The 54,430-nt window shown below is 43.7% G+C and overlaps 1 protein-coding gene across 2 annotated transcripts; it reads left to right on the forward strand.

Annotated features, from left to right (window-relative positions):
• Positions 1 to 950: 950 nt before the first annotated feature.
• On the forward strand, positions 951 to 45,571 carry Klhdc1 (kelch domain containing 1). Of its 2 annotated transcripts, XM_028858805.2 has the most exons (13): positions 951 to 1,133; positions 13,592 to 13,662; positions 14,232 to 14,349; positions 14,778 to 14,896; positions 16,603 to 16,681; positions 18,299 to 18,382; positions 20,153 to 20,236; positions 20,710 to 20,768; positions 23,282 to 23,394; positions 29,877 to 29,949; positions 34,351 to 34,435; positions 36,531 to 36,583; positions 42,885 to 45,571. In XM_028858805.2, the coding sequence occupies exons 1-13, from the start codon at positions 1,038 to 1,040 to the stop codon at positions 43,069 to 43,071; spliced, it is 1,221 nt and encodes a 406-aa protein (XP_028714638.1). In that variant the 5' UTR covers positions 951 to 1,037; the 3' UTR covers positions 43,072 to 45,571. The 2 variants fall into 2 exon arrangements, with proteins under 2 accessions (XP_028714638.1, XP_037066476.1); XM_037210581.1 differs by lacking the exon at positions 20,153 to 20,236 and having other exon boundaries at positions 976 to 1,133.
• The last annotated feature ends 8,859 nt before the right edge of the window (positions 45,572 to 54,430 follow it).

Consider the following 54,430-nt stretch of genomic DNA (forward strand, 5'->3'; position numbering starts at 1 on the left):
TAATGAGAATTGTGCCTGTGTACATACACACACACACACATGCACAAGTTATCACGAAGAAACACTAGAAACTATCACTCAGTGCCTCAGGCACCAATGCCTGCTACTGTGATTAGCACGTAAATAAGTACACGTGAAGGAAAAAGAAAAACATAAGCACCCAGACGCTACAAAACAAAAGCAAAAACCTCAGATATGACTTCCGACCTAAAAAAAAAAAAAAAAAGAAAGAAAGAAAAAGTCGGACGTGGCGGAGCATGCACTCTGGAGGCTGAGGCAGGAGGATTGGCCGAGCACTGACTGAAGGACAAAAAAGCCCCGAGGATGCCTGTGTCAATTCGCTGGCCCAGGTGAGGTTCATAAACCCAGTCCCAGGCACAGGTGCAGGAAAATGAGAAAACTCCCTTCGTGGGACTGGAGAGATGGCTTGAGAGGACCCAGGTTTGATTCCCGGCACCCACATGGAGGTTCACAACTGCCCACAACTCCAGTTCCTCGATGTACCTGATACAAAGACACACATTCGAGCCGAATACTCACACGCATACAATAGTTTAAAATAAAAAAATAGCTGGGCGGTGGTGGCGCACGCCTTTAATCCCAGCACTCGGGAGGCAGAGGCAGGCGGATCTCTGTGAGTTCGAGGCCAGCCTGGGCTACCAAGTGAGCTCCAGGAAAGGCGCAAAGCTACACAGAGAAACCCTGTCTCGGAAAACGAAAAAAAAAAAAATAATAATAATAATAATAATAAAGAAAACGAGCATCGCGAGAAGCAAGTGAAGGAAACGGTTCCAGAGGAATAAAGACCTAACAAGTGCAGACAGTGGCTGCAGAGAAGCTTCAGGGAGAGGAACGGAGGGAGTCTCAGGAGCGCACGCACGCCTTCCGGGGAGCACCCAGGGTCCCCCGACCCGGGCGGCGGCCGCGCAGACGCGCAGGTTCCTCGGTTCCGCCTCCGCCAATCTGGACCCTCCTCGCGTTCCGTTCGTGCGTGCGCCGAGCCGGCGCCGCCGAGCTGGCTGGGCCGCGGAGGGCGGATGGCGGACTCGCAGGCGTTCTGCGTGGCCGAGGAGCGCAGCGGCCACTGCGCCGTGGTGGACGGACACTTCCTCTACGTGTGGGGGGGCTACGTGGTAAGGGGAAGGGGCGGGCGCGCCGGGGCGGCGCGGGAGCGGCGGCTGGGGGATGACGGCCGGCGACGCGGCACCCCACCCCGCCGGCTTCCAGGCGGCTCGCCTGCGCAGCGCACCCCACTCGCCGCGGGCCGTCCGTGGTCGCTTCGGCTCCCAAAGCCACCCACCCGCCCGGGGTCCCAGGGTGCGTGGCTCCTCCAGCCTCGGTGGCGCAGGACTGGAGAGGACCCCCAGGACGCCGTGCCGGGTTATACTGTCCGTCTGTTGCCACGGTGCGACTCAGAATACCCAAGTCACCAAGCAGTTAACCGTATCAGCTATTTTTAGGGGCATTTCTTTGCTAATTAAGTACTTCGGGAGTCTCAAAATAGATCCGTATTCGCAACACTACACCACGGAGTTTTGTGGTTGAAAATTGGTATTACCATGGCGGTTGGAATGTGCGTTTTTGTTTTGTTTCTATGATTGTAGGGCGATAGCAGGGATTATCGAGTTGGAAAAGTGATTCAGATATACACGCCAACCCCGTTCGTTTACAGATTAGAAAATAAGCCCCGCGGAAGCCCTACTGCAAACAGAAGCTACATCTTCTGACTTCTCTATGCCTTTATATGACAGATCTGTAACACGAGTGAATGACAACGAAATAAAGTGCATACTGTGTGTGTTAAGAATCCTCAGGTCCAAGTGGGTTTTTGTTGTTGTTTTGTGTGTTTATTCCTAATTTAGTTCAGTACCAGAAAAAAAAAAATCAGAATTTGTTTTTGAGTGCCCACTATATATGGTGTTTCCCTAGGGACTCTCAATCTTAATAGGATCATCTCTGATCTAATCTGTAAGGTGACCCTGTATAGCAGACAAGTCTCTATTTTAATATTTGATGTTCATGAATGTTTTACCTGTATGTATGTCTGTGTATCTTGTGTATGCTTGCTGCCCACATAGGTCAGAGGAGGGTGCTGGAACCTGGAACTGGCAATACACTGTTAGGAGCCACCGTGTGGGTGCTGGGAATCGAATCCAGGTTCTCTGCGAGAGCAGCCAGTGCTCTTAGCCACTGAGCCATCTCTTCTGCCCCAAGTCTCCATTTTCTAAAGAAAGGCATTGACCCCTTGCTGGTCATGTGACACCAGGGGCTGCTTTCTGGAGCTTTGTTTTATTAATTAATTTAACTAATTGAGACAGGATCTCACACTGCCGCTCACACAGGCTGGCCTGGAATTTCTTGTGTAGCCCAAGTTGGCCACAGAGTCAGGGCTAGCTTCCTGTTTTTGTCTCCCAAGTGTTCAAATGTACTTTTGGCTTTTTTTTTCTCTTTTCTCTTCCTTCCTTCCTTCCTTCCTTCCTTCCTTCCTTCCTTCCTTCCTTCCTCCCTCCCTCCCTCCCTCCCTCCTTCCTTCCTTCCTTCCTTGCATCCATCCATTCTTTCTTCCTTCCTTTTTGTGAATTTGTCTGGTTTTTGTTTGTTTTGTTTTGAAACAGGTCTCAGGTACCACAGGTTGGCCTTGAACTCCTGATCCTTCAGCTTCCACCTCCTGAGTGTTGGGATTACTAGTGGTCCTCTCCTGGCCTGGTTTCTTTGAATTTGTTTTTTGTGGAAAAACTAGTTTATACATAATACACAATAATGGCTGTGTGCACATAATACATAAATATAATGATGGTGGTGTACACATAAAGTTTTTTTTTTTTAATGTTTTTAAGCTCTACCACTTGGAGATATAGACATACTAAACTTTATCTGCCGAGTTTCTATTGGGTTGTGTTGATAATGGTATAAGTTTAATTGGAAAAAAATTAAAACAATAATCCTGCCAGCCAGGTTGTGTAGCAACATTTCTGTAATGCCTGAACTTGGGAGGCATAAGCGGGAGAAGCAGTTGGAGGGCCTTCTCTGTTACATTGTGAGTTTAGGGGTAGCCTGGACTACATGAGACCTTGTCTCAAAATAGTAATCTTCTAATATCGCATCTTTGTATGAATTCACTTTAACTCCATAAATGAAATAGATCAGTGGAGAATTCTTTGAGGCCATAAAGGAAATGTCTAAATGTTTTAAATCTTATTTTGCTCTTGAAAATTGTAATCGGTAGGAGTCCAGTTCTCCAGCGGGCAGCTAAAGAATATTCCAAAGAGCACTACAAACATAACCCTGAAAAATACAACACAGTTTTAAATCCTGAGTCTATTACTCTTTAAATCCCAGGTATCATCAGCAGTCTAATAACTTCTCAGGTATAAGTAGAAGGGAGGGCGGAGTAGGAGGTCAAAAAGACAGCATGCCTTCTCTCCAGAAAACACAGGATCCTTCCAACAACGCTTCTGTAAGAGCCTTTTGAGCAGGAGATGGCTGACAGGTCCTGGAAGCTGGAGGGATTCCAGCAGTCGGTGGTTAAGAATATGGTTGGTGTTGTCTGTTTTATATTCTAACCAGTTTTCCTCATTAATGCAAACAGTGCATGTGTGGAAGTTGACAGATGTGTGTCCTGAAAACTCCGATACCTGTCTGAAGTACTTCTGGCTTGAACCAGTTTTAAAGAGCAATATATCTAAATTTGTCTCAAGAGGCCACCATAGTTCATGCTAGAATATTCTTTTGTTCTATGTTCCTCTATGTCTTTTCCAGTTTATTGACATCCATACAGGTTGCCAGTGCAGCTGGCCAGACCATGAAATGTGAGCCATTTCCCAGATTTCAAAGGAAGAGTCATTGTATGTTCGTAGATGGTATATGTTCCTCTCGGGACCTCATTCAGACAGTTCTGTTTCTCTAACATGACTGAAAAGGATGAGTTTTTCTCTGAACTAAAAGAAAATGTAATCTATGGATATGAAAATCTAGCCTGCTATGTATGGAAGATCAGTTTAGGAAATATTTGGAAAGAGGAAGGGAAGAGAGAAGACTTCAGTACTAGACACTAAAGGATCTCACGGCTCCGAAGTCATCAGTGGTCCATCTACTGATGGTGCCACAGGCTGGGAGAGAGATGGCAGAGACAGCCAGGCTACGAGGCTATTTTTTGTTTGTAAAAGTAGCATTTTGAATCTGGACAACCAATTATACAATAAATGCTTCTTCTAAGATAACCGGAGGAAATTGGTGTCAGAGCCTTAGGACCAGGAATTAACCATAGGAAAATTGAACTTCACTGTGGGCAAGACAGGACTATTTTAAAACCTTGGGCTGAGAAAAGAAAATCTAATTAGAAAAATGTATAAAGAAAAAAACTGGCAGATCAAATTTTTTTTTTAAAAAAAGGACTTTTTAAAAGGTACCACAAAGTGAGAAATATAATGGCAAATGAAGAAATACTTGTAGTGTGTGTGATAGACTGAAGGCCTACAAAAGCCAAGAGCAGCTGATAAGCAAGCTTCAAAGAAGTGAGGGGCCCAGGAGGTGAGTCCTTGCCTCTGCCCATGAAGCCCTGGGTTGGATTGAAAAACTGACCTGTGGTGCATGCACCCAGCACTGAAGAGAGATAGGTAGAAGGAGCCGATGTCCAGGGCATCCTTGGCTATATGGGGAGTTAAAAGCCAGTCGATTCTGTCAAAGAAAAAAAATTAAAAAGTAGTAGTAAAATAGGAGTAAAACATAAAACTCAGCACTGACCTGTAGAGCTATGACGCTGGCACCACAGTCTCAGAAGATGCCGGCATCAGCGGCGGTGGTACAAGCTGCATCTCAGTGTTTGTCAGTCTGCAGGCTTTACTGTGGTGTGGCCTCAGAGCTTGCTCCCTGCAAGACCAGATGCTGGGCCTTCAGTCTCCCTGATGACCCGTGAACTACTTAATAAGTCATTTCTTAAATGTTTATGAGGTGTTTGTTTGTTTGAGACAGGGTTTCTCTCTGTAGACCTGGCTATCCTGGATCTCGCTCTGTAGACCAGACTGGCCTCGAACTCACAGAGATCCATCTGCCTCTGCCTCCCCAGGGCTGAGATTAGAGGTGTGCACCACCATGCCCAGCTAAATTTTATGGATTTTTATATACACCAAGGAACACATAAAATATCACTTATAGATAAACACACTCGCCTGCCAGATTAAACAGGGCCAGGGAGATGGCTCAGCAGGTCAGGTCAGGGTGGTTGATCTAAGCTTGGTGACCTAAGTTTCCCACATGGCGGAAGGAGACAGCTGGCGCCTACAAGTTGTCTTCTGACCCCCACACATGTACCTTATGGGTTATGTGCATGCCTTCTCCCCCCCCCAAAAAAAACCCTAATATAAAGACAAATTTTTAGCATTATCACTATCACTTTGCAAGTTTCTCGTTTATCTTTCTTGGTTGAGCACAGAGCTTCCTCCCCCCTCCCACAGATTATCATTATTTTTGTTGTTGTTGTTTTTGTTTTGGCTGTGTAGTGTAGCATGCTAATATCATGGGCTATATCTTTAAAATGCCTTTGAGTGGGAGACTCCTTCCCAGCACTTTGAGCAGGACAACCCATACAACGTAGAGTGTGGAAAATGAAGACCGTTCAGAATGGATGTGGGGAGGAGGAGGAGAGCCTGTGGTCAATCCTTCTTTACGTTGTGCATGTGCGTGAGTATCTGTGTGCAGGTGTGTGCACGTGAGTGCAGTTGCTCAAGGAGTCCAGAAAAGAGCGTTCAGTCTTCTGCAGCTGGAGTTTCAGGCGGTGGTGAGCTATCCAGTGTGGTGTGGGAGCTGAACTGGCTACTCTGCAAGAGCATCATGCTCAGTCGCTGGGTCGTCTCTCTAGCCCGTGTCGGGTTTCTTTTATTAATTCCTGTGACTTTGCTCCTCTGTTGGCTGAGGGAGTTTTACATTTCCTTTGGACATCATGAAGCCTTGAATCTCTTTCAGACAAATTTGATGCTATAATGAAACCTGCCACTTGGTCAGCACTGTTCAGGTTCGGGGTTCACTATTCCGTTAGAACTGTTGACTCCGTTCTTTAATTCTTGTTACAGATCTTATGGGGGATGCTTCTGAGTATTCAGGTCTATGTTCTATCATTGTTCCTGTTATTTTTTTTTTAATTACTTTTTCTTTTGAGTCAGGATCTTTTTGTTTTGTTTTGTTTTTCCAGACAGAGTTTCTCTGCATAGCTCTGATTGTCCTGGAACTGCTCCTTAGACCAGGCTGGCCTGGAACTCAGTTCTGCCTGCCTCTGTCTCCCGAGTGCTAGGATTAAAGGTGTGTGCTGTTGCCACTGCCACCACCACTATAGTCACCACAGCCACCACAGCCACCACCACCACCACCACCACCACCATCACCACAGCCGCCACCACCACCACAGCCACCACAGCCACCACCACCACCACCACCACCTCCACCACCACCACCACCACAGCCACCACCACCACCACCACCACCACCACCACCACTGCCGCCACCACAGCCACCATAGCCACCACCACCACAGCCACCACAGCCACCACCACCACCACCACAGCCACCACAGCCACCACCACCACCACCACCACCACCACCACCACCTCCACCACCACCACCACCACCACCACCACCACCACCACCACCACATCTCCTGGCCTTGAGTCAGGGTCTTATGTATCCCAGGCTTCCCTCAAACTTGCTGTATGTCAAGGTTAACCTTGAGCCCTTGATCCTCCTGACTCTCTCTTGAGTGCTGGGATCACAGGTGTGCACTCTCTGCTCAGTTTATGTGCTGTGATGGACCAGGGCTTTGTGTAAACTAGGTAAGCAGTATACCAACTGAGAACCGCCCCTGTTCTTCTGTTTAAGGCTGAATGTTCTGTTTTCATCATTGTCTGAGCCCTTGGTATCTACCACCTTACCAGATGATCAATGTCTTGAATTCCTTCTTGTCACTTTTTAACAGTTTTATTACTCATGCCTCTGTAAACAGTATAGTATTTGATCTGAGAATTATAGCATATTTTCCATTTTAGATTTATGCAATTTTTTTTTTGTTTTGGTTCTTTTTGTTTTGGTTTGGTTTGGGTTGGTTTTTTTTTTTTTTTTTTTTTTCGAGACAGGGTTTCTCTGTGTAGCTTTGAGCCTTTCCTGGAACTCACTTGGTAGCCCAGGCTGGCCTCGAACTCACAGAGATCCGCCTGCCTCTGCCTCCCAAGTGCTGGGATTAAAGGCGTGAGCCACCACCGCCCGGCGGGTTTTTTTTTTTTTTTTGAGACAGTTTCTCTGGGTAGTCCTGGCTGTCCTGGAATTCACTCTGTAGACCAGGTTGGCCTTGAACTCACAAAGATCTGCCTGCCCCTGCCTCCTGAGTGTTGGGATCAAAGGCTTGTGCCACCATCTCCAGGCACTTTTTTTTTTAAATCAGTTTTACTTGTTCTTTTTTTTTTTAAATCTGACTTTATTTTATGTGCATTGGCATGAAGGTGTCAGATCCCCTGGAACTGGAATTACAGATTGTGAGCTGCCATGTGGTTGCTGGGAATTGAACCTAGGCACTCTGGAAGAGCAGCCAGTGCTCTTAACTACTGAGCCATCTCTCCAACCCCTACTTGTTCTTTTTTAAAATTGATATGTGTATGTATATATACAGCTGTTGGGGGGGGGTGTTACCTACAGAGGTCAGAAGAGGGCATCAGATTTCCTGAGGCAGGAGTATCAGGTCGTGAGCCACTCAAGCTCCTGATATGCATGCTGGGATCCAAACCCAAGTCCTCTGGGAGAACAGCAAATGCTCTTAACCACTGAGCCACCTCTGCAGCCCTGCTTATGTGTGCATTGTGTAATCATCCAGAGTACACTTGTATGGCTAGTCCTTTTGTTTGTTTGTTCATTCATTCATTCACTCACTCGTTTATTTATTTATTTATTTATTTATTTATTTATTTATTTATTTATTTATGATTTTCGAGACAGGGTTTCTCTGTGTGGTCCTGGCTGTTCTGGAACTCTTTATAGAACAGATAGGCCTAAACTCAGAGATCTGTCTGCCTCTTTCTCTGAGTGCTGGGATTAAACTTAGAGATTACATCTGTCTGCTGCCATCACCACCAGCATCACCATCCCAATCACCACCCCTCCCACCCCTTCTTAGCCCTCTTATTTATTATCCGTTCCAGTTCTTCAGTGCCTGTACTAGAAACTTCATTAAATATCACCAAATATTTCTCAAATACATCGCAAGCCATGATCCATTTATTTGAAGTGATTTCCATTTAGTGTTGTGTTATGTAAACTTACTGTTACCAATATAGTTCACTGTTGGTGAATGTTGTTCTTTTTTTCCTTTGTTGCTATATAATCAGCGATGCTGCAGTGAGCATCCTTACATGTCTATTACACACGCACTGGGTATGTGCATTCTCTAGGCATGTACCAAAGAATGGAATGTTGGGCCACTTGTAGGGCAAATTGAATTGGAGATTTCAGACTGTTGACAAAATATTTGTATTAATTTGCATCTCCACCAGCCCCCTCATTCTTCTGCATCCTCAACAACATTTGGTACCATCTGCCCTTAATTTTTCTGCCAACACAGTGAGGGCGACATGGTATTTCATTGCGGTTTTGGTTTTCCTTGCTCAGATGAATGATGTTTGTCGTGTGTGTGTGTGTGTGTGTGTGTGTGTGTGTGTGTGTGTGTGTGATGCGTGCAGGGACCTGAGGACTTGGTTGCACATGTGGAGGTCAAAGGATAGCTTGATGACTTTCTGGGATTGTTTCTCTCCTTCCACCTTGGTTTGAGGTAGGGTCCCGTTGTGTCTGCCCTGCTGCGGCAGATTCCAGGCTCGCTGAGGCTCGGGTCTCTGGGCAATTCTCCTGTCTCCACCTCCATGTCTGGGTGCTAAACCGGGGTTGCCAGGCTGGTGTGGTAAGTGCTTTTTCCACAGATCCAGCTTGGTGGTCAAGGTTACTGACAAGCGTCAGTTGTTTTTCTAACTTTGTGGTCTGTTTGTGTTTTCTCCTTTGTGAAAATGCTGGTCTGTGTGTTTTTCTGGTGGGTTGTGTTGTTTTTGTTTGTTTGTTTTTTGTTTGTTTGTTTTTGAGACAGGGTTTCTCTGTGTAGCTTTGCGCCTTTCTTGGAACTCACTTGGTAGCCCAGGCTGGCCTCGAACTCACAGAAATCTGCCTGCCTCTGCCTCCCGAGTGCTGGGATTAAAGGTGTGCGCTACCACTGCCCGGCTATGAATTCTTTTAGTTTATTGTTATATGAATTGAAAATGATGGGCCAGTGAGATGGTTCAGCATGTAAGAGCACTTGCTGTCAGCCTGATGACCTGAGATTGATCCCTGGAACCCACATTGTAGAAAGAGAGAACCAACTCCCACATATGTCTTCTGATCTCCATAAGTATGCTACACACACACACACACACACACACACACACACACACACACACACACACTTTAAAAGAAAAGAAAATGCCCTCTCACATTGGAGAGGTGGCTCAGTGGTTAAGGGTGTTGGGTGCTCTGGAGGACCAGGGTTCATTTCCAAGTGCCCACAAGGTTGCTGACAATCTTCTGTAATGCCAGTCCCAAGGAACCCAACACCCTCTCCTGACCTCCTCAGACATACATGCAAAAACAAAAACAAAAACAACCAAAAAACACTTACACACTTAAATACAATTTGAAAAGAAAAATAGAATTAAATGTCATTTCAGTTTAGAGTTTGCCTTTAACTTTCTCAATAATTCTTTGTTAAGTCTCTGAAGAAAGAAATTGAAGAAGATATGAGAAAATAGAAGGATCTCCCATGCTCATGGATTAGTAGAATTAACATAGTAAACATGGCAATCTTACCAAAAGCAATCTACAGATTCAATGCAATCCCCATCAAAATCCCAACACAATTCTTCTCAGACTTGGAATGGATGAAAGTTTTTTATAATATATTCTAATATGATTTTAATTTAGTTTCGTCCTTTTCCTCAGTGCTTTGTGTTTTCTGTATCTTCTGTCCATTATTTTCTAAACATTTTAGTTTGCCTTTCATGTTTAAATCTTGATTTAGTGGATTTTTGCTATTGCTCTGGTTCAGTGTGAGGGATTTTTATCTCTGTCTGTCTGTCTGTCTGTCTATGTATGTATGTATGTATGTATGTATCTATCTATCTATCTATCTATCTAAACTATACCTGTGTCCCCTTTTCCACTCCAAGAATTGCCTCTTGGTGACTTCCTTCTTCTCCCTTGGATAATCTCAGAGGTTTAGCAGCCTCCTGAAGAATGAGCTCCATTTACTGGATCCTTTGTTATTAGTGTCTATCTTTTATCACTTCTAGTACCTGTGATTTATATGGTGGCTTTTGTTTTTATGGCAGAGCCTTACTCTGTAGGTCCGGCTGTCCTGAAGCTCTCTATGTAGACCAGGCTGGCCTTGAACTGTCCAGGTTATCCTCCTGCCTCCGACTCCCAAGTATGGACTAACAGTGTGAACTCCTCCCACCAGCTTATTCTGCTCTAGTTCTTGAACTTCTTGGTGCTTTTGTTTTTGTCTGTGACTGAGAATCGAACCTAGGACCTTGCTAGCACGCTCTCTATTGCTGAGCTGTGTCTCAAGCCCTCTTTATTTGGGGACGTGTGTCACACTAGTCAGGCAGGCACTGAAGCGACCGTTCCTGGCTCAGCCTCTTGAGTATCAGAGGTGGCAGACTGCTCCGCCAGGCTCAGCTCTTCCTTGAACTTCTGAACTTGGATTCTTAGGACGCTCCTTTTAAATTGGTGAATATACTTGAGGCCATCCATTTCCTTACAGGCGCCTCTTTAGCTGCAAATTTGGATAGGCAATATTTTGTCATCTTACAATTCTAATTTTGTTTGTTTGTTTGTTTGTTTTGCTTCTGTTTTTTCAAGACTGGGCTTCTCTCTCTGATTTGTAGCCCTGGCTGTCCTGGAACTCCCTCTGTAGACCAGGCTGGCCTCCAACTCAGATCAGCTGCCTCTGCCTCCAGAGTTCTAAGATTAAAGGTGTGCGCCACCACAGCCTAGCATACTTTATATTTTTCATTATTTATTGGACATATAATTTACTTGAGGAAGCATTCAAAGCTTCTAACTTACATCAGTATTCTTTTAAATATTATTTATTTATTTAGTTAGTTTTTATGAAGCAGGGTATCTTTGTGTAGTCCTGGCTGTCCTGGAACTTGCTCTGTAGCCCAGGCTGGCCTCGAACTCACAAAGATCACAGACAATTCCTGCCTCTGCCTTCTGAGCTGGAATGAGAGGCACGTGCCCCCTCTGGCCTGGCACACTTTGTCACTGAGTGTGTTTCGTTTTCTCTTCTCTGCTCGTCCTCATTCTCCTTCCTTCACTTTCTCAGGCTAAGGATTGCTTCAGAAGGTTCTGTTCCTTTTCAGTTTCTTTTTGTTCACATAGAACTTACATGATTTATTTTTAGTCATTTCATAGCTGCTCTACTTACTTTAATATGAATGCTTCATAAAGCTCAAAGTTAAAATTTACATTTATTTACTTATTCGTATGTGTCTGTGTTATAGGGTGGGGGTGTGCCTGCCACCACGAATGTGTGGAGGTCAGAGGACAATTTGCAGAGAAATCAGTTCTCTTCTTCTACCGTGAGGGTCCCAGAAATGTAATTCCGGTTGTGGGCTTAGCAGCAAGTCCCTTTTCTCAGTAAACCCTCTTGTTGGCCCTCAAAGTTAGATTTTAGTTAAAAGTGCCAGGACCAGGCCGGGGCTGCAGCAGAGCTGGCTGCTGGAGCATGCGCTTATAGCATGCACAAAAGCCTCAGATTCAGAGGTCACTGGCGGAGGTTGATGAGAATGAGGAGTGTTGTGATAACAGTGTCCACTGCAGTTAATTTAGTGTGGATGGTTGGTTTGTTCCTTTGTTTCTCTGTGATGGGAGCAGAGGATTGGGAAGAGATGAAATCAGGAGAATGGTTTGGGTTTTGAAAGATGAGTCAAATCATACTTGGCTGCTCATAGGAACGATCCGATGGAGAAGGAAACTTGATGTAGAAGAGAAGGGATTGGTTTGAGGAGGCATCTCAGTGGTTAAGAGTGCTTCCTGCCCTTCAATAAGACCTGATTCTGTTCACAGCAGCCATGTCAGGTGCCTCCAAACCACCTGGAACTCCAGCTCCAAGGGATCCCATGCCTTTCACCTCCATGTGCTCCTGCACAGACATGCACACACATATATTTTTTAAAGCTCCATTTAAGAAGGTATAATGAGGTGAAGGCCCTGGGCAACTACCTCCAGCATCTTTGATTTGTGCCTCTTGTGTTTCTGGATCACCCTGTGACATGTTAGTCAAATAGATTTTTTAAATTACTGGGCTAAAGTGAAGGTACAGTCAGTTTTTCCGGAATTAATCTGCTTAGCCATCCAGCTGAAGTTCCATTTGCCTTTTACATGTGAGGATACTTTCTGAAGCTCTGGGAAACTGACTATAGCAAGAGCTGTGACCTCTGCCCTCCTGGTGTTGGTGGTGAGTTGTAACAAGCAGATGTGACCTCTGCCCTCCTGGTGTTGGTGGTGAGTTGTAACAAGCAGATGTGACCTCTGCCCTCCTGGTGTTGGTGGTGAGTTGTAACAAGCAGATGTGACCTCTGCCCTCCTGGTGTTGGTGGTGAGTTGCAGGCCGGCCTGAGCAGTAAAGTGAAGCCTTATCTCAAACAAACAAAAACCAAATAATATTTTTAAGGTGTAAAGAGATCCAAGATAACAGCTTTTCAACCTGCTGGGGGAAACTAATCACAGAAGTTTCCCAGGAATCACCAGGCCTGGGACTCAGAGTAAGCCAGGCTTCGGAGCCAGCGGTGCTGAGGCCACAGTAGGGGCTCATGGAGCAGTACTTTGTCGTTGGACCACCAGCCTGCAAATAACATCATGGAGACTCGTTATTAATTACGAAAGCTTGGCCATAGCTTAGCAATGGTCCCATTAGCTCTTATAACTTAAATAGCCTGTTTTTACTAATCTTCCTTCTTCCATATGGCTCGGCTACCTCCACTCTGTACCACATGTCCAACCTCTTCAGTCTTTCCCTGGCGTCTTCATACTGCCCGTCCTGCTTCCTCCACCTCTGGCTGGCGACTCTGCCTTTCTTCCTCCCAGAGTCCTCTCTGTCCCCAGAAGTCCCGCCTAACCTCTTCCTGCCTAGCTATCGGCCATTCAGATCTTTATTACACCAATCACAGCAATACATCTTCGCACAGTGTACAAATATCCTACAGCACACTCAAAATACATTCAGTGGGTTAAGGTATCTGGTGCAGTGTGCCTAGTTATATCTTAAAACAAAACAAAACAAACAAAAAAACCTCCTTTCCCCAACTCTCTTCACTCTGAAGAGTCTTCTATAATGTGTGACCTACGATGTTCTGATGTGTCTTTTAGTGTTTTTCTATGTGAAAGTTTAGCTACCCTGAGCCTTTTTCTTGAGACTCAGTTATTTTTCATTTTTTTCTAAACACTTGTTTCAGCTTTTCTCACCCCAAGGAACTATTTGTTACTATATAATTGAAAAAATGGTAATTTGTATATTCTTTATTTTTAGTCTATTGAAGACAATGAGGTATATTTGCCGAATGATGAAATTTGGACCTATGATATTGATAGTGGACTGTGGTAAGTAATTTTAAGTCATAAGATGTCAAGTCTCCTAACTGAGAGAGGCTTTAATAGACTACAGGGAATTCAAGAGCATGCTTGGACCCTCCGACATTTACGACGTCCCCCTCTCCTCTGTCCAGTTCATTCCCGGCCCTGCCCCTCCTCCCTGCCCCGCCTCACTCCTTGTCCCTCTCCATTCCTTTCAGACCATCACTGTCTCTGAACACTGCTTTACACAGCTGGTTCCCAGTTTGACTCAGTGACAAGTGGGAAATTTGTGATTATCCCCCTTCCCCAGCAGGATGAAGAGTCTTTATTATGGCTCTCTTTACACCTTTTTATTTGTTGTTTCCTTTATTTGGGGGGTAGGGTCTCACTTTGTAACCCAGACAGGCCCACAATCTCATTGTCCTGTCTCAGTCTCCCCAGCACTTGGGACTACAGGTGTGTGTGACGGCACCTGACTACACCACATTTTACTTATAGTTGGCCATGATGCTTTTCACGGGAAGAGTACTCAGGGAGTTTAACGGGAGCTTTTGTCTTCTGGAAAGCTAAGCGATTCTCTGTGGTCCTTGTTGCAGGAAAATGCACCCAATGGAAGGAGAGCTCCCCACCTCCATGTCAGGAAGCTGTGGGGCTTGTATCAACGGCAGGCTGTATGTTTTTGGAGGATATGATGACAAAGGATACAGCAACCGAGTAATCCTTTCTTTTATTTCAAGAGTGCAGCCAAGTTAATTTCCGATGTGCCGTCTCACATCACACATCCGCACATATTTTAGAAAAAGATAACTGGAGTGCATCCTAACTTTATAGTCACTAGGCATTAAAGATAGGTGGAGAATGCAGCAGCCATTTTCTTTCTCCGGGTTTCGCTCCTTCAGTTAGCTGCATTCTCCATGGTTACCCACAGGCGAGAGCAGAGGGGGGAAGACCGTTGCGGTAGATTTTACACATCATTTGCTTCTGGAAGCCTGTCTCGTTTTCATCAGTTCTATGATTTAAATTTTCTAATGGATATTTATTGGAAATAAAGGTTGGGTTAGTTTTTGGATGGCAGTCCCCTCCCCTATATAGATTTTTTTTTCAGATACCTGGGTCCTAACAGTACTGTCATCTTTTAAAAGCTTTACGTTGTCAATTTACGAACAAGAGATGGAACTTATATCTGGGAAAAAATCACCAAGTTTGATGGACAGCCACCCACACCACGTGACAAGCTTTCCTGCTGGGTGTATAAGGACAGGTAAATTTGCACCTGAACTTGAATGTCCTGACGTTAGGATACAGCCTTTGGCCAAACTGCAGGAAACACCATGCTTTCTAGAAATTATAGACTTGTTTTGATGTCAGTAGCAACTGTAGTCCTAAAACTGGTAAGAACCGTGTCATAAAAGTGAACATGGCGCCTTTAATCCCAGCACTCAGGAGGCAGAGGCAGGCGGATCTCTGTGAGTTCGAGGCCAGCCTGGGCTACCAAGTGAGTTCCAGGAAAGGCGCAAAGCTACACAGAGAAACCCTGTCTCGAAAAACCAAAAAAAAAAAAAAAAGTGAACATGGAAGAAGGATATTTGGATTTTTTCACCTTGAATAATTCATTTAAGTTTCACTGACATGATTAAAAACTGAAGCCATATTGAAAAGTACACAGCGGAAGGCCGGCTGCCTGTGTCCACCTTGACTTCCCCTTTCCCCCTACCACAAAAGCCCAAAGTCTGTATTTCTTTTGTTCTTAGGGTGTGGCTTCCACACATCTGCTCCTGGAATCTTCTAAACTCTAGACCTCAAAAGCACAGTCCCTGGAAGTCTGATTTTTTTAAAACTCCTCAAATGACTCCAAGGGACAACTTTGCTCAAATCCAGGCGTCTCTAGTGGTTGAAAGCTGAAATCATCTCCAAGAGATTTGTTTACCTGTCCTCTCGAATTTCAGCTCCTTTTCCCCTTCAATTCTTAGAATTTAACCCAGGGCTTCACACAAGCTAGGCAAGCACTCTGCGACTAATTAAACCGCAAGCCCCTCTCCCAGCTTTGGATGACCAATACTGAGCCTTCCTACAGGCTACCGCGTCAGGACGTGTGTTCCCAACCCCCAGGCTGACTTTCTTCTGACTCTAATCTGCTATCCTAGCCCAAGCGTGACTGTTGGCAGCTTGGTGGTTGTTCTCTACAAGTCCATATACACCTAGTTTCCTCTCTTTCCTGCCCTTGCAGGAGAGTGCCTGTGGGTCTCTTCTCTCCTACTGTGGGTTCATCACCTGCTGGAGTTATTTCCTTTATGTCTCATTGTTCTCTCAGTTCTTTAATTTTTTTTTTAAAAAAACTATAATTGTGTAGTTTATTTGACTTGTTTAGGTGGTTAAGGTAGGAGAAGAAATCTATTTCAAATTCCTTTTTTAAAAAAATGATTTATGGAGCTGGGCATGGTCATGCACTTTAATCCCAGCACTTGGGGGGCAGAGGCAGATAGTTTTCTGTGAATTCGAGGCCAGCCTGGTCTACAAAGCAAGTTCCAGGACAGCCAGGACCACACAGAGAAACCTTGTCTCAAATAAATAAATAAAATGATTTATTACTTATTTTGATTTTAAATGTGCCTTGGTGTTTTGCCTGCATGTATGCATGTATGAGGGTATTGAGCAGACAGTTGTGAGCTGCCATGTGGGTGCTAGGAATTGAACCCTGATCCTCTGGAAGAGCAGCCAGTGCTTTTAACCACTGAGCCAACTCTTCAGCCTCTCAAATCCCTTTTGTGTGTGTGACTTTCGAGGCAGGGTCTCACTCTGGAGTTGGCCTTGAATTCATTATGTAGCCCAGGCTGACTTGGCAATGCCTGAGAAGCCTCCTGTCTCAGCTTCCTGAGTGCTAGAATTGCAGGCGTGAGCAATGGTGCCCAGCTCTGAACAAACTAGAAGCACGACCCCTAAAGTATGTTCTTTGCATTTGCTTTTCAGATTAATATATTTTGGTGGTTATGGGTACAGGAGGCACAATGAACTTCAAGACTGTTTTGATGTCCATGATGCATCTTGGGTAAGGAAGTAATTACTCTTTAATTTAATTTTTTCCCTTTAATTCAGCATCACTTTAAGCCTTAGGAATAATGAATTAAATCATTCTCTCTCTCTCTCTCTCTCTCTCTCTCTCTCTCTCTCTCTCTCTCTCTCTCTCTCTCTCTGTGTGTGTGTGTGTGTGTGTGTGTGTGTGTGTGTGTCTCATTCTCTCTTTTTCAAGACAGAGTTTCTCTGGTAGCTTTGGAGTCTGTGTGTTGTTCGAATCTTAGATGGTCTTTTAATAAAAAACCCAGAGCCAGATATCTGGGTGAAAGCTGAAAGATCAGAGAAGCAGAACAGCCAGCCACTAGTTCTTACCTTTACAAAATCCTAAGCCTAAAGAGAGAGAGAGAGAGTTCCTGCTTCCTCACATCTTACATACCTTTCTCTGCCCTGTTATATTACTTTTTGGGATTAAAAGTGTGTGTGCTTCTCAAGCAAAGGCATGAGATTTCAAGTGCTGGGATTACAGGTGTGTGCCACCACTGCCAGGCTCTGTGTCTGATCTAGTGGCAGGCTCTGTGCTCTGATCCTCAGGCAAGTTTATCAGGGCACACAATGTATCACCGTTTGTGGACCAGGCTGGCCTCGAACTTACAGAGGTCTACCTGCCTCTGCCTCCCGAGTGCTGGATTTCAGGTGTTAGACGCCACTGCCCAGTTATGCAAAACATTTTTAAATGGGCGGGGAGAAGCTAAATTGCTTGGTGAAGTAGAGGGGATCAATTAGATCCCAACTTTAGAATTATTTATTTACTTACTTACTGATTTTTCGAGACAGGGTTTCTCTGTGTAGCCCTGGCTGTCCTGGAACTCACTCTGTAGACCAAGCTGGCCTCAAACTCAGAGATCTGCCTGTCTCTGCCTCCTGTGTGCTGGGATTCAGACATGTGCCACCATGCCTAGTGAACTTAACTTTTTTTTTTTTTTTTTTTTTTGGTTTTTCGAGACAGGGTTTCTCTGCGTAGTTTTGCACCTTTCCTGGAGCTCACTTGGTAGCCCAGGCTGGCCTCGAACTCACAGCGATCCACCTGGCTCTGCCTCCCAGCGAACTTAACTTTTTTTAACCTTTATTTTTATATTATGTGTATAGACGTTCTGCCTGCATGTATGTCTGTACACCATGTGTGTGCAGTTTTGGCAGAGGCTGGGACTAGAGTTACAAACAGTTGTAAGCTGCCATGTGAGTGCTGAGAATTGAACCTGGGTCTTCTGGAAGAGCAGTCATTGCTCTTAAATGTTGAGCAGTCTTTCCAGCCCACTCCCCAATTGGTACTTTTTTGAATACAGGAAACAACAGCCTTCTGAAGTTTATTATAGCAAAGATAAGGTTTAAAATAGGTTTCAAAACATAAATATTCATCCTTGTGTATCTGAAGAAGTGGAAACTCATTGAGTGAGGGAGTCGCAGTCCTGGAGGTGGGCGACACTTCGGCACGGGCTTGAGGGGCAGCTGTGAGATGTGGCGTGTGCCTGGCTTTACTCCTGTGATGGCGCTCACCTGCTTGTGTGAGGTGCCCGTCACTTCACCAGTAAATATGTAGCAGAACTGTGCTGGGTTTGGCTACAAAGCTCTTGACTGTTGGCTTCTGTCTTAGGAAGGGCAGATATTCTGGGGCTGGCACAACGATGTCCATGTGTTTGACACAAAGACAAGGACTTGGTCTCAACCAGAAATTAAAGTAAGTGCTGCTGAGTTACCTGGAGGCCTCTGGAGCTGAAGCCCTCCTTTCACCCCAGACCTCTCTCGTTCTCACCAGCTTTCCCTTTCTTAATAAACTCTTTTCTGCTTCTGGAGGGGAGGGAGGATGTCACTTTCATAGTCATTGATATTTTGAAAATCTCTTTTCTTCCTACTTGATTTTAGTAATTGGGTTTGTAATTGCATGCAAAATAATTCTTCTTCCCCTCTTGTCTTTGGTGTTTTGAGAGGACCTCACTACGTAGACTACACTGGCCTCAAACTTGCAGTCTTCCAACTTCTACCTCCCCAGTGCTAGCATTAAAGGTGTGGCCACTACAGCCGAAGAAGCCCCCTTGAAAAGCTCCCTTAAAAACTACTAACAGTTACTTTCCTTTTTTTTTTTTTTTTGAGACAGGGTTTCTCTGTGTAGCCCTGGAACTTACTGTATAGACCAGGCTGGCTTTGAACTCACAGAGATCCAACTGCCTCTGTCTCCTGAGTGTTGGGATTAAGGGCATGCATCACCACTGCCAGGCTTGTTTTTTTTTTTTTTTTGAGAAAGTCTCAGGTAGACCAGGCTGACCTCAAACTTGCTCTGTAGTTGAGGCTAGCCTTGAACTCCTGCCTCTAGCTTCCTGGTGCTGGTATTACAGACATGACTGACAAGCTCAGCCTCTATAATCTCTCTTTACCCCTAAGCGTCTGCGTGAATTATTAGAGTTCATTTTTTAAAACAGAGTCCGTGAGTTTTTCTTTTCTTTTTTTCCCCAGTGCTGAGCTCAAAGGATCTGCCTCATATGTACTAGGCCAGCACTCTACCCTGAACTGTACCCTTTGCTCAACACCCGTGTTTTTACAAACCTGTGAGCTACATGCAATTTTAGCAAGACAAAATGCATTATCAATATTATTTTATTTGCTAGACACCAAACATAAATTCAGATTCATTTAATCACTATATAGAAATTAAACAGAATCAACACCTTTTAAAGATTTATTTTTATTTTATGTGTGTGGGTGTTTTGACTGTATATATAAATGGACATGTGTGTATTGCCTGAGGAGCCTGGAAGAGGGTGTTGGATCCCCTGGAACTGGAGTTACAGAGGGTTGTGAGCTGCCACGTGTTGCTGGGAACCGAACCAGGTCCTCTGCAGGAGCAGTCAGTGCTCCTGACCACCGAGCATCCCTCCATCCCTGGGCATCAACTTTTTAAAGTGGTTTTCTCTTAATTGAACTGTTACAGAAGTAAATGTTAATTCTGTATTACCAGCTGGATCTCAGCATAATTATTCAACTGAAGAGCCTGAAACATCAGATGAGCCTCACTCAAGATAAAGTATAGAGAAGTTTTTGTTTTATAATTCTAAGAGTTTTAGGAAGAAGAAAAATCAAACCAAACCAAAACAACTTCTAAAATCCAGCATGTCTAGGAAATGATTAAGGGCTTCTTTGATTTGACTTAAAGCATCAGTGAAGTTGCTTTGTGAATTTGAGACTTTGAGGCCATAAATAGATTCTTAGAGTGTTAGTTGGGTCTTTGGTGTGGAGTAAGGGGAGAAGAGAGGAGATTGTTTTTAATTTGATCGTTAAAATCTTTATATTTCAAGCTAAATTTATATGACCTTCATTTTGTTCGGGTGGTGGGCATTTAAGGGCAGCGGGATGCATTTTCTTCTCAAAGAAGCTGTTTGTAGCTCTGACTGAGCACAGGATGTGGCTGGTATAGTTGCCTCAAGTCTGCCTCTGTTCTGATCTCTGCTTACAGGGTGGAGTTCCGCCACAGCCACGAGCCGCGCATTCATGTGCAGTTCTGGGAAATAAGGGGTATATCTTTGGTGGACGCGTCTTGGTCAGTGTTCTCAATGGAAATGATATTTTCATGTGTGATGTTTATAAAAACTTGTCCTCTGATTTTGTGGAGCATCTGAACATTGAAATAACCTAGAGATTAAGCTGCACCTAGTACTAATTTGTATTCATCTTCTGGTTCCCAAAGAGACCCTCCACATGCTGTCACAGATTTTTGAATCGTATTTTAACGAGGAGACCCCTTCACTTGAGTGCAGTGCAGTGTCAGGAATGTTTAATTTCTCGTCATCCAAGTTCTGTTAGTTTACACCCATTGCTTCCCCTTCCCTCTCTGGCACATGACTCTGGGAGCTCCATGTTAATTTTCTTAATGCTTAGAGCTGATTTCCAATGCCTAAGCTTCCAGTGCTAAGTAGAATAGGGCAATTTGTGTTAATCTGAACTTGTGTGAAAACTAACATTTTATTCCAAAGAAGAGTTAAAACATCTCCAATTATCCTGCTTTTGTTTTAGCAAACTAGGATGAATGACTTGCACTATCTAAACTTAGACACCTGGACTTGGTCTGGAAGGTAAGTCTGAAGTCTACCTTCCAATCTGTAGGGGTGGGTGTGGGCGGAGTCCAAGCTTGGGTCTCTGAAATTGAGTTGATATATTTTTTAAAATTATATATCTAAACAAGAAACACAAAATTTAAATTTACTTCCTCCCTCCCTCCCTCCTTCCTTCCCTCCCTCCCTCTCTCTCTCCCTCCCTCCCTCCCTCCCTCCCTTCTTCCCTTCCTTTTGGGACAGAATCTCACCAAGTGACCCAGGCTGGCCTTGAACTCTGGGTTGTCCTGCCTCAGCCTCCCAAGTGAAAGGATTGCAGGTACCACAGTCAACTAAATGGAGCTTATGCAAATTATATAAAACATAAAGTTAGTAAGAGTTGAAAAAATCATGTGAAAATATTGGATTTATAATAAGTATTCTCTGGGGACTGGTCACTACAAGAGATGAGTGGCCGGATGGAGTCATTTCACACACCTAGATAATGAAATGGAGAAAAGTCACATTTTGTTTGTGGCTCATTATATTGTTTAGCAACAGCATATATTTAGGTATTGATTTGGACATTCCTATAGTACAATGGAATACTTTATTATAATAATACTCTATTTATAATTCTACAGAGTGAGTTCCAGGGCAGCCAGGGTTACACAGAGAGACCCTGACTAGAAAAAACAAAACAAAACAAAACAAAACAAAACAAAAACCCATGAGGAGGGTCTGGAGATATGGCTCAGAGGTTAAGAGCACTGGCTGCTCTTCCAGAGGTTCTGAGTTCAATTCCCAGCAACCACATGGTGGCTCAACCAGGAAGTGCCTGCCCAGCAAGCATGAGGACCCAGCCCAGATCCCCAGAACCCATATAAAAAGTCAGGCAAGGTGGTGTGTGCTTTTATTCACAGCACTGGGGAGGCAGAGACAGGTGGATTCTTAGGGCTAACTGCCAATCAGCCTCTTGTGAGCCAGCAAGTTCCAGGCAGGTGAGAGACCCTGTCTCAACAAACAAACAAATCAAGCCAATGCAGACAGCTCCTGAGGCACATCCTCTGCTGCTGACCTTGGCCTCCACACATACGCACCCACATGGTGGCCCACAAGCATCTATAATGAGATCTGGTGCTCTCTTCTGGCGTGCAGGCAGAACATTATATATAATAAATAAATCTTTAAAAGATAAAGTACACAAAATGCTAAAAGGCATATTGGAAAATGTAAACCAGAAATAAACTGAAAGCAATGTTTATAGCATTTTTTTAAAAGCGAAGGATAAAGTCAGAGATCTCCAAGAACTTAGAGGGGGGGAAAAAAGGCAGTCTCATAGGGAAGTGGGAAAGGACACCGATGAGCAGCTCACAGAAGGAATGGGTGACCAGAGGCCACCGTTCTGAGCTGTGACAGCACACTTGGTAGAAGTATGCTGGCACAATGTTTCCAATGTGCTTAAAATAGACAATGGTAAATACTGTTTTGTTTGTTCATTTTTAGTATTTGTTCATATTGATAATCTGCTGGTGTAAGTTCCCCACTTCCTGCTCTTACGAATGTATGAAGTGTCCTTGGGAGTACGTTCTATCTTATTTGAAAATAAATGTACCATGTACTGCCTTAAAAAAAAAACAATATTGGAGCCGGGCGTGGTGGCACATGCCTTTTCTCCCAGCACTCAGGAAGCAGAGGCAGGTAGGTCTCTGTGAGTTTGAGGCCAGCATGGTCTACAGAGTTCCAGGATAGCCAGGGCTATGTAGAGAAACTCTATATCCAAAAACAAAACAAACAAAACAACAACCAAAAAAAAAATCAAAACAAAAACTAGACAAAGCTTGAGCTCAGCCCTCTCGTCTGCCATAGGGATTGTTTAATCACAGCGTCGGTGCCCAGAGGGCCGCCAGGCTTCCAGTAACAAAAGACATGACTTTGTGGAAGCATCATAGAACATACTGAGTGAAAAGAGGTGCAGAGCCATGTGTGACCCCATTTCTGTATTCTTAGTAAGCACACTTACACAGAAGTCCTAAGAGATACATGCCAAAGTAACGTTAGTTCCCCTTGCTGGGATTACAGTGGTCTCCTGTGAAAACCTGTTTGTGGTTGTTAAATGATTTATAACCAAAGTATTTTCCTTCCTTCCTTCCTTCCTCCCCCTCCTCTTCCTTCCCTCCCTACTTTATTTCCCTCCCCTCCTTCTTTCCTCTCTCTTTCTTTCCAAGCAAGATCTCCATATATAGCTCAAGCTGACCTTGAAGTCACTGTGTAGCCCAGGCTACCCTCAAATGCACGGTCTTATTTCAGCCTCTTGGGTGCTGGGATTACAAGATGCATCTCCACGCCCTAGCCCAGCTTTTTCTGAGATGAGTGTGGTGGAAAATGCATAGCACTAATGGCTGAGGCAGGAGCATTGTGAGCCAGAGGCCAGCCTGCCTACATGATGAGACTGTCTTGGGAAAAAAATAAGACCTAAGATGATAAAAAAAAAAAAAAAAAACTTTTCATTTTGCTTAATTCAAAGTTGGATTTTTTTTTTTTTCTTGTTACAGGATTTCTGTTCATGGAGAAAGCCCCAAACATCGGTCATGGCACACGCTAACAGCCATAGCTGAGGATAAGCTTTTCCTATTTGGCGGACTAAGTGCAGATAATATCCCACTAAGTAAGTCCGCACAGTTTAGCATGCAGCCATTACCTTCTTCACCCCACGGCTTGGGGTGTACAGTACCAGGCGGCAGGCATCCGTGGAGGGGCATGTCTGTGTCCCAGTCCCTGCCTGGGGAGTGTGGGAGCCAAGAGCGGTAGTGGCCTGAGGGGCCCTCTTTCCTGGGGTGTGGATGGTCACAAACTATCTTCCATTTCTTCCTGTTCGCCGTGTGAGAGCGTGAATGTATATGCAAGATGCGCCACAGTGCATGTGTGGAAGACAGGACAGTTTATGGGAGCTGGTTCTTTCTCTCCTAATACCATGTGGGGTCCAGGGCTCAAACTCAGGTCACTGGGCTTGGCAGCTGGTGTCTTTGCCTTCCGCGCCATCCTTTTGTTTGTTTGTTTGTTTGTTTTGATGCATTGCATTTCACACTTCTACTGAAGTCATTCTTTCCTCCCTGTGTCCCAGCCGTGTCCGCACTGTGAATTGACGTGACGGGCCAGGGTCACAGGGCACCTGGAGGATGTTTGCCCGACAGGCGCAGGTCGAGGCCCTACGAGAGAGGAGAGAGAACACTTAAAGCCCCTTCCATCCCCCATCCCATGATTCTGTCTTGATTGTTTGTCTAGATGCTGTTGTACTGTAAGCTAGACTATGATGACAGTCTTCCCTGAGGCTGGAAAAGCCAGGCGGACGCCAGTGTCGTCTTTTGGTTCTAGAACTAGAGTTCTCAGTGGAATCCTGTAACTCCTCTCGCTGGTGTTCTGTTTGTTTGCATTACATTAATTTATTCATTTATGTATGTATTAGTGTGTGTGTGTGTGTGTGTGTGTGTGTGTGTGTGTGTACCACACTGAAATGTGGAGGTCATAGAACAGCATGAGGGAGTTGGTTATCTCCCGCCTCTTTGTGGCCTTCAGGGACAGAGCCCAGTCCTCGGGTTTGGGCAGCAAGCACTTGGATCCACTGAGCCATCCCGCTGACCCAGAAGTCACTGCTGATTGTACTAGTTATGAGTTTTCCAGTGCAGTTTTCCATCAGTGAACTGTGGCATCAGAACACACAACTGATCAAGGATATGTATGGCTGGGTTTGACATGTTAGATTATTTTCTTAACACAAAATTTTCTCCTTATTTCCATTTTAATTGTTTGTTTGTTTAGTGTGTGTGTGTGTGTGTGTGTGTGTGTGTGTGTGTGTGTGTGTAGAAATGGGTGTAGAAATCAGAGGACAACTTTGAGGAGTCCGTCCTCTCCTCCTCATTTCTGGTGGACCCTGGGAACCACTCATAAGTCTTCGCAGCAGGTCTTCATCTGCTGAGCCATCATGGGCTCTTAACCAAAACATTTTAGAGATTTTTTTCATTAAGAAACTTCACATATCCTTAAAACTATCTAAATTCTTTCTGTAGCGGGCCTAGGAAACTCCATTGGAAAAGCGTTTGTGTGCAAGTCTGAGCACTTGAATTCTGACCCTGGGCACCTGGGAATTTGTAATCCGACTCTTGAATGAGACTGGATTCCTGGAGCTCCCTTTCAGGCAGTCTAGCCAATCAGATTAGCAGTCTGAGAGTCCAGCCTCCAGCCCCTCCTCCCCAGAGTTCCGGGCCAATGCTCTTCATACTCTGTTCCACTCTTGTTCTTCTATGCTCTTCCTCCTCCTTTCTTCTGCCAGTTACAAACTTCCAAGCATATATATCTATGTTGTTTTATTGATACTTTATTTGTACTAACTTGTTAGTAATAAAAAAGGTTACATGGCAAAATGCTCAGGGTCACAAGCATTCTTTGTAGATGTGATAAAATTCTCACGTAGCAAAGATTTGGTCAGCTTAACTGGTGGCTGACAGCAGCTGCAGACTGTAAAAGTTCCGGTCTATCCCTAAAAGGGGTAGATACAAGGGTTACAAAGAAGCTAAGCCAATGAGAGCTGAGGAAGAGGCAAAGAATACGCGTGCTGTCTTACATTTGTTAAGTGTCACTAATAATGTAGGCTAGCATTTTGTAATCAGTAAGACGCAAAAAAGGCAAAGACGGTAGTAAGCGCCACTTTCTTGTGGCTTGGAGAACGCAGCTCCCTGCAAAAGTAGGTACAATGAATAACCATGGCAACCTGCGTAAACAAAGAGGAAGCAAAGAGTGCATGCTCAGAAGTTCCACCAAAGCTGGCTGCATAGAAAAAGGGACATTTCAGATTTAAGAATACATTTTTCTGTCCTACAGTAGTCTCAGAACCCACAGCGGGAACCCAGTAACTTTTTTGTTCAAGGCTGAGAGACACGGCAGTTATCTTGTAACTCTGGCAAACTTAGGAGCTTTTTCTGAGCATAACAGTGAATCCTTTCTGGACTGGGTTAGATTAATTAGTTGGTTTACTGTCTGTAATTCACATAAAATCCAAGACTGAAGGGTGAACAGTTAGTAAACTGAACTTAAATCTTGCCTTAGAGACTGGTGTGAACATGCATACATTGTATATATTACGTTTTTGGACTCAGAGAAAGGAGGTTGCTGTGGCTCTGATAAGGGCCAGTGGGGGAAGCTTAGGGCAATATAAGTCAATATGGATCTTGTAAAGGACTGTGATATAACAAGGCCAGACTTCTACAATACCACTCCAGTTTGCCATTAATCTTCTGAAGGGCTTTGATCCTATAAGGCTAGACACCTGTAATTCCACGAATAAAATCTGTGAAAGTTCCCCTTGTGATCTGTCCACAATGACACTTGTCTGGCCAAATTGCCCTGTCAATAAGGCTAATGATAGAGAACAGGCTTCTAAGTGTTTACAGTCCATGTGGAGCAATAGATCTAGTTAGAAAGCATGTTTTAGTATGTTTCTATTCATCAAAATTATACAGCTAAATGAGAAGTCATCTTCCTGGTCATCCACAAATATGTGTGCCCATAAGACTGAGATGCAATCATGAGATTACATCTACACATTACGTGAAAATGCGTGGCAGAGGGGAGATGTCATAGCTGGTTTTGCACAAGTGAAATCACAGACAGGAACAACTGTAGCAGGAATCTTAAAAGTTCTTATTAATAAAATCAAACCTGAGGCCAGTTATTGGGGTGAACACTGGAAGGTCAGAGAGACAGAACAAGCCACAGCTAACCTCACCTGGCCAACTTCTCAGCTGATCTTGTTTCCTCAGACAGGAAGCCTCTGTGTCCTCATATCTGAATGGTTCTCAACTGAACTGTGCTGCTAGAAGCCTAAATGCTTAACCAGTCAAATGCTTAACTAGGCCAAATTCTTCTAGTTTCTGGTCCTCACGCCTTTTATACCTTTGTGCTTTCTACCACCACTCCCTGGGATTAAAGGCTCACTTTCTGAGATTAAAGGCGTGTCACCATGCTTGGCTATTTCCAATGTGGCCTTGAACTCACAGAGATACAGAGGGATTTCTGTCTCTGGAGTGCTAGAATTAAAGGTGTGAGTGCCACCATTTTCTGGCCTTTGTATCTAGTGGCTGTTCTGTCTCTGACCCCAGATAAGTTTATTAGGGTGCACAATATTTTGGGGAACACAATACCACCACAAGCAACAGTTTTCTCAGAGTCTGTGGCACGGCAAGCCCTGCCTGACAGGGTCTCCACCAGAGAGCTGGCGGGTTGACATCAGGACACTGTTTGTCACCTGCTGTTTTTATGTTGTGGCCCGTGACAAATCAGTGAACTGTTAGGTCACAGTGAGAGAGATCCTTAAAAAAGGATGGAGTGCCAACTGAGAAAGACCAGTGTGTTGACCTTTTGCCTCTAGATCTATTGTATAAAACCTGAAAGCAGCCTCCTTCTTAAAAAGGTATTTGAGCACCAGTAATCTAGCCACCAAACTCCACAAGTTCCTAGTTGGAATATTAATTATTCTTAAAGATTGTTATTCTTCAGTTTCTGAGTTGTTTTTTTCTTTTAGAGACTTTATTTTTTTTTAGATTTTATTTATTTATTTATTTATTGATTGATTGATTGATTTTGAAGCCCAGCCTGGCTCCAAACTCACTATATAGCCAAGTATGACCTAAACTTCTGACCCCCTTGCCTCTGTACCTCCTAACTGGTGATATTACAGGCATGCACCAACATGCCCTGCTGAGATTTTTAATTAAATTGGAATATACTAAGACTGGCATTTGTACATTTCATTAGAAATGAGTATTTCTTTAATTTTATGTGTATGGAAGTGTTGCCTATATGTGTGTCTGTGCATCACGTGTGTGCAGTGTCCACAGAGGCCAGAAGTGGGCGTTGGATCCATTGGAACTGTAGTTACGGATGGTGGTGAGTTACCATGTGGGTGCTGGGAAGAGAACCCAGCTCCTCTGGAAGAGCAGCCAGTGTTCTGAACTGCTGAAAAATCTCTCCAGCCCCAGACTTGCTATTTTTGATCATTAGGATATGGGTTGTTGAATTATCTAACTCTTCCTTCCTCCTTATAAACTGGGGGCCTATGGAGAGCCTGCTCCAAGGCCATCTCCAGAAAATCCACAAAGGTGGAGAGGGCTAGACTTTTTCTTTCTGAGGGTATTTAGAAATACGTTTCTATCTGACTAGTAAAATAAGAAAACACACATGCTTTCTGATGTTAACTTTCTCTTTTATTTCATCTTAAGAATGGTCTCTGACTCTTATGTCTTCACACAGCTATATATCTCTGCATTACTACATTCTATATATACAGCTACATGTCTTTCTTTAAATACACACAGTCATACATCTCTATACACAGTTGCACCTATCCTTTTTTTTTTTTGAGGCAGAGTTAGCTTTGGAGCCTGTCCTGGGACTTGCTTTGTAGACCAGGCTGGCCTCGAGCTCACAGAGATCCACCCACCTCTGCCTCCCGAGTGCTGGGATTAATAAATTTATCTTTTACATAAATTTCTCTTCTGCATCTCTTTTCTACACAGCTTCATCTTCTTCGTCTCCACACAGTTACAAATCTCCACACAGCCATAACTAAACACCTCATTTACACAGCTCTCTCACGGAACAGTACTTTACACAGTTCCTAGACACAGCTCCTCTACAGAGCAGCAGCTTTCACACGGCTCTCTCTCTCTCTCTCACTCACTCACACACACACACACACACACATATTTCTTCTAGATTATTCACTCTTTCCTCACTCCTTCACCCACTCACTCCCTCACACTTCTCTCATGGGTCTTCTTCATCTCTCACTCAGAACACGCGCCCACACACACACACAGACACACACACACACACACACACACACACACACACTGAGTTCACTCACATTCTACAGTGGCTCTCACGTAGCTCTCCACAGCTGTCTCTTTCCACACTGTTGCTGCTGCTCTCCCTCACGGCCAAACTCTGGACAATTATAAGTTACATTTTCAAGGTCCTACCTATTCTCACAACACAAGATAAGTCACGTAGTTTCTCTCAGGCTAGTAATGTCACACTGACCATGCACGTAGCTCTAAGTTGGTGAGAGGTCCCAGACAGTAAACAATTGGCTATGGCTGAACATTGAATGATCAGGGTACGTGCAGAAAGGGAGCTACTGCAAGGACTGTGTCTTGTTGTAAACAGCTTGGCCTTGATTTAGCAATAAACAACACCTGGGAATTAGTCTTTGCAATATTCTGTAGGGGCAGCTTAGTCTGTTGGGGACTAGTTCTAAAGTCTTTGTAAAATGTGTAAAAGGCTGTCTTTGAGACTGAGAATACTGTTACCTTTCTCTGTCAGTAAAGAAGAATATTCTGGCAATAGTTCTGTTCATCAGAATTATACAGCTTAATCAGAAATCCACAGCTAAATGTGTGCCCAGAGATGAAAAACACACCACCAAAGGGCTGTGGAAAGCACCCACAGCTGTTCTTACAGGGAGGCATAAGAGTGGCATGTGAGAAGGTTACAGACAGAAAACAACCGGTTTCCACGGCCAGTGACCCCACAGCCTTGCCAGGTGGGGCTCCCCATCAGGGAGTTATACGTCTGGGTCGACTTGTCAAACACTAGTTGTCACCTGCTCTATACAAGTGCCCACGGCCCTCGGCACTTGTAGAGTAAGACGAAGATTTGGTTTTAGTGTCCATGCGGCTTAGCAGTGTGCAGGGGTGTGCTTGTGGGGATGCTGAAGACCCAGAGTTTGATTTAACAATTCAGCAAGAAGGACAACACAGAGGAGCCGCACATGTGGCGAAGCTTCTTCTCTCTCTTCCCTCTTCCTCCTTCCTGTTCCTCCTTCCCCTCCTGTCTTTCCTTGTTCTTTTTGGCTGAGATTGGGCCCAGGGCCTCATGTGTGCTGAGTACAGACTTCACTGAAAGCCAAACCTGGATAGTTGTTGTTGCTTCTAGGATGTGGGGCCCTCTCGCTTTGTAGATGTTTAAAATGTTCACGGAAAATGTGCAGACTCACTCAAGATAATGATACAAATATAACATGATAAACCTGTAAAAACATTACATTATAACCCAAAGGCCTAATCATAATTTCTAACTGTTGTGATATTACAGGTGATGGCTGGATTCATAATATTGTAACAAACTGTTGGAAACAACTTAGACATTTACCTTACACCAGGCCCAGGTAAGCCCAAAGGAAACAGTTGAGAGTTTTTAAAGTATGAAGATTTAGGACAGAATGCAGTGTCTGTAAGGAAACCATAAGCAACAGAGTTACTTCTCAAATTAGCTTTATGTTAGCTGAATAAATTATCATTTTGATTATGTTCATTGGAAATGATTTATCTACTTTTTATCCATAGTTGCACAATTTAAAATGTTACTTTTAGCTGAATGTATAATCTTGCCTAATAAGTATGAAAAAGCATAAAGTAATTAAAAACCTGGTATAAAATCAATTTTTAATGTTACTATTTTAAATATATAGGAATAGGGTTAGCTTTAATCATAGCTATTTTTAGAAGACATTTAAAGTAATTTATTGGGCATATTTGCTTTCAAGTTACTGTAGAGATGGATTTTTTTTTCTTATTAACCATCTGAGCAGGGAGTGATGGTCTATCCCGATGATCCCAGCACTTGGGAAGTATGGGCAGGAGAATTAGGAGCTTAAGGCCATCATTGGCTATGTAGTAAGTTTATGGCAGCCTAGACTACATGAGACCTTCTCTGAAAATAAACAGCAGTCTGATATATTCATTAATGTGACTATTTTGAAAAAGAAAATGCTGTTTATTTGTTGTATATTATAGGACAAATATTATAGAAACAATATACTAATATTAAAGAGAATCAAATAGTACCATAATAATTTCTCAAATTTAATTGATTAGTGTAATAAAGATGTCCCTATAGGAAATTCAGATACAGTATTCCTGAGGGTCATCTGCAGATAGCACACTGTCTCATGCTGTATTTCAGAAGTGACCTTACTTCAGAAGTGATTGTTGTTAGTGTAAAGTCAATTTATGATATAGCTTTCTGTTATTTAACAAATGACAATTGATAGGTTATTTGAGAAAAAGACCTAAATATTCATATGTATGTTGATATGTAAATCTATACTAATACTGTTTAGAGACCACCATGACTGCATATGCTATTCTTATGTTTTTATGTATAAAAATTCATTAGAATATATTAGCATGTCTAGCTCTTTTGACACATACTTGTTTAATTTAAAGGTTTTTTTTTTTTTAATTGAGACAATATTCAAGTTCAGCTACTGCTTAGCTTTTGGCCTTACGAAGTCACTTATGACATGTTTGTCTTCATCTGTGAAATGAGGGGACTCCTGGTTTCCTCTAGGTTTTTCTATGAATACATTAATTATTATGAACGTGGTAGTAAATATGTTTAATTTAAACATTTCTGACTTATATTTCAAGCCTTAATGAGTAAGTAGAGCAAAGCAACTGTTATCAATAGTAATTGTTATCCATGTTAGTTAGACTAGAGCTGTGTAACATGCTTTCTTTGACTGACCTGACGTGTCCTGTCAATACTATGCTTTATTAGGATGTTTAGGTGATAAGTGTAGCGCAGCTGGGAGAGGACATAAACTGTCAGTCTGTAGGAAACGTCAGGTTGCAAGCTAGATGCCACCAAAACCAAGGCAGGAAAGAGAGGCTTTCCAGTGTTCTTCGTGAGGAGATCCAGGTCCGAGTTCCCCTCAGGCAGATAAGACAGAGGCAGATCTGCCTTCAGGTATGAGGTGAGGAGGAGAACAGGTGGGGTAGAGTTGAGTGTAAGGAGAACATATATGTGTGTGTGTGTGTGTGTGTGTGTGTGTGTGTGTGTGTGTGTGTGTGGTTTTGAATGAAAGCGACAAGTGAGGCCACATCTCGGCGCATTTTGTGCCTTCCCACACTGTAAGGTGAAGTGACAGCTGCCTGATTCTCCTCTTAGAGTGCTGAGCCTCAGGCTCAGGCTCAGGCTCAGCACTGTTGACATTTTGAAGCGAACAACTCAACGTTGCTGGGAATGCCCTGTGCCTTGTGAGATGCCTCAAAGCATCCTGCCCAAGGCTCACGCTCCGATGAAGCTCTCCTTCTCCAGGCCTCACTGTAAATCTGTGCCTGGCTGGTTATACAGCTCTCCGGAGAGCACTGTTTGTTACAGATGGCCGTCAAGAACGACCCTGTCTACAAAGACGTCATGGGAAGTGCTGGTCCGTACAGCCCCAAGTTCTGCCAGATCCCATCGGCACTGCCAGCCCTGCTCGTGGCCTCAGTCCTGGACATTAACCCAGGCCTCCCATAAATGAGGACGTTCTAATCCCATGCCCAACCCCTCGACACTATCTGCGTCCTGCTGATATTATACCAATCTGTACCCCAGCAGGTGACTTGGAGAATTGGGCAGCATGTTTACCCAGCAGCATATCACCTGCCTCATCCTGGGTCATGAGTGATTTGTCATTGTGTGTGTGTGGGAATGAAGAATGTGTGCAGAGTGCCTCTGTTTGCACTTGTGGGTTTAAGTAAGAGGTATTAATGTATACAAATAAATTTTCACAATAAATAAGTGTAATATATAGTTATTTTGGGTGACTGTTTTATCAGTAATTTGTTCTCTTAAGAAAAGCATCTGAAATCAGGATGCCAGGAGCTTGAGAGCAGCCTGGGATGCACAGTGAGCCCCAGGCCAGCCTGTCTGAGACCGAGTATGAAGCCCTGTCTCAACAGAAGCAAGGTGTGGTGGCCTACACCTGCAACCCGTGCTTGGGAGGCAGAGAAAGGCATAGGAAGTGCCAGGCCAGCCTGCATATCCAGGCCAGTCTACATAGAAAGGCCCCATTTTTTCTTAAGAGAAATAGAATGCTCTCTTAAAGTCAAAGCAATGACCTTGTAAAATTCTGTTTATCATGTACAATTGAGAATTTACCTGCAGTTTTTCCCGAGAGCTAGAGCCTGTGGAAATATTGGACTTTATAAAGCAATAAAATTGTTTTTGGTGAATAATGTGAAATTTGAGATAGATATGAACTACCTATCTTTGTTTCTCAAAGAACACTAGATGCTCTGAGACTCCTTCATTAGATAATTTGTATATTTAATGACTGAGTAAATTAATCTTTTTATGTGTTTGCTTTGGAGTACCTCCTGGGTGCAGAATACCATACTGGGCATGTTTTGGAAAGGAAAGTTAGCGCATTCTAGTTGCAGTGGTGTGCCGGTATACGCTTACGACCACTCCTGAAAGCGGGAGCACCTAATGTGCAGCATTTGATGATTTCCAAGGTGTAAAAGCTCCCACCATGACCAATACCAAGCTACCTACCAACGTGGTGTCTCTGAACTTGAAGCTGGACAGAGATTCGCAAATTCAGCTTCAAATAGCCAGTGACCCAGTCCCAGCATGCCGCTGTGGCGTTTCTGACCTCACAGACTCCAGGCTTTTGGGGAGCTAGAAGACATGTTCAATAGCATTTAGAGCAGCTGATCTTCAAATGTAAGTTAGGAGAGCATGAAGTGAGTGAGCCAATGCCAAGGGCAGACACAGAACCAGTTTACAGGGGTGGTTTGGAGCAGTTCCTGGGGGTTGAGCCTGTGAAGGACAGAGCAACTGAATCTCAGCATGCGAATCAGGGCAACCGAAGCCTGGGGTTTTGTACACCATAGGGCAGGTGGAGTTGGGGGAAACAGAGGGCTCATTTGGGGAAAGGAAAAATTAAGCTTTGTAGGGGGAAAATAGTTGTTGGTCACAAATATTGGGCTAGAAAACCCAGCTCCTCTAGCAGAGACACCTCCTGACCAAGAAGTTCCCAAGACAATTTGCCATTAAGACTGAGGGTGTAGCTCTGTGGGAGAGGGATGGCCGCATACACAGGCCTCGGCTTCAGCCCCCAGTACTGAAACAAAACCACATCCCCCTGACACACACATCTGCAGTATATTCCAAAATATTCAGAGGAGAAAACCCTGAAGATTCCCGACACAGATGTTTGAGGGACAAAGAGCTGGTTACCCAGATTTCACCAGTGAATCACCGTACTGTACCCCGTATGTATGTGCAGGTAGGGACCAGCTAAAACTTGCTGGAGTGGTTGAGACAGCAAAAAGCATTTCAAAAGTATTATTTAATACTGTATGTAGTTGAGGGGGATGATAGCGGGAAATGAGGAACACGTTATGGTATTCTGTGCCCAGAGAACGGGTTTGAAGCAGACGTGGGAAGGGGGTTCATTTGTCAGCTGACGGGGCACCGAGCAGGAAAGAAGGGACAAAGGTGACAGGAACTGACATGGAGGCCACTGAAAGAGCCGGACAGGTGCCTGTTGCATCTGAGGGATTGAGCCTTTTAAGTTCATTTCAGGGATAATGTGTGTAAGATAAAGGGCTTAGTACAGCTGGGAGCTGAGACAGGGTTCCTAGGAACCATCTCTCTAACTGAAATACGATGTGAACTTGAGAGACCCCGTGAAATAGATCACCTTTCAGAGTATGTGCTTTGGAATTAACTTCTGTGATGTGCGCTCTCTTCCATAACAGTGCCTCACTCTGTTTATACTTTTCTATCATAGGTTATGGCACACAGCCTGTTTGGGAAAAGAAAACGAAATAATGGTATTTGGTGGGAGCAAAGATAACTTACTTTTCCTGGATACAGTAAGCACATCTTATATTTAAACATTTCCTCTGAGTAATTATGACAGTCAAGCAGCTGCTCAGCAGCATTGTTGCTATGGTAACTGCAAAGCACAGTAGGACCACAAGTGTTGCCTGGAGGGCCACCCTTCCAAGTCAGAGGCTTTTTGATGGATATCAGAATATTTCAGGTTTACAGACCAAGATCAGTCTATTAATTTCACTAGTTACATTCCTAAAAAGGGCTTTCTCTTTCCTGTGCTGGGCTTGAACCTAGGACCTTGCTGTCGTCACACACACTGGGCTAGTACTCAACCCCCAAGCCACAGTCCTGGCTCCCTTTCCTGTTTCTCTCTGAGCCTTACCACAACATGAGCACTTGTAGTTTAGACGCATTAAAATGTCTGTAGATAAAAAGAATACATAATTGTAGTAATAATTACCCAGAGAATTATTATTTTTTTTTGAGACAAGGTCTCACTATGTAGCCTTGGCTGTCCTCACTATGTAGACCAGGCTGGCCTCAAACTCACTGAGATCCACCCACCTCTTCCTCCTTGGTGCTGGGATTAAAAGATGTGTGCCACCACACCTGACACCCATAGAATTTATTAATGGAAGAAACAAGACATGGCCAATCCTTCTAAATCTCATGGGCTAGCTTCTCCCAAGAGGAAACTCTTCTGTTTCTTTGTGTTTTATTGGGGTTTTAGTACTGTTTCCCATCTGTTTTATATCTGAGTTTTAAACATTGCATCTTTAGTGTGCTATCAAGTCAAAGGAAGACACGGGTCACTTTCGGAGAGCCTCGTTCCTCCGCTCATGCCCATGGGAAGTGCAGAGCAGCGGCCCCTCACACTCGCTGTCGTTGACAGACAGGCACCGAATGCTCCAATGTGCATAGGATGCTGGGGAATATCAAGACTCTGCGTAACAGGAATGGGGCACAACTAGCCAGAGTCCCACCAACAAGGCACTAGCTCCCTTTCTTGTCTGTAGGCACAGGTTGCGTCTACAGAGTGGCAAGCCAAAAAAAAGTTGGCTCCTCTGCAGGGACTTTGGTTGATGTTGTAGTCTGTGGCCACCGGCTCAGACACGTACAGTGAAGGCTCCAGAGCTGTTTTCAGTTTAGGACGCGGAGCTCTACAAAGCACTGGAGACAGGATTCTGACTTAGTTAAATAGAAAAGACTTCCCATATGCACAAGGCCCTGGGTTCAAGTCCCGTCACCACCCCTCCCCCAGTGGAACTTTGTGGTTTGTCTTATTTTTGTTGGCACTAGAAGTCCTTGTTTAGAAGTAGGTGTGGTGGTACATTATTATAGCCCAGCACTTGCTCAGGAAGTTCAGGCACGAGAATTGAGGGTTTAGGGCCAGCCTGTGCTACACAAAAGACCCTGTTTCAAGATATTAAAAAATGAACAATGAACAAACAAACAACAAAAAAACTTAGAATACAAAACTTACCATTGCCAGACGGTGGTGGCGCACACCTTTAATCCCAGCACTTGGGAGGCAGAGGCAGGTGGATCTCTGTGAGTTCGAGGCCAACCTGGTCTACAAAGTGAGATCCAGGACAGGCAACAAAACACCACAGAGAAACCCTGTCTCGAAAAAACAAAAACAAAAGTAATAATAATATTTTAAATACAAAGGAAGATTTCACAGGGAAGCCAAGTGTGGTCTGGTTGCTCGTGCATACAATTTCAGTACTCAGGAGGCTGAGGCAGGAGGATTACCACTAGGTTCTGGGTTAGCCTGGGCCGTTAGCAAAACTTTGTCTCAAGAGAAGAAAACAACAAACACAAGGAGGAGGTGCCGCTCACTGGGGGCCTGCTTGCCCGTCAGGAAGGCCTTTGGCACCACAGAGAGCCGCCTGGAAAATGGAGCTGGGGTACAGATGTTAACTAGTTCTGTGACTCACTGTTTTCAGAGAACAAGTTCCTATTTTTAAATTTGTAATGATATAGGGCATCGATGAAATTTGGTATTCATATACCTCATGTTTCCAAATGAGAAAAATATGTATATATGTGCAGCTGTATGTCTGTGGATATGTATGCTTGTATACATATGTGTTATTAAAGAGAAATCTATTTATTTATTTTTTTGACTAGGGTCACTGTAACGATTTATTGATCTTTCAAACACAACCCTACTCACTGCTCAGGTAAGTAATTTCAGTACTTTTTCATATGATGTCATGCATAAAAGTGTGTGTGTGTGTGTGCGTGTGTGTGTGTGTGTGTGTGTGTGTGTGTGTGTGTGTGTGTGTGTGGCATTCACAGGCTCTAGACAGAGTCTGCAGCTCTGGATGGCCTCTGGAATCCCAGCACTGGGAGGTGTGGGCAGGGGGAGCAGGGGAATGAGGAGTACAGAGTCTTCTTCCGCTATGTGGTGAATTTGGTTTTGAGGGTTATAGTTGTGTTGGGTCGTTGTTTGTTTTTAAAGGAAGAACTTAAAGTTGGGTTTGTAGGGATGGGGAGAGGATCTAGAAGGCCTTGCGGTAGGGGAAGAATATGATCAAGATATATTTAAACTTAATTTTTTTTTTTTTTTGGTTTTTCGAGACAGGGTTTCTCTGTGTAGTTTTGCGCCTTTCCTAGAACTCACTTGGTAGCCCAGGCTGGCCTTGAACTCACAGAGATCCGCCTGCCTCTGCCTCCTGAGTGCTGGGAATAAAGGCGTGCGCCACCACCGCCTGGCTTAAAAATGTTGAAATAATGAAAAAAGTAAGTTTTTTAAAAGGAGCGAAATTCTGACGTGAGCTATAACAAGGATTGACCTTTGAGATGAGCCTGGTGAAACCTGCCAGGCACAAAAGGACAAGGGCTGTGAGGCTCCACAGGTCTGAAGTAACCGGAGTGGGCACACTCATGTGGACAAAGGGCAGGTTAGCAGTGAGCAGGGGCTCGGCTTGGGAGTGGGAAGTTGGTCTCAGATGGGTTCAGGGTTTCACCTAAGGAGGATGGAAAGATTGTGGGATAGAGGGGTTACAGCTGTAAGTGCTCAGCAGTGTGGGATGTTAGCATACGAGCTCTGTGCCGGGCTTGCTTCATCTTCATTTCAACAATAATAAATGTCCGTCAAGCAACAAGAAGGCAAATGTGTGTTATGAATGTCTGACAATCTCTTTGCTCCTCCTTTGGGGAGGAACCATACTGTTTACGGATAATTTGTTACTTGAATTCAAGAAAATATTTATATCTGTCTAAGAATAAAAGCCTTTGTGGTGGCAAAGGCCTTCAATCTCACACTCAGGAGGCAGAGGCAGGCAGATCTTTGTGAGTTCAGGCTAGCCTGGTCTACATACCAGCACTAGACCACATAGAACTACGTAGTGAGACTGTGCCTCAAAATAAATAAATAAGAAAAGAAAGAAAGTATAATCAAATTTATATTGTGACAATACACTAGTATGATTTTTTTGTTTTGATTTTGTTTTTTCAAGACAGGGTTTCTCTGTTAGCTCTGGCTGTTCTGGAACTTGCTTTAGACTAGGCTGGCTTTGAACTCACAGAGATCCACCTGCCTCTGCCTCCTGAGTGCTGGGATTAAAGAGATGTGCCACCACCACCCAGCTGACTAGTATGATTTTTTAAAAGTTAAAATATACAGTATATTTTTGTTTTTTATAAAATTGTTTATAATTCATATAGTAATATCAAAGATAGTATATTTCCAGCCTGGGCACAGTGGTGCATGTCTTTAATCTCATCACTCGGGAAGAAGAGGCTATATTTCAATTTTCAGGAAATCAGAATATGTCTGGTAAATGTCACATATAATATATGGTATAAGTATATATACATATACACTTACAAGAATTTAAGCTGGGATTGGTGGCACATACCTTTAATCCCAACACTTGGGAGGCAGAAGCAGGTGGATCTTTAAATTCAATGCTAACCTGGTCTACAGAGTGAGTTCTAGGATAGCCAGACATAAGCAGAGAAAGCCTGTCTCAAAAAACCATGGTGATGATGATGATAGAAGGAGCATTTATTTTAACTTCAAAGCTGTTATTTAGTCGCTCGAATACATGATCCTTCTGTTTCCAAGTTGCTGGGATGACAGGTATGTGCCTTCGAGCCCAGATGACAGAATCAGAGGAAGTAGATTTTAACAAAAGAGAAAAACAGACATTGGCTGAGCAGGGTACTTTTCTTTTTAACACAGCAGCTGGGGTACAGCTAGTAGGAAGTGTCTACCTATCGTGTGAGAGCTGCTGGTTTGATTCCCAAAATCACCAGAAAAGTAAATAAAATAGTGGGCAAAATTAGATATGGGAAAATGTATTGGTTAGGACAGGCCACTGAGAACATTTTATTGGTAGTGGGTGATCTGATAAGGAAGAAGGGATGTCCTAAGATGGCGAGGATTTGGAATGTCCCTAGAGCTTACTGGCAGCATCCTGGCCAGGCTGTGCGGCACAGTGCTATGTGGGAGAGAGAGAGAGGAGTTAATGTTTAGTGGTGTCACGGCTGTGCAAACGTTCAGTGTCTCAAGGCAGCTAATCCCAGGAGAAAGGACCTGAGGGACGGTTGGAGCTTGGCCAGCTTGATGTAACAGGAACAGTGGAGAGGGGTCCTAGCTGCTGGGGAGAGAATGAAGTGCAGATGTTCTGGACTGGATAGGAAAGTAGGGTACAGCTGAAGGGGTCTTAATATGTGGAGAACTGGGAATGAAGGAGTGAAGCACAGTGATACAGTCACTTGAGTGGCTGAGGCAGGAGAGTGAGGGTTCAAGGCCAACCGGGCTATGAAGTAAAGGGGGACGGAGTGGCATCAGGCTGGAGACATACCTCAGTGGTTAAGAGCGTGTGCTGTGTTTACAGGGCATCCAAGTTTAGTTCCCTCCCCTACACCATGTAGCTCTAAACTGCCCGTAAACCCAGTTCCAGAAGACCTGAAAACCCCCTCTTCTGGACTCTGAGTACCTATATACCTGTGATGCACATAAAACACACACAAGCACACAACATACACATAAAAATAAATATTTTTAAATGTTTGAAAAGCATTTCCACATAGAAGCTAAAATCAGTAGAGTCAAGCTTATGATGAGCAGGGTCGAATTTCTCAGTGACTGGGCTAGAATGAGCAGGAATAAAAAGAAGGTGGCCTGGGAGCTGGGGACCAGCACTGGGCCACCATACTCAGCTGGTGCTGAACATATTTTGATATGTCAGAATTTGACCGTCAGGACTGATGAGATGGCCCAGTCAGTAAAGTCTTCACTGTGCAGGCACGAGGACCTGACTGTGGGTCCCCGGCATCCATGGTAAAGCTGGGCTCAAAAGTAGGTGCCTGTAATCCCCACACTGGGGAGGTGGAGACTGTTGGGGCCCTGGTACTGGCTAGCCACAAGTCAAGACAGTCAAATTATTGAACTCCAGGTTCAGTGAGAGACCCTGTGTCAAAGTCATCAACATCATTATCAATAATAACAAGTGGTGAATGATCATCATCGTTATAGTCATAATGTGTAGGGCAACTAGGATGACAGTGTTGATCTCTGGTCTCTTTACAAACTCCATGTACATATGCATACACATGTGAACATATGCACACATATACAGCACATGCTCATATACAACACCCTCTGTACACACACACACATGAGTGTGATAGGAATGTTATAGTTTTACTGTGTGATGTCTCCTCACCACGGTGAAACATCCACACTGCAGTTAATGTGATCATTTTATTTTAAATGTTAGGTCAAGGCATTTGTCATTGACCTGTCCGGAAATGCCAGGAGAAAAGAATCCCGAATAGGACATGGGTAGGACAGAGATCATTGGAAGCCTTAGTAACACCACGTGTGTGTGTGTGTGTGTGTGTGTGTGTGTGTGTGTGTGTGTGTGTGTATGAACAGATTAGGTATGCTGTCTTCAAGTCTTCCTTACAGTGCATAGGTATCTCTCATGGATGTGGATAATCATTAAGCTTAGTAGGTCTACATCTATGTTAGCAAAGGCTATTAAGGTTCTCTCCTATGGACACAATTGACCAGACTAATGAGAGCCACTTAGTATGTCCACATTTTGGGGCTATTGTAAAAAGTTAGGCATGAAGTCGTCTTGGATATCACCTTTGGAAAACATGCAGATCCCTTCAGGAGAAATTCCAGAGGGAATATCGATGGGTCAGAGGCTGCACTGTGATGCTGTTTGGCGGCCTCCACCATGCTGTGCCCACTCTGGCCTCCAGCTGTATTTAACCCACTGGCTGAACTGTGCTTTCTCTGAGAAAGCTAATCTTCCCTCTCCGGGGTTTGAGAGTGTGGCTGTCTTCTGTGTCTGTCGAGGTCTCGAGGTCTTACATGGGGGTCCCACCTGGACAGTTCCCCTGACTTGTTTTGTTTGATTGGTCTCTAGTTCCTGCAGAGTCCTTCAGAGCCATAAGACTTACATCACCCTAGACTGAGCATTTCTATCTGCTAGATGTTCATTTCCTTTGCTACCTCACGACCTCCTTGGATGTTGACACGAGGTTTTCCTGTGTTGATTTCCTGCTCCTGAGGCATGCCCACTGAGAATTACCTTTCATAGGCTGGCTCTCTCTGCCCCCTTCTCTGTCTCCCCATGACAAGGGCACAAGCATTGGAGAACCAGCATAGGAGCAGAGCTGGGCATATACCTGGGATAAAACTCAAATTTTCCTATACTTCTGCACCCATAACTTCTTAACTCTTCTTATTTGGAGTTAGTAATAGGAAGGAAAAGGTTCCATTAAAATAAGAACGAGGGCTGTGGGGCTGCTTGGAGGTAGATATTTTCCTACACGGGGAGGGCCTGAGTTCAAACCTACATGTAATGTGTGTGGTGTGACAGCCAAGCCCAGGCGGCGGGGGAGGTGTGATGGGGCCAGAGTACCGTGTCCAGATTTCCAGCCCTGCAAACACGGAGAAAGAAAGTCTCGTGTTTTGATTTATTTTATAGTTAATTTTGAAATTGTCAAAAACAAATTTAAGAAGTACTTAGAAAAGAGAAAAACAGAAAGTTAAAACAAAAAAGATGACAGAAAATACGCAAGTTTCATGATTTTTAAAAAGATTTATTATTGATTGTTTAAAAAGATTATTGTTACTTTCTATGTACAAGTGTTTTACTTGCATGTGTGGCTGTGCACCACATACATTCCTGGTTTCCATAGAGGGTGTCGGATGTGTGTGAGCTACCAAGTGGGTGCTGGGAATCGTACCCAGGACCTCTGGAAGAGCAGCCAGGGCTCTTAACCACTGAGCCGTCTTGTCTCTCCAGCACAAGTTTCATAATTTTTGTATTTTTTTTCAAGGCAGGGTTTCTCTGTATAGCCCTGGCTGTCCTGGAACTCACTCTGGAGACCTCAGACTCACAGAGATCCACCTGCCTCTGACACTTTAATCAAGTGCTGGGTTTAAAGGCATGTGCCAATCACTGCCTGGCATCTCTTACATTTTTAAGTTTTAACTTTTCTGCAAATCTCATACATGAGTACACTGTGTATTTGTATCATTCCCTCCCCTCCCTCTCCCTTATTTCTAATTACTGACACATACCAAGTTTTTAAGTTCATGTGACTCACATCTTGTCTGTCTTTCATGTCTTCTCTCCTTTCTCCTCCGGTCTTCCTGCCCTGAAGTCTGAGTTTTGCTTTGGTTTTTGAGTTTTCTTTTTGGCTTCATGCTTGCCGGCAAGTGTTGTACCTTTCAGCTGCATCTCTCTCCCCTGAATCTTTTTTTCCCCTGACTCTTTTAAACTAAAGAATATTATATGTGACGAATTGCATTTTCTATCCTTGAATTTTGCTTAGATATGGTCTCTTTATAAAACATAAAAACATGATTATGGTAATGATCTAAAAAACCCTCTCATATTCCAAGTAATACAAAGGACATATATATATACATATATATACATATGTATATATATATATGTATATATATATATATATATATATAATTGCCATCTAAAGTTTTATATCAATTTTGTGAAAAGGAAAAAACAAATACTTAGTTTGCTAGTCATGATAGGCACACTCCTGTAACCCCAGTACTTGGGGGAGGCTGATGTGGAAGATCACCTTAACTTTGAGGCACCCCACCCCACTCCACCCCCGGCTACAAAGTGGGTCCAATGCAATGCTTTTGTTGTTGTTGTTGTTTTCTTTTGGGCTTCATGCATGCTGCCAAGTGCTCATGATATGCAAAAATGCTCAAAAATTAGCAAACAAGGCTTTTGAGGTAGCTCAGAGGTCAGGAGGACTTGTTCCTATTCCAGATGACCCAGATTTAGTTCATAGCATCCATAGCAGGTGACTCACAACCCTTTGTAACTCCAGCTCCAGGGGCCACAATGTCCTTTTCTGGCCTCTGGGGTTATTTGTATTCTCATGGCATACATCCGCACAGATGCACACACACATAAAATAACATAACAAATCCTGAGTTCAGAAGCTAACCATTCTCTCATGCTTTATTGACAGGTCATGTCTTGACTGCATTGGGAAAAATGCCATTGTTTTAAAAAGTCAAATATCTTTATTACCTCCTAAACTTCTGCAGCAAGTTCTCAAAAAAATAACATTTTGGACTGCAGCCAATTACCGAAAAGAGCAAAGAGTCCTAAAAGAAGAAACAGAAAACAAGGACCAATGGATCAGTAGCCACTGAATTGCTCTAGGTCCAGTATGGCAAAGCGTTTTAATCAGACTACACATTTGACTCTCCTCTCCAGCCACAGGCTTTATTTAAAGGATAAAATTTGAAACAAATGTTTTGCTAATGCGATTACATGATATAGGATATATGGAAACAAGATGTAATTGAAGATTTATCTGTGTATTTGTAAACTGATTTACTTGTAAAAGACAGAATAAGTATTCTTTCTAGAAATAAGTACAGTAACAACAGTTCTTAACTCAATGTCTACTCTTCTGGAAAGATTATGTAAATTTGAAAAACAGAAATTACCTTAAAATCTTCAGAAATCCTCTAACACAACTGTAGATGTAGATATAAAAATACTCATTAACTTCCATTACTTTAAGATCACCCAAGTGTCTCCTTAAATAGCATAGTTAGAGCCTTCCATCCCATGTTGAGCAGGGAAACATATTTAGATAGTTCTGGCTCCACTCCCTAGGACCACGTGGGTGGAGATTGGTTTGTCTCACAGGCTTTGAAATATTGGGGTGTGCGATATGTGTAGCTTTTGAGACATGGTACAATACACATTGCCTTGGAAAAGGGTTTCTGAAGTAATATTTGCAAGTAATGTGGATGATAACCTGGTGTTTTGGCCTCTCTAATCCCTCATTTGAGTTACGCTGCTCTACAGAGTTGATGCTCTCGACGATGACAAGTCCTCACTCTCCACATCATTTACCCAGGAACGGGAGACTATACTGTTACATTCCTCAAAATGGTACTTTGGCCATTTGGGGACTTTTTTCTGCATATGCTCACTCAGTCTTGTCCTCCCATTGACATACTTGTTATGGTTAATCACTAAGGGGTTCAACATATGACACAGCTCCTGTGACCGTCACCTCCTAAGTTACCCCTGAACTTTCAAAGGCTGTGAGGATGCATTTCTGTATTGTATATAATTTACAGTGAAAACTGTAGTTTTTCTTTAAACTGTAGATATGTTTTATACATGCTGTATTTTGGATGTGTAAAGCTTCTATTTATGTATTAGAACAGTTTGTGTTTACATTTTATTTATTGAACACAGTATGTAGAATTATTGCCTCACAGTTTGGTCAGTGGGAACCAGTCAGAGTCCATTTCGGTGTGGGGCTGGCAACCTGGCTCAGGATGTAAGAGGGCTTTGCCACACAAGCCTGGTGGCCAATAAAAGGTGAGAGGAGAGAACTAATGCCATAACGGTTGCTCTCTGACCTGCACATGTGTGCCGTGGCTCATGTGCTCAAACATATAATGCACACACACACAATATCAAATAAAAATAAAAACTTCCAGTGTGAATTTTTTTCTTACCATTTTAGTCTACATAACAGACTTGGAAAGTGATTTTTACAAATAATATACTTCTTAGGGGAAGTTATTATTATGACCTTAAATATCAGCATTAATTAATAATGTCATAATAATTAAGACATAAAAAACTAGAGAGCCCACAGAAAGGCGGAACACTATGGCACAGAAGATATGAGACACGGGCAGATCCTCTATACCTCACTGCAGGCAGGGAACAGCAGGGACTGGGGCTCCATGCCACATTCAGAAGCACACCCCACTGACATTCTCCTGACAGGTCCCACCTCCGGTGTCCACAGATGCCCACAATATCACCACCATCTGAGGACCAAGTGTTTCATTCATGACCCCGTGTGGAGCTTTCATTTCCAAACCATAATATTTTATCCTTAGCCCCACAGGCTCATGGGCATCACGTGTATTCAGTTTATCACCTAGAGTCTTAACAATGCCAAGACCCTTGAGAAAGCCCAGCCTAGAGTCTCTGAGACTCGTCACCTGGCTTTAGGGATGTCAGCACCATCCCTGTGGATCTAGCTGACAGCAGAGGAGACAGAATCCTGGACCTGGACTCTGAGCGTGCCTGGCTTCTGGGGCGTCCCTGTGCCATACCTTGGAATCTTCTAGCAGGATCAGTCAGAGGATGACAGACCCTGAGGCAGAACACCTGGTTGCCTCCTGAGAACAGGTGCTGATCTTTCAGGTTGACCAGGACTGATACTTGTTAGGATAGAGTGGTGACTTTCATCAGTCATTGAACGATGAGTGACCTGTGGTCAATTCATTTTGAACTGACTTCATGAGTGTGGTGGTTTGAATGAGAAAGACCCCCATAGGAACGGCACTATGGGAAGTGTGGACTCTTTGGAGGAAGTGTGTCACTGGGGATGGGCTTTGAGGTCTCAGAAGCTCAAGGCAAGCCCACTCCCACCCTCCGCCCATGACCCTGGGCTATTCGGCCCAAAGGAGGCTGTGCTTCCTGCTGTTGTACATTGTAAGTGACCTCTGATAAGCAGCTGGAGCAGGGTCACATGCCTCTTCTCCCTGCTCCTGCCTGCGAGGTGGATTTGCTCCCAGTCAGATCAGAGGACGACTTCTGCTGTCTACTCCGTTCTGTAACGGTGAGTGTATTTCCTCAATTTATATCTTCATAAATTCTGTCATCCATTTCATAGACTCACGTGCATTGATCGTAATAAGTGGCGCCCACGTGACATAAAGTCCCCACACTCCCTGTAGCTTCTGCCCGCAGCCTGTGTGGCAGGCAGCGGGGACAGGTCAATGGCTCAGGGGCTTGTGTGCTCCCTGCAGGTCAACCATGCTAGCACCCTGGGGCCACTTGGTCCCAACCTCGTGGATCTGAGCTCCTCGTGTCCCTACTGGGGCTACTTGCGTGACCTAACGTACACAGGCAGCTAGCTGCTTGTGAGTTATAGCACCCTGCAGAGACTGCCCAGCCCAACCCCTGAGGAAGGGCCTGACCCCTGCTCAGGTGGCCAGCTGCATACAGCAGCCTAGCGGGGAGCCTGTAGACCAGGCAACTCACGTGGTGTGTGAGCCAGTCACTCTCTGACCAGGCGACTCACAAGGCAGTATCATGCGCCTTTCTAGTTCCATGCTCTTAGCAACAGAATCGGGTCACAGTTCCCCGCCTGTTTAGAGATTACTAGCAGACTGTTTCTTTACTTTTAAAATTTTTCAGTGTTGGGGTTGGGTTTTAGCTCAGTGGTAGAGTGCTTGCCTAGCAAGTGCAAGGGCCTGGATTTGGTCCTCAGCTAAAAAAAAAAAAAAATGTTCAGTGTAGCAGCTGCCAATTCCAGGACATCCGGGAACACCACGCTCTGCCCTTGAAAGCATGCCTGCCTGCCTGCCCACCCACCCGGCTTCTTCCACTCTGGCTGAGTCTGGTCCAGGTGCCAAGCCCCTGCCTGCCGTCACCAGCCCTATAGCACCAATCAGACTGGCGGCTCCTACCAGGTGCGTGACTGTGCCTGAGCGTTTCCAGCTCATTGGTGTGTTGTCTCATTGTTGTATACAGTCTGTTGTGGTCCCAGGAACCCTACCTAGTGCTCAGGGGTTGCCTGGGTAAGTGCCTAATTCACAGGAGCTATTCTGGGACCTCAGTCAGCTTGCACCAGACCTGCTTTAGCATTATATCGGCAACTGCTGGCTAATGACCACTGCACCCCAAAAAAACATCGCAAGGATGCAAACACAAGCAAGCAAGAATTTCATTCCAGGTGAGAGTACTTGATGATTTTACACCTCAAAATTGATTAATAAATAAATAAATTAATAAAATTTTCTTTACAAATTTTGAATATTTCTCAAAACATGGTGGGAAATATTACTTCACAAGGATTTGAAAACTTTTTTGCTTGTATGATGAATGAAATATTACAGGGCATGTATGACCTTTCTGAGATGTATATAATATACACCACTTTGACATTTACCATAATAATTCACATAGCATTGAAAAATGCTTTAATAATAGTAACAAAGATGAGTCATTATTGGGACTGATATAGACTTTACAAGGTAGCAATGAAAACTTACATAAAAAGATTCTTTCTCCCCAGGTGGTGGTAGCGCACGCCTTTAATCCCAGCACTCGGGAGGCAGAACCAGGAGGATCTCTATGAGTTCGAGGCCAGCCTAGGCTACAGAGTGAGTTCCAGGAAAGGCACCAAAGCTACACAGAGAAACCCTGTCTCGAAAAACCAAAAAAAAAAAAAAAAAAAAAAAAAAAAAAAAAAAAAGATTCTTTCTCTGGAATCTGTTACTCAGGATTTATAAGGTAGTAACTTACATGAAAGGCTCCTTAGTTTGGAATCTGCTAACTTACTACAAGAACTTCAGTCCATTAATAATAAATGTACAAACAGATTTGATTTTCTTGATAATAAATATGAATACTAATGGATAGAAAAATAGTTCCCCAGGGTGAAGTTGTCACTACTCAGACACTTTATAAGTAAGAAAGATTATTGTTAACAGATTAAAAAAAAAAAGGTCTATGGAATCATATGTTTCAAAAGAACATAAAAGGTTGCATAATTCCAAGAAATCTCTGGAGTCTCTTACAACAGAGAAGGTTGATTCACTAGAAGAGACCCTAGGAGCTTGTCTACAAGCCCTAAAAGAAACTCTCAATAAAGATGACAAGGGACCAAATAGGCAGAAGGGCCATACAAGTCATAACATCTCCAGATGGCTCTCATACAATGACTTATCCTGTCATCATCCGTGAGAGGCCAGCAGATGATAGACATCCTGAGCCATATGTAGAATATATGTTGCAACCTATTCCTATCAGAGATTTAAAAACATTAAAGAAGCAGTGGTCACCTATGGTATACATGCAGCATTTGTAAAACAGATGTTAAATACATGGTCTACCACAAACAGAATCATACCAGATGACTGAACTCCATTAATCTCAGCTGTTCTAGAATATAGCCAGCAGTTACAATGGAAAAGCTGGTTGAGAGAGGAAGTGAGGGTCATAGAGGAAGCAAGGTAAGACCAGAGGTTTTGAGATCTCCCAAGATGAGATTCTTGTTGAGGGACATTTCACTGATAGAAATATACAAGCCACTTATAATGAGCTTACAATATCCCTATGCCGTACAGCAGCTCTAAATGCTTGGGGGAAAATTCCAGAACCAGGAAAACCAACTGAGTTATACACAAAGATATTCCAAGGACCACGAGAACCTTTTACTGATTTTTTACAAAGGCTGACCACAGCTATAAAAAAAAAAAAGCTGTGTAAGATAAAAGGCCCATTGTTAAATGCCAAGGACTTAATACTAAGTCCTTGGCATTTAACAATGCTAATACAGAATGCAAAAGAATACTTACGCCATTAAAGGTCAGATCAGCTCCTTTGGAAGAATGGATTTAGTATACTAATGGTGTTGAGTCTCTTAACTATAGTAATGAGGCTTGGATAGGAGAGGCAATTTCTAGAGATGGAAGAAGTCCTCAGGGTACCAAATGCTTTAAATGTGGTACACCAGGTCATGTAAGTAGAAACTGTACGTGGGGTGCTCCTAGAAGCAATATTCCCTCTAGAAATAACCCAAATGGGAGACCCCAACCTTCTGGATCATGTAGAAGATGCAGCAAAGGCTGACATTGGACCAATGAGTGCAAATCAACAACAGATACACAAGGCAACCCTTTACCAGCAGGAAATGCATCAGAGGGCCTCTTGTAGGCCCCCAAATTTGATGTGGTCCAAATATTTCCAGCCACTGTGGAGGAAATTCCTCTCTAGGACAATTAGATAGCTCAGTGTCTAATGTAAAGAAATCTACTGCACTGGAAGATAGAACATCTCTGATAGATGAGTCAAAAGTTCCAAAGAACACAATAAAATGAATATTTTGGCAGACTTCCATAAATGAACAAAGACCAAAGCTCAGACTTCGAATTAATGGCATTGTTCTAGAGGGCCTGGTAGACACAGGTGAGGATGTGACTATAATTACACCAAAATCATGGCATCCAAATTGGCCTCTTCAAGAGGTAGATGTCCAATTCCTAGGGATTGGAACCCTACCTCAGGTAAAACAGAGTTCGAGATGGGTTGAATGCTTAGGGCCAGAAGGACAGAGAGGAAGGCTGAAGCCATATGTGGCAAATGTAGCAGTGAATCTTTGGGGCCAAGATCTGTTACAGCAGTGGACTACCCAGATTAAAATCCCTACCATCTCAGAAAGGGAATACAGACCAATGCATGTTTCTAGGAATAATATTATAAAATGCTATAAAAAACAGCCACCAACCATTCAGGCTGTGCATAAACAGAGTACAACTACTGTTGAACTCTCAGAAGTACCAACAGCCCTACATTTAAAATGGCTAACTGTCGGGGTTAGACAATGGCCTTTGACAACAGAGAAGCTACAAGCTTTAGAACATCTCGTTCAAGAGCAGTTAAATGCTCAACACTTTGAAGAATCTACCAGCCCTTGGAATTCTCCTGTATTATTAGACAAAGGTCTGGTAATTGGAGAATGCTGACAGATCTGAGAGCTATTTATAAAATAATTTAGCCTATTTATAAAATAATTTAGCCTATGGGCTCTCTACAGAATGGGATGACCTTGCCCTCTCTGCTATCCAAAGAATGGCCTATAATAATTACTGACTTAAAAGACTGTTTCTTTAACTTACCTTTACAAGAAAATGATAGAGAAAAATTTGCCTTCACAGTACCTAATTATAACAATTCCCAGTCAGTCAAGAGATATCAATGGAAGGTCCTCCCACAGGGAGGACCCTGTGTGGATATTTTGTGCAAAAAACACTGGAGATAATTCGTGTGAAATTTCAAAAATCTATAATTTATCATTATATGGAAGATATCTTATTAGCTGATCCAAAGTTAGGTATGGTGATATTTTTATTTGTGCTGAAATGGGATTTTATTTGTATGTTAATAAATAAAGTTGCCTGGGGGTCAGAGCTAATAGCAAGCCATAGCAGAAGTCTGGCAGTGGTAGCACACACCCTTAATCCTATCACATGGCAGGTAGAGTCTGTGTGTTCAAGGATACAACCAGCATGGAGACACATACCTTTAATCTCAATACCAACCATAGAGACCTGGAGGTCTGTATAGACAGGCAATGACGAGGAAGTCATGTGGTTGGGTTTACAACCAATGAGAAGGCAGAACAGAAAATCAATAAAAAGACAGACACACAGAAAGTGGGTCTCTTTCTCAGGGAAAGGATGGCAGCGTGTGATAAAAAGGTGGTTTTAGTCTCAGCTCTTAGCTAATGCTCTGACCTCTTGGACTTTTAACTCTGCATTTGGCTCTGTGTTTCTTATTTAATAAGACCATTATATCTACAGTTAGGTACCTTAGAAAGCATGTTTGAAGAAGTAAAAAAAATTTTCCTCACGAAGGACTACAAATTGCTCATGAAAAAATACAAAGAGGAGATTCTATTAATTACTTAGGATATAAGATAGAGCTACCAAAAATTAGACCCCAAAAGGTACAACAAAGGAGAGATTGATTGCAGACTCTTTTTTTTTTTTTTTTTTTTTTTTTGGTTTTTCGAGACAGGGTTTCTCTGTGTAGCTTTGCGCCTTTTCCTGGAACTCACTTGGTAGCCCAGGCTGGCCTCGAACTCACAGAGATCCGCCTGGCTCTGCCTCCCAAGTGCTGGGATTAAAGGCGTGCGCCACCACCGCCCGGCTGATTGCAGACTCTTAATGATTTTCAAAAATTGTTAGGAAGCATTTCCAACTTACAGGGTATCATTAGAATACCTAAAGATGGACTGAAAATTTGGCTAATACTCTAAAAGGGGACAAGGACTTAAATAGTCCAAGAGAATGGGCAGCTGAAACTGAGAAGGAATTGGCTCTAATAGAAAAGACAATACAAGAAGTGTGTGTGGATTGTGTGAATCCAGAACTTAACTGTATTCTGGTCATACTCCCCTCCAGATACTCCCCCACGGAGATTTTGATGCAGAGGGAAGATATTATATTGGAATAGATATTTCTACCATGTACACTGAGTGAGAAATTGAGGGTATATGTGGAAAAGATCTCTGATTTGATTCTAAAAGGAAAATTAAGGCTTAATCCGTTGATAGGAATGGAACCAGCAGAAATTGTTATACCTTTACCTGAGGAAATTTCCTCACTATGGAAAGATAATGAATACTGGCAAAGAGCCTGCAGTAACTTTTTGGGAGAGATTAACAGCTGTTCTAAAAGCACAAGAATAGAATTCATAAAGAGAACTGAATGAGTCCCTCCTCACATTGTATGACAAAAGTCAATTTCTGGAGTCCCCACATTCTATACTGATGCAAATAAATCAGAGAAAGCAGGATACAAATCAGGAGACTTAAGTAAAGTGGTTCAAAGTCCATACATCTCTGTATAAAAAGCAGAACCGTATGCTATTCTTATGGTACTGATGGACTTCACAGAACCCCTCGATATAATCAGTGACTCTCAATATGCAGAGAGAGTTGTTTTACACATTAAGATTGCTGAATTTATTCCTGATACTGCAGAATTAACTCACTATTCATACAATTACAGGAAACAATCAGAAATAGGGACACATCATATATATATATAAAACACATCAGATCCCATACGGGTCTGCCAGGACCTCTAGCACAAGGTAATGATCCTGGTAAAATGGCTTCCATTTACTCAGTCTAGAGAGCGTGGAAATCTGCTGTCGTGTGCCATCTTGTGGTTGAGTTTTCTGCCTTAGTAACCGAAGTTGAGGGCATGCTGATGGTGAGGCATTTACTGACCTCGGATCTCATCCTGAATTCCCTTATACTCTTGCCTGTCACTCTTACTAGGCTACCTTTGGTGAAGAGGGTCCCTGAGGCACTTGCAACCCCGCACACTGTATGTTCTACCTTACCGTGCTGAGGGTGGGGACTGGAGGGTGATGGTGATGGCAGTGCCACATCCCGGGTGTCATGGTAACGGTCTTGGCTGCCACTCAGCTGCTCAGGGTGCGCTAAAGTCTGCATAAACACTTGGTCCTGGGCCTACCCTTAAACCTGAAGAGTCCTAGGCCAAAGAAGAAGAAATGTGGGCCTAGACCCATCCATAAACTTAAAGAGGCCAGGGCACACAAAAAAGATATGAGCCTGGGCCTATGTCTGACCCTGAAGAGTCCTGGGCCCAAACAAGAAGAGATATGGGCCTGGGCCTATTCCTAACCATCAAGAGGCCTGGGCCCTAACAAGAAGAGATGTAGACCTGGGCCTACCATTAAACCTGGAGAGTCCAGGCTAAAAGTGGAAGAATTGTGGGCCTAGACCTATCCCTAACCACAAAGAGGCCTGGTACCAAAAGAGATGTGGGCCTGGGCCTTCCCCTGATTCTGAAGAGGTCTGGGCCCAAACAAGAAGAGATGTAGGCCTGGGCCTATCCCTGATCCTGAAAAGGTCTGAGCCCAAACAAGAAGAGATGTGAGCCTGAGCCTTTCCCTAACCCTAAAGAGGTCCAGGCCCAAAAAAGTAGATGTGGGCCTGGGCCTATACCTTACCCAGAAGAGGCCCAGGCTCAAACAAGAGATGTGGCCCTGGGCTTATCGTTAACAGTGAAGAGACCTGGGCATAAATAAACAGAGATATGGGCCTATCCTGAAGTGCCCCAGGACCAAACAAGAACTGTGGGCCTATGCTATCCCTAACCTGAAGATGCTTGGGGCCAAAGAAAGAAGCGATATGTGCCTGGGCCTCTCCTTATCCTGAAGAGGTCTGGGTCCACAGAAGAAGTGTGGGCCTTGCCCTGTCCATAAACCATAAAAGTCCTGGGCTAAAGGAAGAAATGTGGGCCTGAGCCATTCCCTAACCCTTAAGATGCCTGGCCCCAAAGGAGAGCTGTGGGCCTGGGCTTATTCCTAACAGTGAAGAGGTTCAGGCCCAAATCAAGAAGAGATGTGAATATGAGCCTATCTATGAATCTGAAGAGTTCTAGGCTCAAATAAGATGAGAAATGAATCTAGGCCTGTACCTGACCCTGAAGAAGCCTGGGCCCAAAGCATGAAGACATGTTGGAAATTACAGAATGAAAGAGGGCCAGGAAAATCCAAACAAAAAAGTGTGCTCAGGATATATCAGAACCATAATTATCCTGGTCCCAGAACAAATAGAGCCATGGGACTGGGCTTACCCTCAATACTGAAGATGCCAGGGTCCAAAATGAGACCTGAAAGAGGTCCAGAAAAACCAGGAAAAAGATTGTGCCTAGGCCAAACCCTGACACGCAGGAAGTCCATTTCAAAAGGCTACTGTACAATTAGCCCAGATTCACTCTCACCCCAAGAGCCTGGGACCTGAAACAGAAGAGTACCTGGGCCTAAAGTAGAGTAAATCAACATTGTGGTTAGAGTGTGCACCATCTGGCACTCGGATCCAATGCCTCACTTCAGTTCTTTTGCAACCAACTAAGATGTCATGCAGATACATCCCAGCTTGTTCATCCATAATCTTGGACTTGAGTACAATACACTCAACCACTAATGTAAGCTGACATCTGAATAAAAGGTGTGTGGATCACACACACATACTTCGAAACACATCAATCTATGCAGACCACATCCTCAACACATGTGAACCAGGATGACACTACCACCATAATGTGCCAAGGGCTCACTGAAATGACCTATCAGTATGGACACACCATATCAAAAAGGGTGTCATACTGCACCCTGTGGCTTTCTGAAATAAGACCTTGTCTTGACTTAAAGTGATTTCTTTAGGAACAAACATTTTTCAACTGTAACTCAGGCCCATAGCCTGTTCCCCAAGAATCTCAGACTAACCCAAATATGCTCTCTTTCTGAGTAATTGACATCTGAACACATTCTATCCTCCAAGATCCAGATGTTGATGATGACCTGATTATTAACCAGGTGCAAGCCATAAAGAGACCTCAAAGGAAATCGGCAGCTCCTTGAACCCCAAGTAGCCTGGGCCCATATCATCTTCAAGGGTGTGTGGGCCGCACCCTCTATCCAGCCCAGGACAAAATACCACCATAAAGGAGCCAGGTCTTAGCAGGACCAAACCCCACCTCAATGATCAAAGGAAATGGACATCCCAATAACCATGACCTGGTCTGAAGCCAGGCATTACCTTCATGTCAATTTATTTTGTTGAACAAACTATTGCTTCATTTGTGACCCAGGCCATGCCATGATCACCAAGACAATTGGGATCTTCACCAATGAGTGACATCAGATCACAGGCCCATGAACTCCAATCACTAAGGAGTTGATTTGGAAGGTCCTTTTGGTTCCACTCTGGTTTGTGGCTGTACCCACAATCCTCTCAACACAGGCAACATTCTCACATCCGATGTGTCAGGGCAACATCATGGCTTTCAATAATCTGGACCACACCTGAGTGTTAAAGGACGGGGCACAGCTTGGGATCAAGGGTGTGTGGGCCGCACCCAGGAAATCCTCTGTGTCCAGGTCTTAATCTGGAATACCACAGATCAAGAACAGCAG

This window comes from Peromyscus leucopus, chromosome 14, assembly GCF_004664715.2.
Source record: "Peromyscus leucopus breed LL Stock chromosome 14, UCI_PerLeu_2.1, whole genome shotgun sequence".
NCBI lineage: Eukaryota > Metazoa > Chordata > Mammalia > Rodentia > Cricetidae > Peromyscus > Peromyscus leucopus.

What these genes read in the sequence shown, in the direction of transcription:
- Klhdc1 (XM_028858805.2), top strand. Translation starts at nt 1,038, where the DNA reads ATGGCGGACTCGCAGGCGTTCTGCGTGGCCGAGGAGCGCAGCGGCCAC. An exon ending in TGCTGGGTGTATAAGGACAG is followed by an intron (nt 14,897 to 16,602) that starts GTAAATTTGCAC and finishes TTTGCTTTTCAG; the next exon opens with ATTAATATATTTTGGTGGTT. An exon ending in ACCTGGACTTGGTCTGGAAG is followed by an intron (nt 20,769 to 23,281) that starts GTAAGTCTGAAG and finishes TTCTTGTTACAG; the next exon opens with GATTTCTGTTCATGGAGAAA.